The 72,089-nt window shown below is 42.2% G+C and overlaps 1 protein-coding gene across 1 annotated transcript; it reads left to right on the top strand.

The window, feature by feature from the left end:
* The first annotated feature begins 42,175 nt into the window (after window positions 1-42,175).
* LOC147427942 (glyoxylase I 4-like) lies at window positions 42,176-67,814 on the top strand. Its single transcript, XM_086496315.1, has 3 exons — window positions 42,176-42,481; window positions 43,740-43,845; window positions 67,499-67,814. Exons 1-3 carry the CDS (start codon window positions 42,324-42,326, stop codon window positions 67,745-67,747), a joined length of 513 nt encoding a protein of 170 aa, XP_086352441.1. The 5' UTR covers window positions 42,176-42,323; the 3' UTR covers window positions 67,748-67,814.
* Window positions 67,815-72,089: the final 4,275 nt, after the last annotated feature.

The raw sequence follows: 72,089 nt of genomic DNA, 5'->3' as shown, positions 1-72,089 counted from the left end.
TGATTAGTGACTTATCACAAAGCGGAGCTGTCAAACTTGCTACATTGGCAGGAGAAGAAATGCCAAATTGGATTAGTGGGTGTCGGTTAAAAAATTATCATTTACCACTAACACAAGATATGATTCAACAAATCCATCAAGAAAAACAACGGATGAAGGAGAAACAGAGGGTACGAGAAGAAGCACAAGCAGAAGCAAAAGAACGCATTGCAAAAAGAAGGCTTCTACAACAACAACAACAAAGTGGATCACCGTTGCGAATAAATGCTATTCGATTAATGAATTTTGGTGAAGACACAATGGAACCCATAATTGCAGTCAAAGTGGGTACCAATCAAGTTGAATCGACGGCATTGCTTGATTCTGGAGCTCAAGCAAATCTGATTTCTTGCAAATTATATAATGAGCTCCAGCTCAAAGATCAACTCCATCCTACTCAAGTAGTACCTCAAATTCATTAAGCACATTGGGCTGGACGATATTGCATATACAAGTACATCAGAATGTTTATCCCCACAAGTTTTATGTGGTTGAGGATGCAAGCACACTACACCCAATGTTGTTGGGACAACCATGGTAGAAAGAATATAATGTACAGATAGATTGGAGTTCAAATACAGTCAGAATTCAACAAGCACAAGAACACCAAGTGGTAGCCTTTTCTCAGATAACCCGAAAGAACCCAATAATGGTGCCACAATCACTTGATCAAGAGAAAAATAGATGGGTGTCACTTAACCAGCAAAAGATACCTATGAAGGATACATAGGAAACGGCCAACTGTCTTCAGTCAAAAAATGAGATACCACATGCGACAAAGAATAGATCAAATTCAGAAATAAGCAAACAACAAGTATGGGTACGGAAAGATCTACATGAACGAGCCTACAAACCACAGTGCAATAGCAGACAGCCTCCGAAATCCCAGGTTAATCAAACACCAAACAGAGTCATCAAATAGATATGGATACCAAAGAACATGCTCAATCGCCAACTACATGAGAAATGCATTTGGATCCCCAAGGCGATGCTACAGGAACTCCCTTCAGTACAAGCAAAATCAGAAGCAGACAAATGACATCGGCAAATCAATCTGTGTGGATGCCGATCAACAAAACAGCCACCAAGAACAAAAAAGAGGCCATAAACCTACAAACACATCCAAACAAATCTACAAATGGACAACAAAAGAGAAAAATATTATGGCCACATCAGCCACGACAATTCTCTCCACGCGAAAAACCAGGGCACCTTCGCAAAGAAGATGATCAAACAAAGAGCGGAATAATTACATGTTTTAATTGCAAAGAAAATCTGCCAACAAAACCAACAACAAACAGGAAACCTCGACGTCGAATGCCAATAAGCATCTTGCTTATTCCCTCCTCTCGCACAGCATTACTTTTACCATGCATTGATCGCGTATGCATCAGGTAGGGCCATGTTACAAGGCCATGCATTAGCACGTTTTTTTTAACCCATGCATAGCATATACCCCGAGGCGATTCCTTGTCGTCCGGGAGGACTCCGATTAGGAGGGGGGGGGAGGCATTCTCAATGCGAACCCGATGACAGTAAAAAGTAGCAAAAAGGGCATGTTTTGACTATTTTTGAGGGGTTTACGTTTGATTGTGAAATTTTCTAGACTAACCAAAGTACATATGCCCTTATACAACATTAATCTATAGAGATATGAGGCCAAACGCCAAATTGGAGCCGATAAGTGTATGTATATATATAAAAATAGCCATTTTTTGGACAAAATATCGGTAAAACGGAGAAATCCACACATAAAAATTACATGTGAGTGTACATAATATGTTGGGGTGATTTTTTTTATTTTTTTTGATTTTTTGATTTTTTTGGGTTGATTTTGCTATTTTCCTTTTAAATTTACTAATTATTGGCAGAAAAACTTCAAAAATACAAAAAGCAGGTGAAATGCAATCGTAATGAAAAAAAAAAGATGGGGATGATCAGTGACTAGAAAACAACCCAGGGTGCAGTGGGGGTGCAATTATGAGAATGAAGCGGGAGGCGTGTGGTGGCCAGATTTTGATTGAATCGTCAAAATTCTTACAAACTATGCAAATGGAGTCCAAATGGAGAACTCTTCGAGTCTAAACCGCGTTCACGAAAAGTTAGGAGCACATGTCAAATTTCATGAAAAATGTTTCTGGGACCCCCATTATAAGATTTTTTCACTCCACTTAGAGCTCATTTCTACTATTCACTTATGAGAGAGAGCTCTAGCCACCTAGAGCGCACAGAACTTCCAGCAACCGATACGTTGCGCACAGTCATCCGACGACTACCAGATATGAGAGGTAGACTCAGCACCTTATGCTCTTCATGTATATGTGATTTTTTGTCGCCAAAACTAGCATAGAACTCCAACAAGGTTTGCAGGGTAGAGACCTGTGAGTGTAGATAACCACCTAACGGCTAACCCAATACCAACAAGACTTCATAAGGGGTTTACCCTAGCCTAGGAGACCAATCTTGGATGCCCGAAAGCGGCAAGAAAGCAACGGGAAAAACCCTAACTTCTAGAGCCCTACAAGAAGCCACAAAGAGGAAATCCGGAAAAAGTAGCCCGAATCATACCAAAACTCATGGGTAGGCGCTTCTCGACAAGCTCTACAAGGCTACATGGGCTACATGGCCAAAAGGTGACCAAACGTTGGCCTAAGCTTCAGAAACAGCATCGAAAACGCAAAGCGTCACTTGGCTCTCACAGCCAAGCGAGACATCCGTTTGACACCAAACTTCGCGATCAGCTTACCAAGGCCTTCAACAACCAAATCCTATGGTGGTAGACCACTACAAATCATTGGAGGCATGCAAACACAATCATGGGCGCTTCCAGAGTGACAAATCGCCAAACGAATCTCAAGTGAAGCCAAAACCAACAAGAATCACATGGCAAGGTTCCCCAAGGGATAATAGAGCTATGCTGGTCATCATCAAGAAATTTCATCGTGGAAAAGCGCTCCAAGAGTCAGAAATCACCTCTGAGGCTCCGAAAGCCAAGAAGGGAGTTTCTAACTAACCATTTGATTTTTTAAATTGAAATAAAGCACAAAGGGACTTAGGGAGGCCATATGCACATGTTAGTAGGACTGATTACAAAAAAAATTGCACAGGAGACATCCTACGTGTAGGATGTCTCAAGGCCATTTTTGGGCAACCAACTCATCATTCAACCATACACACAGCTTCTACATGTCATTTACAGCTTATCCCTCAAGTTTCACCCCATTTGGACAGAAGTTGACCTCTTATGCATCAAATAACACAAAGTCAGAGCATAGAGGCAAGAATTGGTCATAGACCTCAAAAATGATCCAAATCAAGTGAAACTTGAACCATACACTCTTCACATCATGTCAAAGCCAACTGTGAGGTCATATCTTCAAAATCACAAAAAAAGACATCCTACGCGTAGTATGTCTCTAAGCATGAAATGACCTCCAGATGGATTTTTTGGCCTTCATACATGTTTATCACATTCATACAAGCTCAGTCCAGCCAAACAAATCACTTTTTTTGGCCTCATAGCTCCATAGATGTACTTTTTAGAGTCCCAAACACCAGAAATGGTCTTCCTACCCTCAAAACTTATCCAAATTCAAATCTAAGCACATAGATGTGATCCACAGGCTATGCCCTATCACACTGACAGGTTTCATGCAATTCTGAACAAAAAGACATCCTACACGTAGTATGTCTCTAGAGTCATATTGACCTACTGAGAAAAGTTTGACATCATAAATGGGACAAACATGCTACAAGAAGCCTACATATCAATTTTCAAGTCATTTGGACCACATTTGCTCATCATTATAGGCATCCTACCCATTTGTGTACCAAAAACCTAAAATAGTCCAATATTTCACTTTTTGGTGTCCAAAACAAAATCCAAGCACATAGTTGTGATGTACAGGTCATAGGCTATCATCATGACAAGTTTCAAGACATTCTGAGGATAAAGACATCCTACGCATAGTATGTCTTCAGGCTTAATTTGAAGCACAATTCTTACTGTTTTCATTTGCAGGCCACCCTTAGTCCCTCTTGAGTTCATGTTTCAATTTTCAAGTCAATTGGATAGTTAAAACTCAGTTTATCAGCTAATCTGTAAAGAACACTAAATTTGGACTATTGAGTGCAACAGGATCCATGGCAGCCACTAAGTCACTAGCAAAGAAGAAAAGAATGACCAACAAAGATTACCTAGATGAAGTGGAGCCATTTGTAATACCAGCAAGAACCATAAAGCCCATTACCACTTGGTTACAAAGCAACCTACTGGAAGCAAACGACCTCAGGATATGCCAAGGCCTGTTCAAGGGGTAAGAAAATTGGGTTCAAAACAGACTTTAGCACTTTTGACTACAAAAAGAAAAAATAGCTGAAATTTGGGACTTTTTGACATCCAAAACAAAATCTAAGCATACCACTAGGTTACAAAGCAACCTACTGGAAGCAAACGACCTCAGGATATGCCAAGGCCTGTTCAAGGACCCAGAAGGCAATGCCAATGCCATAGAGCTTCCAATGATACCGCAGGAACTCAATGAGTTCACGAGAAAGCCAGAAATACTGTCTCTCTTGGAAAAGCTGGACTTACACAATTATTTTGAGGTGTTGCCAGCAGGAATTGACATCTAGAGAGTTTGGAATTCATCACCACAATCAAAGAAAACGGCATAGCCAAAGTGACAGATCTACAAGGAAAGACCAGAGTGATTGTAATCACACCAGAAGTGGTCGCAAATGCATTGAACCTCTCTAATAAAGGCGACAATGTCAACAAGAGGCAAGAAGAGGTAAAGGTATACAAAGAAATCAAGCAGAACTACACCTTCGAGGGTATTGCTAATCCAATGGTAGCAACCATGTGCCAACTTTACAACCAATATTTCCATATGTGCACAAAGAGGCCTCAAAAGTACATTGCACCACTGACAGCAATTGGAACGACATTTACACGGGCAATGAAGACAAGTAGGCCAGGAGAGATAGATTATGCGACGTACCTACAGTACAACATTGTGAGAATGGGAACCCCAAATCCTACATACATTGCACCAGGGGAGATGCTTACAAAGGTGATATATGAAGCTTTACATGCTAAGGGCCAGTGGCCTCTTCCTCCATCACAGATTGACTAGTTGAAGCTGCTCCCAGGGTAACCACCAGACTAAAGAGAAAGCTAGAGATAGTGGAAGAAGAGCCTGCTTAACCAAAGAAAGGAAAGAAATCTACTCTTCAGATTCCAGCAAAGGAGACCAAATCCCAGAAGGCTGCTCGGCTAGAAAGGTTGCTGGAAAGTTTCAAAGCCCAACGAATGCTAAAAGGAGATCTAAATTGAATTATGGAAGCCCTCACTTGAGGCAATGTCTGGATCTTCTTGAAGGGCAAATAGGGATCGCTTCAAAGACTACATAAAGAATTTTGAGATCCTAGATGCGGCAGCTGAGAACATTCCAGTCATACCATTTACTGACGAAGAGGTTGATGATGTGAGGCCGCACCTGCTAGAAGAGCACGAAGGGGAAGAAAGAGAGAGGAAAACAAAAGCTGATCGGGATTTCAAAAAGAAACCATCAACCCCACCATCAAACCGACAGTCAAGTCCTCCACCATCACCACCTCCTCCTAGTCCTCCTCAACCCCGACAAACTGAGGAGTTGAAAAAATCTGATGGGCAACAAGACTCCAAGGAAGAGGAGAACAAAGAGAAAGAGCAGCAGACCGATTTTGAACCCAGGTCTGAGAAGCAAGATCCAAAAGCAAGGAATTATGGAATATTCCTAGATCTGCTAGCTGCTGGATACACCCGAGAGGAGGCATCTCAGACAGCATTTTAATTATTGACACCAAAACCAGAAAAATCCACATTGAGCCCTCATTTGGTGGACCTGAAGGAGAATGCAACAGACACCATAGATTTGCAACCACAAGAGGAAGACTGGGAAGAAGTTATACAAAGACTGCAAGGATTGAGAGCCAGATCAATGGCCAAAGAAATAGAGTACGAAGAGCTGAGGTTGAGTGAAGAAAATGTGAAATCAAAAGTGGAAACACTCCAGAGGCAAAACCAGGAGAAGTTGCATGGCCAAGCACAGGTAGAAGCTCAATTAGAAGCAGCACTACAGAAATGTCAAGAGCTAGAAAATCAAAGCCAGGAAAGCAATCAGAAGCAGCTAAACTCTGAAGAGGAATACCATAAAGTCAGCAAGTCTCTTTCTGAAGCTGAGAAGGAAAGGGATGAACTAACCCTACAGTTAGAGGAAGAGTCGAAGCAAGTAGAGAGCTTGAAAGAAGCTAAGGACAGGGCTGAAATCTCATATGAAGCTAGCCAAGATGAGGTAATTGAGCTCAAGGATCAAATCAAAGTAAAAGAGAAAACTATTCAGAGGTTGAGAGCATCGTCGGGCAGGGCAAGAGCTGCAGCTGCAACTAGCACGAAGCCAAGAAAAAGATGTTAAGTATGGAGCCTGATTTACCCTTGTAATTTTCTGTGGTAAAAGCGCACATTTGTAAGGCCCCCATTATGAGGAGACGCCATCGTGCGTGAAGGAAAATCACTCACCGGAAACCAAAATTTTCACGGACAAGAATCAGGGGCATATTATTTTTTGCCGGAATATTATGGCCGGAGGGCGGCCGAAAAGTGGTCGAAAAACAACCGGTCGGTTGGCCAGTGACCGGTAGTCAATGGCCGATGGCCGGTGGTCGGAAGTCAATGGCCGGTGGTCGGTGGTCAGACGTCAATGGCCGGTGGCCGGTGGCCGAATTCAAAAGCAGACTTGTCTTCTCAAGGGAGGCCACACATGGGCCGATTGGAGGGTCCAATTTGGACTTATTCACACAAGGGAGGTTACACATGGCTGTCTCTAATAAGAGAGGGGAGCCCTTTTGGCCTACAAATGGAGGCCATTTCTACACACATTTCATAGTGTGAAGTTGATGCAACAAGGTGAGTGTGAGGTGGTGAGAGTGAAGCAAGGCGGGGACTCCATTAAGGGTATAATCCCTTTGTAAACTACTTCTTGTTTTGAAGTACTAAAGCCATTGAGTAATCCCTTTGTAAACTACTTCTTGTTTTGAAGTACTAAAGCCATTGAGTGGCTGCTTTCCCGTGGACGTAGCCCACATTGGGTGAACCACGTATATCGTGTGTACTCTCTCTCTCTCTCCCTCTACTCTATAATCTCGTGTATATAAATCTATCTCTCTCCATTAAGTAATCTACTCAATTATCTATTTAGCTACGTCTTATTTCCTAACAACTGGTATCAGAGCAAGGTTTTCTCGTAGCTAAATTATCTCAAGGAAAGGTTTCCTTGAATTCAGTGGGAGTTATGGCGGAGGAAGGGAAGTTCAATGGCAAAAACTACCAACATTGGAAGATGCAGATTGAAGACTATCTCTACCAGAAGAACCTCTATTTGCCACTAGGCGGTCTATTCGCAACAATGGCAGATAAAGCATGGATTGTCCTTGATCGAAAGGCACTGGGAACAATCCAGTTAAGCTTGGCGTCAACAGTGGCCTTCAATGTTTTGGAGATGAAGACCACGGAGGACTTGATGAAGTCACTTGACGACTTCTATGAGAAACCATCGGCATCCAATAAGGTATTTCTTATGAAGCGCTTGTTCAATCTAAAGATGGCAGAGAATGGTTCGGTTGCAGAACACCTAAATGACCTTAACACAAACATAAGTCAACTTCGATCAGTGAAAATCAATTTCGATGACGAAGTGCGAGCTCTCCTTATACTATCATCTCTACCGCGGATAGTTGGGACAACTTTGTGATGGCTGTAAGTAATTCTATCTCTGGCACAAATACTCTTAAGTTTGATGATGTTGTGGGTGTTCTCCTAAGCGAGGAAATGCGAAGGAGAAGCACAGGAGAATCATCAAGTGTTGCACTATCAGTGGAAACAAGAGGAAGGCTTAAGGAGAGGTTCAAAAACCAAAAGGGTCGTGATCGCTCAAGGCAGAGCAAGTCACGCACAAAGTCAGTTCTTGAATGTTGGAACTGCGGCAAGAAGGGCCACGTCAAGAAGGATTGTTGGTCCAAGAAGAAGAAGGAGACAGAGTCTCAAGACAACAAGCCAACATCGGAGGCCAATGTGGCAGGTAAAGTAGAACAAGATGCTCTAATTCTCTCATTAGACAATGTGTCTAATTCTTGGATAGTAGATTCCGAGGCTTCATTCCATGCGACACCACACAAGCAACATTTCCAAGACTACACCAAAGGTAACTTTTGGTATGTATACTTGGGAGATGATGAAGCTTGTGAGATTGTCGACAAAGGTACAGTTTCTGTCAAAACTGCTAACGAAAATGAATGGAAGCTTAAAGATGTTAGGCATGTTCCTTCTCTTCGCAAAAATTTGATCTCTACAGGACAATTGGACGATGAAGGTCACAACATTGCATTCGGAAACAAACGGTGGAAGATCTCAAAGGGATCTTTGGTGGTTGCCAAGGCTGAAAAAGTCGGTACACTTTACTTGTGTACTGTTAGCACGCAACCTTCGGCTTGTGCAGCAACTGCAGAAGTTGACAGTGCGGTGTGGCACTACCGACTTGGGCATATGAGTGCCAAAGGAATGCAAATCCTTCAAACAAAGAAGCTTCTACCAGGTTTGAAAGAAGTGGACTTAGAGTTCTGTGAAGATTGTAAAACAAAGAGGGCAAAATTTCAAAAATCAAGAAATGAAAGAAAAAATAAAAAACTTGAGTTGGTTCATTCTGATGTTTGGGGTCCTGCAAGTACACCATCACTTGGTGGCTCATTGTACTATGTAACATTCATAGATGATGCGACTAGAAAAACATGGGTTTATGCCATGAAGAATAAATCCGATGTATTTTCCATATTTCAAAGGTGGAAAGCCTTTGTGGAGAATGAAACAGGCACCAAGGTTAAATGCCTCAGATCCGACAATGGAGGCGAATATTGCAGCCAAGCTTTTGAAAGCTTTTGTGCTAGCAATGGCATTCGGAGGCAAAGGACAACCCCAAGGACACCTCAACAAAATGGGATTTCGGAAAGGATGAACAGGACAATCATGGAACGAGCACGAAGCATGCGGCTACATGCAGGCCTACCGCTTGAGCTTTGGGCGGAAGCTGTAAGTACGTTTGTGTACTTAATCAATCGGTCACCCTCAACGGCATTGGATGGGGGAGTTCCAGAAGAGGCATGGATAGGTAAACCAATGAATTATGCATTTCTCAAAGTGTTTGGGTGTGAGGCTTTCATGCACATAGATAGAAGCCTAAGATCAAAGTTAGATGCAAAGTCCAAAAAGTGTTTCTTCTTGGCTATGGAGAAAGAAACTTTGGGTATCGCCTATGGAATCCTGAAGATGGTAAAATCTTAAGGAGTAGGGATGTAATTTTTAACGAACAAAATATGTACAAAGATTACCTGGAAAGAAAACAAACAAAAGAAACAGGTGATGAGTACATGGAGCTTGAGGACGGTGAAGACTCAAGGACTGCAAACGGTGACAATGTGCAACAACGTCAACCAAATGAGGAGCCTCAACCTATTCCCCGAAGATCTACAAGAGCAAGTAGACCTCCAGAAAGGTTTTTTCTTTCCTTCAACCATCTCTTGATCTCAGATTTTGGAGAGCCGGAATCATATGAAGAAGCTATGCAACATGAATCCAAAGAAGAATGGACGAAGAGCATGCAAGTGGAGATGGACTCACTACATCGCAACCAAACATGGGAGTTGGTTGAGTTGCCTAAAGGTAAGCGGGCACTTCAAAACAAATGGGTGTACAAGCTAAAGGAAGAAGAAGGTGGGAAGAAAAGGTACAAGTCTAGGCTTGTGGTAAAAGGTTTTTCTCAAAAGAAAGGTATTGACTTCAATGAAATATTTTCTCCTGTTGTAAAAATGAACTCAATTAGGCTTGTCTTAAGCCTTGTGGCTGCTCATGATCTAAATCTTGAGCAAATGGATGTAAATACGTCATTCCCTCACGGTGACTTAGAGGAGGAAATCTACATGCTTCAACCAAAGGGGTATGAAGTAAAAGGTAAGGAGAAAATGGTTTGCAGATTAAAGAAGAGCTTGTATGGTTTAAACCAAGCATCAAGACAATGGTACTTGAAGTTTGATCGATGGATGTTGGATCATGGATTCACAAGATGCAACTCGGATCACTGCGTCTACACGGAGAATTTGGGAGATGGGAAATTCATCATCCTAATGTTGTATGTTGATGACATGTTGATTGCAAGTGCTAACATGCAGGACATCAAAGACCTAAAAGAGGAGCTGTCCAAATATTTTTCAATGAAAGATTTAGGTGCTGCAAAGAGGATACTTGGTATGAAAATATCAAGGGACAGGACGAAGAAGACAATAAAGCTATCTCAAGAAGATTACATCAAGAAGGTACTAGAAAGGTTTGCAATGCAAAATGCAAAACCAGTTTCTACACCTTTGGCTGGTCATTTTAAACTAACGAAGGATATGTGTCCAAAGACACAAGAGGAGATAGCCTATATGTCTAAAGTTCCATATGCTGCAGCGGTAGGTTCTCTAATGTATGCTATGCTCTGGACAAGGCCAGACATTGCACATGCAGTGGGAGTTGTGAGTAGGTTCATGGACAACCCAGGTAAAGAGCATTGGCAAGCTGTGAAGTGGATACTTAGGTATCTAAAAGGGACAACAACAAATGCTTTGTATTTTGGAGGAACTGATATTTTTCTAAAAGGGTATGCTGATGCAGATATGGCAGGTGACAAAGATACTGGAAGGAGCACTACTGGCTATGTGTTCACGGTTGGAGGCACAGCAGTAAGATGGGCTTCAAAGCTGCAGAAAGTGGTTTCACTTTCTACCACGAAAGCAGAGTATGTAGCAATGACGGAGGCAAGCAAAGAAATTCTGTGGCTTCATAGATTCTGAGAAGAGCTTGGATTCAAACAAGACAATTGTGTCTTGTACAGTGATAGCCAAAGCGCTATCCATCTTGCGAAGAACTCAGCCTTTCATTCAAGGACAAAGCACATTGAGGTGAGATATCACTTCATACGCACTCTTTTGGAAGAGGGACAACTAAAGCTAGGAAAGGTGCATACAAGTGAAAATCCTGCAGACATGTTTACAAAGGTGGTCAACAAGGAGAAGTTAAGCTTTTGCTTATCTTCAATCGGCATTCAAGGATAAGAAGCCAGAATGGAAAGCAGTCACAGGTTTGGTTTGGAGATCAGTCTCCAAGTGGGAGATTATTAAGTATGGAGCCTGATTTACCCTTGTAATTTTCTGTGGTAAAAGCGCACATTTGTAAGGCCCCCATTATGAGGAGAAGCCATCGTGCGTGAAGGAAAATCACTCACCGGAAACCAAAATTTTCACGGACAAGAATCAGGGGCATATTCTTTTTCGTCGGAATATTATGGCCGGACGGCGGCCGGAAAGTGGTCGGAAAACAACCGGTCGGTTGGCCGGTGGCAGGTAGTCAATGGCCGATGGCCGGTGGTCGAAAGTCAATGGCCAGTGGCCGGTGGCCGAATTCAAAAGCGGACTTGTCTTCTCAAGGGCGGCCACACATGGGCGGATTGGAGGGTTCGATTTGGACTTATTCACACAAGGGCGGCTACACATGGCTGCCTCTCATAAGAGAGGGCAACCCTTTTGGCCTATAAAAGAAGGCCATTTCTAAAAAACATTTCATAGTGTGAAGTTGATGCAACAAGATGAGTGTGAGGTGGTGAGAGTGAAGCAAGGCGGGAGCTTCATTAAGGGTATAATCCCTTTGTAAACTACTTCTTGTTTTGAAGTACTAAAGCAATTGAGTGGCTGCTTTCCCGTGGACGTAGCCCACATTGGGTGAACCACATATATCGTGTGTACTCTCTCTCTCTCTCCCTCTACTATATAATCTCGTGTATATAAATCTGTCTCTCTCCATTAAGTAATCTACTCAATTATCTATTTAGCTACGTCTTATTTCCTAACAAAAGATGCGTTTGAAGAACAAATGATAGAACTCCAAAAAGAGCTGACACTTGAGAAGAAGCAGAGAGTGATGATGGCAGAAGGATCAATGGTGATACAAAGTTGATTGGAAGAGGAGAACAAGTCATTGAAAGTAGAATTGCTGAAGCTTCAGGAAAGATTAGAAGATAATTCACAAAAGCTGCAAACAGAGAATGCTGAGATAAAACAGAAGTTAGAAAAAGCTGAAAGGGTCAATGTAGAACTCAATGACCTATTAGTATCTGTGACAGAACAATCTCAGATAGAAAAAGACAATTTATAGAAGCAGCTGGATGAACTTTAGGGCCAAACAAGTGAAGAACGCCAACAAAGTCAAGGGCCGGATGCAACGGAAGGAATTGACATAGAGAATGTGTCAGATCCGGTGGACACTATCATACAAGAGGATATTCTTGGGGGATCAGTACAAGAACCCCGAGATCTGACACAAGAAGAGGAAGACAGTCTACAGAAATCCATAGAAGCAGTTATAAAGGATACCGCAAAAGAAGCATTACAGTGGGAGCAGAGGATATTAAAGTCGATGACAATTCAGAAATTAGATGCAAATGTCGTTCAACATGAATGGCTACAACCTTCCCTCCCCTATCCTCTTCTCAAATATGAGGCTGCTACAATCAACAAGAGGATAGGGCCCTGACAATTTGTAGATTTATTGTCTTTAATTTGATTTGTTCTGTTGAATTGATGTTTTTGGTGCAGAGTAGCACATGCACATTTGTTCTTGCCAATTCTAGTGCAGTAAGAACTATTGTGGTGGTTGCAGCAGATAGAAATGCGGAGGAGAACTCTAGGTTTTCCAGCTCTCTCTCTCTCTCTCTCTCTCTCTCTCTCTCTCTCTCTCTCTCTCTCAAATGCAAATGAGCTTGATATGCCCCATTCTGAATACATGTTCTCGACCTACCCAGGGGGCTTTATGCATACTTACCTTAATTGCTCTCTTTTTTTTTGTACTCCAAGGATCACTGCTTCATTAAAATCAGTATCTTACATTACATTAAATTGATGAGGGAAGCTTTGACCATCGACATTGATTAATAAATTGGCTTGACCCATGCTCAACATTGTACGTTGATTGGTTGTCTTGAGCTCAATTTGGTTTGGTGTTAGAGTTTCCATGGCCATTTTCAAGAACGTCCAGTATTTGATGACATTGTCTCGTGCTCCGATGTCTACTAGTGCTCGTTCGATGGAACCATCAAGAAGTTGAAGGGTAATTTGGACATCCATATCACCAAGCCATGTAGGTTCTATCGGAATTGATGCTATTGGAGGAGGATTGAGGCCTTTGCATCGCTGCCAATTTTCTCTATGGTTTGATTTTCCTTCCGCTTTAATATTGTGAGTCTGGCTTCCTCCTTAGCGTGTGCTTGAATAGCATGGGCTTGATTCCTCTGCTCTGTTGCCGCATGAATTGTTTCTGTCTCCTCTTGTTTCAATGGGAGATGATACTTTCTTAACCTGCATCCACTTATCCAATTTGGCATCTCCTCACCTACCAACCTTGCAAGTTTGATGGCATCGCTTTGCGATATGTCATCCCTCGCTTTTTGAGTTTTTTTGGAGTGTTGCTTAAGGGTATACACCAATACATAATCCCCTTTTTGAAACTCGTTTCTTATTATATGTTGGTCATGGAAAGCCTTCATTTGTTGTTTTTGGGCATATATCCCTGCTACCACCTTTAATCTAGTTTTGTCTAGTTGTTCCAAGATGTCTAGTCTTTTAGAGAGTTTGTGTCCCGTCTAACTTAGCTGTGCTGTAACTCAAAGTGTGGGAATCAAGAATTCTATGGATAGAATATCATTTATTCCAAACACAAGGGTAAAGGGAGAGGTTCCAATGGAAGTTTTAAATGTTACCATGTAAGCCCATAACACTGAGTGTAGATTTCGGTCCCAATCAGTTCTTGAATCACTCACTATTTTGGTTAGCACCATGCACAAGATTTTATTTGTACACTCTGCTTGCCTATTAGCTTGTGGATGATATCGGCTGATTTACGATGAACCATCATGAATGTCTCGAGTAAAATTTCAATGATAGTGTTCACAAAGTGGGTTCCTTGATTGCTCACAATCTCAATGGGTAGGCCGTATCTGGTAAAGATGTTTTCAAATAGGAACTGTGCCGTAGTTCGTGCATCATTTCGTTGTGTTGCTTTCACTTCCACCCATTTGGTCAAATAATTTCTTGCTACTATAATATATTGAGCATGAGTGCAGTATGCAGGAGGTATGATGGGGCCTACAAAATCTATGCCCCACTTGGCAAAGTCTCAAACTCCTATTATTGGTCGTAAGGGAATTTCATCTATCTGCAAAGGTGGTTTAGTGCGTTGTCATTCATCGCACCGTTTTACATATGTTTTCGCATCTGTGAACATGGTTGACCAACATATTCCGGCAAGAAGTATCAGCTTTGTTTTTTTGTAAACAGAAAAATGTCCACCTCGCTTGCCTGTGTGTGCTTGTTGTAGGATGGAGAAATATTTTCTCTTAGTAGCACACAATCTCAATTGATCGTCTTTTCCCCGCCGATATAGTTGTTTTGAGATTAGCACATAGTGTTTTGCTTCCTCCTCAATTGTTCTCATTTGTGCCTTACTCAATCCCTCCGGAAAGGTCTTTGCATTTAAGTACTCAATAATGTAAGTACTCTATTTGGGCGCCAACTACTCTAAAGAGTGTGGGTTTGCAATCCTCAAGTCCAAACCTACATAGAATTGTCTCTATGTAACTTGTTTGACACAAGGAAATACCACCATCACACTGCTTAAATTATTTTCCCAAGTAATGATCCAACAGACCCACATCTTTCATCTTAAAAGATTAAGCATTCAAATTAGCCTTAAATTCAGCAATATGTGCCTTATATGGACTAGTGATCAACAAATCATCCACATATAGAACAATGATGAGAAGTACTTGCCCTCATGCTTTACATACAAAGTGCTTTCTGTTGGGCTGTTACAAAATCCTCATTTGACCAAATGAGTGTTAGCTTTCTAATGCTAATCGCAAGGAGATTGCTTCATCAACCCATACAATTCTTTCTTACATTTGCACACTTTATCCTATTGTCCTTTCTTGACAAAACCATGAGGCTGTTGTTACGTAAACTGTTAGGACATAAGACGTAGCTAAATAGATAATTGAGTAGATTACTTAATGGAGAGAGACAGATTTATATACACGAGATTATAGAGTAGAGAGATAGAGAGAGAGAGAGAGTACACACAATATACGTGGTTCACCCGATGTGGGCTACATCCACGGGAAAACAGCCACTCAATGGCTTTAGTACTTCAAAACAAGAAGTAGTTTACAAAGGGATTATACCCTTAATGGAGCTCCCGCCTTGCTTCACTCTCACCACCTCACACTCACCTTGTTGCATCAACTTCACACTATGAAATGTGTGTAGAAATGGCCTCCTTTTATAGGCCAAAAGGGCTGCCCTCTCTTATGAGAGACAGCCATCTGTAGCCGCCCTTGTGCGAATAAGTCCAAATCGGACCCTCCAATCCGCCCATGTGTGGCCGCCCTTGAGAAGACAAGTCCGCTTTTGAATTCGGCCACCAGCCACTGGCCATTGACTTCCGATCACCCGCCACCGGCCATTGACTTCCGACCACCGGCCATCGGCCATTAACTTCCGACCACCGACCATCGCCCATTGACTACCGGCCACCGGCCAACCAACCAGTTGTTTTCCGACCACTTTCCAGCCGCCGTCCGGCCATAATATTCCTGCGAAAAAGAATATTTCGACGAAAAAAAAAGTCTCGAGGGCCTCCGTCCATGAGGCCTTTAAAGTTGCCCCTGATTCTTGTTCGTGAAAATTTTGGTTTCCGGTGAGTGATTTTCCTTCACGCACGATGGCTTCTCCTCATAATGGGGGCCTTACAAATGTGCGCTTTTACCACAGAAAATTACAAGGGTAAATCAGGCTCCATACTTAACAATCTCCCACTTGGAGACTGATCTCCAAACCAAACCTGTGACTGCTTTCCATTCTGGCTTCTTATCCTTGAATGCCGATTGAAGATGAGCAAAAGCTCAACTTCTCCTTGTTGACCACCTTTGTAAACATGTCTGCAGGATTTTCACTTGTATGCACCTTTCCTAGCTTTAGTTGTCCCTCTTCCAAAAGAGTGCGTATGAAGTGATATCTCACCTCAATGTGCTTTGTCCTTGAATGAAAGGCTGAGTTCTTCGCAAGATGGATAGCGCTTTGGCTATCACTGTACAAGACACAATTGTCTTGTTTGAATCCAAGCTCTTCTAAGAATCTGTGAAGCCACAGAATTTCTTTGCTTGCCTCTGTCATTGCTACATACTCTGCTTCCGTGGTAGAAAGTGAAACCACTTTCTGCAGCTTTGAAGCCCATCTTACTGCTGTGCCTCCAACAGTGAACACATAGCCAGTAGTGCTCCTTCCAGTATCTTTGTCACCTGCCATATCTGCATCAGCATACCCTTCTAGAAAAATATCAGTTCCTCCAAAATACAAAGCATTTGTTGTTGTCCCTTTTAGATACCTGAGTATCCACTTCACAGCTTGCCAATGCTCTTTACCTGGGTTGTCCATGAACATACTCACAACTCCCACTGCATGTGCAATGTCTGGCCTTGTCCAGAGCATAGCATACATTAGAGAACCTACCGCTGCAGCATATGGAACTTTAGACATATAGGCTATCTCCTCTTGTGTCTTTGGACACATATCCTTCGTTAGTTTAAAATGACCAGCCAAAGGTGTAGAAACTGGTTTTGCATTTTGCATTGCAAACCTTTCTAGTACCTTCTTGATGTAATCTTCTTGAGATAGCTTTATTGTCTTCTTCGTCCTGTCCCTTGATATTTTCATACCAAGTATCCTCTTTGCAGCACCTAAATCTTTCATTGAAAAAGATTTGGACAGCTCCTCTTTTAGGTCTTTGATGTCCTGCATGTTAGCACTTGCAATCAACATGTCATCAACATACAACATTAGGATGATGAATTTCCCATCTCCCAAATTCTCCGTGTAGACGCAGTGATCCGAGTTGCATCTTGTGAATCCATGATCCAACATCCATCGATCAAACTTCAAGTACCATTGTCTTGATGCTTGCTTTAAACCATACAAGCTCTTCTTTAATCTGCAAACCATTTTCTCCTTACCTTTTACTTCATACCCCTTTGGTTGAAGCATGTAGATTTCCTCCTCTAAGTCACCATGAGGGAATGCCGTATTTACATCCATTTGCTCGAGATTTAGATCATGAGCAGCCACAAGGCTTAAGACAAGCCTAATTGAGTTCATTTTTACAACAGGAGAAAATATTTCATTGAAGTCAATACCTTTCTTTTGAGAAAAACCTTTTACCACAAGCCTAGACTTGTACCTTTTCTTCCCACCTTCTTCTTCCTTTAGCTTGTACACCCATTTGTTTTGAAGTGCCCGCTTACCTTTAGGCAACTCAACCAACTCCCATGTTTGGTTGCGATGTAGTGAGTCCATCTCCACTTGCATGCTCTTCGTCCATTCTTCTTTGGATTCATGTTGCATAGCTTCTTCATATGATTCCGGCTCTCCAGAATCTGAGATCAAGAGATGGTTGAAGGAAAGAACAAACCTTTCTGGAGGTCTACTTGCTCTTGTAGATCTTTGGGGAATAGGTTGAGGCTCCTCATTTGGTTGACGTTGTTGCACATTGTCACCGTTTGCAGTCCTTGAGACTTCACCGTCCTCAAGCTCCATGTACTCATCACCTGTTTCTTTTGTTTATTTTCTTTCCAAGTAATCTTTGTACATATTTTGTTCATTAAAAATTGCATCCCTACTCCTTAATATTTTACCATCTTCAGGATTCCATAGGCGATACCCAAAGTCTCCTTCTCCATAGCCAATGAAGAAACACTTTTTGGACTTTGCATCTAACTTTGATCTTAGGCTTCTATCTATGTGCATGAAAGCCTCACACCCAAACACTTTGAGAAATGCATAATTCACCGGTTTACCTGTCCATGCCTCTTCTGGAACTCCCCCATCCAATGGTGTTGAGGGTGACCGATTGATTAAGTACACAGACGTACTTACAGCTTACGCCCAAAGCTCAAGCGGTAGGCCTGCATGTAGCCGCATGCTTCGTGCTCGTTCCATGATTGTCCTGTTCATCCTTTCCGAAATCCCATTTTGTTGAGGTGTCCTTGGGGTTGTCCTTTGCCTCCGAATGCCATTGCTAGCACAAAAGCTTTCAAAAGCTTGGCTGCAATATTCGCCTCCATTGTCGGATCTGAGGCATTTAACCTTGGTGCCTGTTTCATTCTCCACAAAGGCTTTCCACCTTTGAAATATGGAAAATACATCGGATTTATTCTTCATGACATAAACCCATGTTTTTCTAGTCGCATCATCTATGAATGTTACATAGTACAATGAGCCACCAAGTGATGGTGTACTTGCAGGACCCCAAACATCAGAATGAACCAACTCAAGTTTTTTATTTTTTCTTTCATTTCCTGATTTTTGAAATTTTGCCCTCTTTTATTTACAATCTTCACAGAACTCTAAGTCCACTTCTTTCAAACCTGGTAGAAGCTTCTTTGTTTGAAGGATTTGCATTCCTTTGGCACTCATACGCCCAAGTCGGTAGTGCCACACCGCACTGTCAACTTCTGCAGTTGCTGCACAAGCTGAAGGTTGCGTGCTAACAGTACACAAGTAAAGTGTACCGACTTTTTCACCCTTGGAAACCACCAAAGATCCCTTTGAGATCTTCCACCGTTTGTTTCCGAATGCAATGTTGTGACCTTCATCGTCCAATTGTCCTGTAGAGATCAAATTTTTGCAAAGAGAAGGAACATGCCTAACATCTTTAAGCTTCCATTCATTTCCGTTAGCAGTTTTGACAAAAACTGTACCTTTGCCGACAATCTCACAAGCTTCATCATCTCCCAAGTATACATACCCAAAATTACCTTTGGTGTAGTCTTGGAAATGTTGCATGTGTGGTGTCGCATGGAATGAAGCCCCGGAATCTACTATCCAGGAATTAGACACATTGTCTAATGAGAGAATTAGAGCGTCTTGCTCTACTTTACCTGCCACATTGGCCTCCGATGTTGGCTTGTTGTCTTGAGACTCTGTCTCCTTCTTCTTCTTGGACCAGCAATCCTTCTTGACGTGGCCCTTCTTGCCGCAATTCCAACATTCAAGAACTGACTTTGTGCGTGACTTGCTCCGCCTTGAGCGATCACGACCCTTTTGGTTTTTGAACATCTCCTTAAGCCTTCCTCTTGTTTCCACTGATAGTGCAACACTTGATGATTCTCCTGTGGTTCTCCTTCGCATTTCCTCGCTTAGGAGAACACCCACAACATCATCAAACTTAAGAGTATTTGTGCCAGAGATAGAATTACTTACAGCCATCACAAGGCTGTCCCAACTATCCGGTAGAGATGATAGTATAAGGAGAGCTCGCACTTCGTCATCGAAATTGATTTTCACTGATCGAAGTTGACTTATGTTTGTGTTAAAGTCATTTAGGTGTTCTGCAACTAAACCATTCTCTGCCATCTTTAGATTGAACAAGCGCTTCATAAGAAATACCTTATTGGATGCCGATGGTTTCTCGTAGAAGTCGTCAAGTGACTTCATCAAGTCCTCCGTGGTCTTCATCTCCGAAACATTGAAGGCCACCATTGATGCCAAGCTTAATCGGATTGTTCCCAGTGCCTTTCGATCAAGGACAATCCATGCTTCATCTGCCATTGTTGCGGGCTTCTTCGCAAGACCGCCTAGTGGCAAATAGAGATCCTTCTGGTAGAGATAGTCTTCAATCTGCATCTTCCAATGTTGGTAGTTTTTGCCGTTGAACTTCTCAATCTTGAGCTTCCCTTCCTCCGCCATAACTCCCACTCAATTCAGGGAATCCTTTCCTTGAGATAATTTAGCTATGAGCAAACCTTGCTCTGATACCAGTTGTTAGGAAATAAGATGTAGCTAAATAGATAATTGAGTAGATTACTTAATGGAGAGAGACAGATTTATATACACGAGATTATAGAGTAGAGAGAGAGAGAGAGTACACACGATATATGTGGTTCACCCAATGTGGGCTACGTCCACGGGAAAGCAGCCACTCAATGGCTTTAGTACTTCAAAACAAGAAGTAGTTTACAAAGGGATTATACCCTTAATGGAGCTCCCACCTTGCTTCACTCTCACCACTTCACACTCACCTTGTTGCATCAACTTCACACTATGAAATGTGTGTAGAAATGGCCTCCTTTTATAGGCCAAAAGGGCTGCCCTCTCTTATGAGAGACAGCCTTGTGTAGCCGCCCTTGTGCGAATAAGTCCAAATCGGACCCTCCAATCCGCCCATGTGTGGCCGCCCTTGAGAAGACAAGTCCGCTTTTGAATTCGGCCACCGGCCACTGGCCATTGACTTCCGACCACCGGCCACCGGCCATTTACTTTCGACCACCGGCCACGGGCCATTGACTTCCGACCACCGGCCATCGGCCATTGACTACCGGCCAACCGAACGGTTGTTTTCCGACCACTTTTCAGCCGCCGTCCGGCCATAATATTCCGGCTAAAAAGAATATTCCGGCGAAAAAAAAGTCTCGGGGACCTCCGTCCCCGAGGCCTTTAAAGTTGCCCCTGATTCTTGTCCGTAAAAATTTTGGTTTTCGGTGAGTGATTTTCCTTCACGCACGATGGCTTCTCCTCATAATGGGGGCCTTACAAATGTGCGCTTTTACCACAGAAAATTACAAGGGTAAATCAGGCTCCATACTTAACATAAACTTCCTCAAATATGTCACCATTCAAGAAAGTAGTAACAATGTCGGATTGATGTATATCCCAACCAAAATGAGCTGCTAATGGACATAGAAAACACACAGTAGTCATACAACAAGTAGGAGTAATCTATGCATTTCTATTGTGCATAGCCTTTTGCAACAAGTCCAGCCTTATAACGATCAATCTCACCACTGGCTTGCGTTTCAACTTGTAAACCCACTTTATACCAATGTCCTTTTTGCAGGAGGTAAATCACATAAAGTCCATGTGTCATTTTCTATAATTGCATCATATTATGATTGCATGACAGCAGTTCAATTTTTGGAATTTGCTTCATCAAAAGACAGAGGCTCCTCAACATCACATAAGCTAGAAACAACCAAAGCAGAGCAATCTGATGCATAAGATACATGGCAAGAACCTGAACGAGTATGACTAGACAAAGGTGCATCCAATTTACTATCACGCAAAATATGCACCAACATTTTTGTATACCTCTAGACTGCTCATTCTGAGCCCTTTCCTCATCAAATACATTTGCATAAAAAATTGGTTGAGCTGTAACATTTCAAAAACCCCATAGGTTGTACATTTGCCTCATTGGAATTTACATTCGAACTTCCACCACTAAAAAGAGGTAATAAATTGTCGTAAATGTCATGTGAGCTCACATTACTGTCTCTAGTACATGATAGCAAGGGCTGAACAAAATCTTCCACAAACACAACTTCTTGTGAAACCAAGATACGCTTTGTTTACAGATGGTACAACCTGTAACCTTTGCTTTCAACACTATAACCAATAAAAATGCACTTGACAACCTTATCATCCAGTTTTTTGTGCTACATTTGTGGCACTAAATCATAAGACAAACACCCAAAAACGAGCATGTGACCAATAGATGGCTTTCTATCACGCCATGCTTCATATGGAGTTATAGATTGGAAAGATTTTGTAGGACACTTGTTGAGTAAATAAGTGGCACACATGATGGCCTCAAGCCAAAACAAATGTGGCAAAGCTGGACTCTTGACCATACATCTTTCCATCTCCGTAAGCAACTTACTCTTCCTTTTAACAAAACCATTCTTTTGAGGCATATACGGCACTATACATTGGTGTTTTATCCCACAACTATCCAGAAATGTATTAAATTCATGAGACATATACTCCCCGCTCGATCGGAAGGGAGGGTGTCCATAATACATTTAGAGACATTTTCAACCATAATTAGAGATTTCTTAAAGCACATAAACACTTAGAGCTTAGCTTTCAGTGGATACACCCTTGCATGCTTGGATTGATCATCAATGAACGTTACAAAGTAAAGGTTATTGTCCAAGGATGGAGTTTGCATGGGTCCACAAACATCACTATGCACAAGCTGCAACATGTATGTAGCCCTTGCTGAACCATCCTTTGGAAACTTTGAACATTGCACCTTACCCAAAATACAATCTTCACAAACATGCTTCACAGATACTTCAAGAGGCAGCAAAGAAGCAATTATATCAGATTTTTGCAAACGTACCAAACTAGCAATATTTAGATGCCCAAAACATACACGCCCAAGTTTTACATCTAAAATAGCTTTAGAATCCAAAACTACGTTTGCAAAATTTTGCCACACATGTCATACAAAGTGAGATTATATAGCCCAAGACATAAAATGCTTGATGCAACAATCTCATCACCAAAATTGAGATCATTAACTGTACATTTGTCAAATTTCACAACAAGACTATGTCTAGCAAGTGTAGATACAGGACAAAAGGTCCTTCTTGATCCTAGGTACATAAAGTGTGTCAAAAAGTGCCATGAAAGAACTGAAAATTGTAGCAGTCAAAACAATCTTTCCAACTCCCTTGACCAGATAAGAGGCATTGTTGGCACAAGTGACTATCCTCAAGAGAGGTAAACAAGTCACGATGAGAGGTAATGTGCTTTGTAGCACCACTGTAAAAGTACCACACATAAGCATCTGCAACAACTGACATACATGCATCATGGACATAAGGATCATAAGTGCACTTTGCATTAAAAGCTCATTCTGCATCAACATCAGCATCACAATCCCCTTTCACAGAAGACTCGACAATAACTGTATTAGTAGTGAAACCAGCCTCTTTCTTCTTAGCCTCCTTTTCCTTCAACTTAGGACACTACTTGATCAAGTGATCATTAGCTTCACAATAATGGAAACTCATTTTCTTTTTGCCCTTTTCACCAGATTCCCAGAAAATTTGCTACCAATAGAAGCATTAGGAACAAGTGATTTACCACTCCCACAAGAACCATGAGAAGTGGATACATTGTTGTTACCACCTTTACTTTGAGCAACAATAAAGGCCTGCTCAATTGCATGCTTTTTAGCCCCGGTTTTTTTTTTTGAAACGTGACTCTTGCAATAGCAATGTGCATAATGCATTAAACTTGACAGCTTCTGGATTTTCTTGGGTCATAAGTCTCCAAGTACTAGCAAAATTTTGGTAAGAATTTGGCAAAGCATCAAGAACACTGTATACAAGGGAACTGTATGGAAAAACTTCGATTGCAAAAATAAGTTGCTCATTAATATCTTGACACTAGCCAGGAAAGCGTCCATCTTATCTTCTTCATGCATAATCTTTGACTCAAGCTCTTTACACATCAATACAATTTTAGCCTGATTGCGACTTGCAGAAAGACCAGCCAAAATATCCCAAGCATGTTTTACAAATTCCACTCAATGAATATAAGGAGTAATTGTGAGCTTTAGACAACACAATTAATGCATGAGTCTGCACATCTCTTACATCCCAACGAGCTTTCTGAGCTATAGGCAAAACAACTCTGGCAACAACGACCGTGCCACCAAAACCTGCGACATCCTCAACATCGCCTACATCCTCATAACCAAGACATACATCAATGCCCTACACAATATTCCAAGCGCCCTTTGACACTAGGACATGTTGCATCATGTAGCCCACATAGGGAAATTGTCCCCATCCAATCTATTCTTAGCAACAAATTTATTGAACACATCTGTGCTATTTTCAGCCATGGCAAATTCCTGAACGTGATGTGAAAACTGCCAAAAAAGAGGATGGATAAACCAGGACCAATACGTGCTATATAGCACAACCCGTAGAAGACTATAAGGGCCCTGTTATACAAAACACAACATTGATAAAAAAAGTTCACAAAATGACAAAATTGCATGCACAACATTGCCTATAGTGAAACAAAGGTTGAAACGAGCTCAAATAAAAAATATGAGTAGACTAAGCCCTACGAGCCCTTCCGAAGTATTTTTTGACCTGTTGACACTCACCAAAGCTCACTAAAATCTAAGAAAATGAGGAAGCATGTGCTGGTGATGCTGACCACTAACCGCGAGAGGAGGCAGCCTGCTTTGATACTAATTGTTGGAATTAGGGTTGCAAGGAAACAACATAGCTTGGAGAAGATGAAAGAAGCTCAAGGGACACAACAGAGAGTGTATTACTTAGCGTGCAATGGAAATATCAGATCGCCTAGAGTGATGTGCATATATACAATGCACGAGGAAAAAATGATCATTTTGTATAACGATGATAAAGGATGTGCCAAAATAATTCAATGTATTGATAAATCCATTATGGATGACTCACTTGAAAAGGTGAGAATGGGTTCATGGTTTGATGTTTTGATTGATGAGTCAAAATGCATCTCTATCCATCACCATATGATCATTTATTTGTCATATTTGGAGCAAGGATCTATTATATGCACAACATTTGCTATGGTACACAAGGCATTTTTGATACTATTATGAAAGAGCCAAAGAATGCTAAATTAGATATATCCAAACTTATTGCTTTAGGCTTTGATGGGTGCGTTAATATGGTGGGTCAAAAAAAAGGGGTAGCAACACTCCTTAAGATACAAAATCCAAGGTTGATAGTTATACATTGTGTGGCCCATAGAAGTATTTTAGCCACATTTGACACTAAACAAACTCTTTGGTAAATGGTATTGCAAACTACTTTGGAAGATTTGAAAGAGCTTCAAGAAGAGTTAGATTGTGATGTGCTTAAAATGCAACGAGTTTTTGAAATTGGATGGCTTAGTAGGCATGCCTTTTTTGGCAAAAGTATATAAATGCAGGGATGTGTGGCACTATCTAAGGAGAGGGTTGATTTGTACAATATGTTGAATATGTTGAGAACATTTGAATGCATTTATGCAATCCATTTTCTAGAAGACATACTTGAGAAAATGTCAGAGTTGAATAAATGTTTTCAAAAAGATTATGTTGATGTGACAATCATACACAATTTTATGTATCAAAGAGGATTATTTGGATGATCAAAATCTAGATTTAAATGCCAATCAAAGAGGGGTTGGTGACTATCCTAGATTTTGATTTTGAGAAAGGATTCTAGAATGCATTGCATTCCTTGCTAAGAGGAGTTATGTTTTTTGGGAAGCAAATTGTTTGAGATGTGGAGCAAAATGATCTAGTGCATGCACTTGATTTTGAAATCAAGTATGCTAAAAAAGATTGTGTGAATGCCTTAAAAAATTATTTTCTGATAACTCAATCATGTATTGCATAAAAGTTTTGGCACCTACTCAACATCCTTTACATGAGAAGCTATTGAAAGATTTTGGGCTTGTGGAATGCTCAGACATTGCATTTTTTTATGGTGATGAAAAAGTGGTTGATGGGAAAAGATATCCCCCACTTACTAATGACATTGCATTTTTTATGGTGATGAAAAAGTGGTTGATGGGAAAAGATATCCCCCACTTACTAATGGTGATACACGTGTTCGAGAAAAATCATTTTCACAAACATACAAAAATCCGTCCAAGACAAATCCAAACTGGAAATTTTACAATAGTAGCCATTATTTTTGTAAAATTACACTATTTTCTATGTATTTTAAGCGGAATTTTCTCCTTCTTGCCATCCTCTCAACCAGCTACTTTGATTTTGCAACCGGCTCAAGGCTAAGCTGAGGCACACTTTTCCCGAACACTGGTGATACATTCAAAGATCAATTTAGAAAATTCAAGCGTCAAGAAGTGGCTTCTTTGTTTGCAAATAATGAATGTTGGAAGGATACATTTCCCAATGCTTTGAGTATAAAGATATTTGATTCTTATTATTAAAATGCTTTTAAAAAGTTTATTCAAAATTTTTCTTCCATGTACAAACATTTGATTGAATAGGGGACATGAAAGTACCCTACTTTAGTACGAAACTAGTACCCTTAGTATCTTAGAAGTTAATGTAGAAACCTTTCAATGCATTACAGATGTATGTACTAGACTTTTGTTGCATCATTGCCTTTTTCTCCTGACCATAATGTTGCTTTGCCTTTCCCACCTAACTAAAGTTACAAGGAAAAAGTACAATGTGAAAAAACTCTCTATTGGTGGACAAGCAATGTTGTCCAAAGGGCACATGGCTATAGTATTGCTTTGCTTTAAAGTACAATTTGCAAAAGTTCTCTATTGGTGGACAAACAATGTTTTCATTCACATGACTTCTAAAATTATTTGTTTTTTACATGCTTTCTTTGGGCTGAATTATAGAAAAATACAAAATATAAGATACAAAGAAATTTAAAAAACTATTTTTTGGGGTTTGTATTGTCAAAATCATATTTTACATATCTTACATAAGGTTTATGAACCTCAAGTTTTCATATTATTAACCTTATAGTTTATGGATTCAGGTTAAAAATAGGTTGATGCTTACCATTAATTAAATTTATTTGTTTAAGACAATGAAAGATAAAACAACATAATTTAGAAAAATGTTTATGCCTAGTTTTATAGACGTTATGATCCCACTGTTATGATGTAGGGAGTATATTGTGAAGTATGATGTAGTATATACTTATGATTTTTGGAGAAATAAAAGATTTTTGTCACCCAACTAAGGACAACATCATACCCATAAGTTTGATCGAGAATGCCACCAATCCAGTTAGACTAACACCCCAATTAGGAATGTCTCGCCGAGAAACGACAAAGGCACCAGAGAAGCCATCACCCACCTCTAGGCACCACATAAGGATCATTATGGCATAGCACAACAGGTCTGCATCTTTGCACACTAGAAGCCCACAGGTCCATGCTCATTAGAATCTTCCACCCTTGCTCATCCGCAAAAATGGAACCATGCATGAAAAACAAATTGCACCCGCCAGCGATGTACCCACACTTGCAAGCCATGGAACCATTCCCCCCAGATTTGTCAAGTTTGTTTACCTTTGAACCACCAACTAGCCCAGAGCTCTTGCTTTTCCACCAAAATGGTGGGGGATTGCCCTGCAGTCGGATCTCCAAAAGTGGGCAATTGTCAAAAGCAAGGAAGAGAGGAGAGATGCCACATCGAATAGAAGCCCGCCTCTTGGGTCTTTCCTTATCAACTATGTGTAGCCTTCCAACACCCATAAGTGCACACAAATGTGAAACTAGATCCATGCCCATACAATGGCCTTCAAAAGCAGCCCCCCCCCCCCCCCCAAAAAAAACCCTGCAAGTGCCTTAAAAAACATGTATATCATTGAAGGGTTTTAGAGTTTAGAAGTTTAAGAATGATGATGTGGAATGAAAGCCATATATTTATGCATACTCAAAGGAAGCACATCGCTTGTTTGGTTGCATCTCTCTCTCTCTCTCTCTCTCTCTCTCTCTCTCTCTCCCCCCCCCCCCCCCCCCCAATATATAAAGGTCCAATTCTTCATCATCGTTTTTTTTTTTTTTTTAAAGCAAAACTGGCAATTGTGAATGGATTATATTGAGCATCCCAAAAACTTACAAGGTTATGTCATGCTCATGTTAAGCCATGACATCATCTAGGGATCAAAATTACAACGGCTATCAGGGCAGCCACCCCTACCACCCCGCCTCCACATCCTTGATACACAAAGCCCATGCTCTTGTCATTCTGAGATCTTTTATTTATTGATGGCCAAGATTTGCCCCCATCCTAGGCATTCCATCTGCTGACAACAAGGCACAAGTAGTCCTAGACCAATCCTCCGAGTGGTGCTTGTGCCCGAGTGCCCATATTAGCACTTTTCTTTCTTGTATAATTTCTACGAAGCTTGCCACCTCAGATCCTCCTTCAAAAACACGGCGGTTCCTTATCTGCCATACATTATGAAAGAAGAAGTATCTGACGATCTGAGTGCTGACGAGGAGGGCAGGACTACCTGAATTTTTACTTCCAAGGCATAGGTCAGTCTTGAAAAAACTAATTTTCCATGTTCTCTGGACCCATTTGCATACTTTCCCTGCTAGGCCTTTTACAGTTGGGCAATCCATGAACAGGTGGGCCAGATCTTCACTAGCTAACCTGCACCCCCAAGCATCGATCTGACCCAATCCCTCTCTCCCGAATCTTCACCCCCGTCGGTAGAGCACCCCAAATAACCTTCCATAAGAAAACCTTCATGAACTGCGGAACCTTTGGCTTCCATATGTTCTCCATTACATGCTCCCACCTTTCCTCCGGCCATTGCTTTTTCCATAGCTTGTTAAGGGGGCTAGACCAATTCTTCATTTGCATCATTGTCTGATAAATGATTTTAGTATGGGGTTTCCACAAGAGACTGCTTTTGGGCCATTTCCAGGCATTCGAGTCCAACTCCCAATCACAGATTGGCATCACTAGATTGTCAATCTCTTTCATCACTTTGTGGACAAGCAAGACCTCCAAGCTATTTAGTTGGTATTGGGAAACCATAAGGTCAATGGTTTTCCAAATCTTGTTGACACTATCCCAGAAGTGCTCAAGTCGGTTCAGACCCTTATTATTCAGCTTCCTGGTTGTCTCAATCCAATAGGGAGTTTGCGGTGGATCTACAACTTTGGAGAGCCAGGGGGACCAATGCTGGATGGAGTTCTTGAAGTATCTGGCTTCTTCCCCCCACTTTAAGACTCCTGCTACTCTATTGCATTTTCTTACCAATTCTCCTGAGCTGCCCCCCAGTCTTAAGGTAGACCACGCCGGGGCTAACAGTTTGTCATGAACCTCCACCCCTCTCCACTTTCCACCCTTCGTGCCAAGTTTAGCTGCTTCTATCATATCTCTGATCATGACAGCCCACACTTGATCCTGTTTAGCCAAGGAAACAACAAATTTGGTGCAACAAGCTTCTGCATGGGCCACAGGGTTGAGAATCCCGAGGCCTCCTTGATTCCTCGGTTGAGCAACTGATTCCCAACGGGCCCATTGCCATGGCCTAGAAGATTTCATGTTATTTTTCCATAAAAATGTTTTTATCCGTTTTAAGAACTCTTTCCAGTGACACTTAGCCATCTTGAGAACCAGGCTAGTGAAGGCAATATAAGAAATCATACAGGCATTCATCACTTTTATCCGACATGGGAATGGGAGAAGAGCATACTCCCACCTACTCATTTTTGTTTTGATTTTTTCAAGCACCCACTCGAATCTTTTCTTGTGAGTTACATCCACCCCCAAGGGGACTCCCAGATGTCTAAAGATATTCCCTTTTGTGACAATCTCCCCTGACCAGACAGTAGGGTCAAATGAGTCATTTTTCGATAGGGAAATCATCCTTGACTTCTCTATATTACACTGGGACCTCGAAGCTACTAAGGACATTTGTACAATCTCCAGAGCTTTTCTAACGACCTCGGGGCACGCCTTCAAGAAGAGGAGAGAATCGTCCGCAAATAGTTTTGCCACGAGTTGTCTATTTCCTGGTAAAACAAGGCCTTGTATCTCCCCTCGTTCAGCACTAGCTTCGAGCGTTGTGATTAGAGGATGTGATCCTATGGTGAAAAGTAGGGGGGCGAGAGGGCATCCCTGTTTAATTGACCTTTTGACCTCAAAAGAGCCCACAATTCTATCATTGAATAGGAGCTCTGACTGTGGCTTCCGGCCCCCATTACGTGAACCAGCCGACAGAGGCGCGGCCCAAAGCCTAGAGCTTCCATGACGGCTTCTATATATGTGCACGTTACTCTGTCACATAGGCCTTGTCCAGGTCCACCTGCCAGCAGAACGCACTCCTGCTTTGTGACAGTTGCGTATTCTATGCCCACCATTGCTGCCAAGATGTTATCATAAATGGATCTTCCTTTAATGAAACCATGTTGATGGGGTGAGATGATCTTGATTAGTAAGAGGGCTAGTCTGAGGGCCACTGCTTTAGCTATAATTTTGTAGGCCACCGACATCATCGTTATAGGGCGCCAATGTTTCAGTTTAGAACAACATACGTGTTTTGGGATGGGCTTGATAAGCCCTCTCTTCACACTTGTCTCCAACGACCCTTTGACCATGGCTTTATTGGCCAACCTTGTGATTGGGGCCTTGATATCATCCCAAAATTCTCTATAGAATTCCACTCTCATCCCATCCCAATCAGGGGACTTTTCCTTGCCAAGGGCTTGCAATGCTAGTGCACATTCGTCTTTGGAAAATGCCCATTCCAAGTTATTAGCTTCTGAGTGGGGAATTTCCTTCTTGACACACTGAAGCAAGGTCCCTCTTGCTTCTTCCACTTCTTGGGACTGGGTCTCCGGCCGTCCAATGATTTGGCTGACATAGCTCAGCATCAGACCATCCATTTTATCCTGGTTATGAACTGTTGTCCCTTTCTCATCATCGAGCGAGCAGACGTGGCCCCGGCTCTTCTTGATTTTTAAAGCCCTAAAAGACTGAGCTTGATTGGAGGCTTCCGGGTGCAAAAAAGTCTCCCTAGAGAGAAGTCTAGCCTTTTTGATATCTTCTAACTACTCATTAGCAAGATTCGATTTGGCTTCAAGCCATCGTTCGTGTTTGACCTCAGTAGCATGCCCATTGGCTTTTATAGCGGTAAGCAATTGTACCTCTGCTGTAAGATGCAAAAGGTGATCCTCCCTAGCTTTCTTGATTCGGGGACCCGAGGTTTTGATTGCTTTCTGGATGCTCCGAGCAAAGAGGTCCCACGCATTGTGTTTGTTGAGTTCGACATCTTTTTTTAGCTTACCCAGTGCTTTCTTGGTTAGATTCCTGAAAAGAGGGTCTTTGAATAGGTGTACCCTTGTTACCAACATTTTTTTTTAACCTCTTGGGGCTTGCTCCTCCTCTTTATTCTTCTTAAAATGTATGTGTAGAGGAATGTGATCCGAGAGGATTGTTGTTGGGACTACCTTCATTTCCATCAGCGTCGGTATCCAGTCAGCTTAGTGCAAGCAATAGCATCTGTCCAGCCTGGAGGCAGTGCGGGCGTACTGAAGGCTTGTGTAGGTGAACCCAAGCGTGTTGTTCCATGGGCCAACTTCCTGTAAGTCGATCATTGCCCACTTTTTGCACAAACTTTGCCATTTAGACCTTTCTGATCCAGCCAACACACTGGAGGATCCTGTTCTATCCCTGCTCTTTTCTATCATATTAAAGTCGCCAACCAGCAACCACTCCCCTTCAATAGGGGTATCTCTGAGATGCATCCATAGTTTAGCTCTATCTTTTGCATTTCAAGGGCCGTACACATTCACAATGGTGAGGGGATGCTCTTCCCATCTAATTCTGTCGGATGGGAACCAACTTCGGCTCCAATTCTCTGTCCACAATGCTGAGGATTCCACTGAAGCCGTTATTTCCTTCTCCATAGAATACCGGTTTCTTTCCTAGCACCTGCTTTCTCTTGCTATGGGCATCTAGGTGGTGTTCTTGGGTAGCCCAAAAGTTGACTGTCTTGTCCTTTTTTATTTCCTCCCAGAATAGGGTACTCTTCTTACGGGTTTTCAACCCCTTTACGTTCCAAGATTGGACAGTGAGAGAATCCATCATTACTACAGGGCTCATTGGGATAGAGGAACGAATTCTTCAGCATCCGAATCATTCCCCTCCCCCCCCCCCCCCCCTTCTCCTTGGTCTCAGGAGAATCCGGGGGTTCCAAGTCAGAGGATTCCTTTTCTTGCAGTGCTGCAAATGAATTGTGCAGAGGGACAATGAGCCCCCCTCCTTTCGAAGGGGTGGAGGATGAATTAGATCCTTTCACCTCTAGTGTTCTGACGACTTGCAGCACTTTGGAGTCTCTTGCCACTGCCTTCACTCTTTTGGATCTTTTCATACCAGGGACCTGGACAGTCGTCGCCGTTGTCACTGTCATAAATTTGGGGGTAGCAGCGGGAGTAATGATCCTATTATTATTGCATGTACCTTCAGAAGCTCTTTGTATGGGAATCGATTCCTCCACAATCTTTTCCTGCATCTTCGTATCCATTTTCTCACATACCATCCCTCCTTCATCCTTCCCTGTATTTGTCCCTTCGTTATTGTCTCCCTGCTTCTCAATCCCTCCCATCGAGGATTCCATTTCGTTGGGGGCCGGTGCTGCCGGAGCTGTAGTACCATTAGAATTCAAGGGGCAATCCTTGGCGAAGTGACCAAATTTGTTGCATTTAAAACATGTTCCAAAGTTTAGAGGAATGGTAACAAGCCCAGCTCCGACGTTGATAACCATGCTTTTAGGTGGCGTTCTAGACGCATCCCATCCAATACAAACCATGTTTGAGGTTCTGTCAAATCCTCTTTTGCTAGGTATAAATAAGGGAGTGCCCAGTTGGCTAGCAAGCATCTTGAGATTATCCCACAGCCAACTAGGCAGTCCCACAAACTCAACCCAGATCGGATGAAACGCTTGCAAAGATTCAGCTGAGTCGAACACTGGCTCCCAAGGCACCACACACACCGTAGTCCTATTAAATACTACTTTGTCAAGGATCTTTTCCACATCGGAGGCCTCTTTGAATCTCACTGAGCAAAAACCTTTAGCTAGGTAGGAAGTACTTTCAACTGCTCCTCCATGACCAAGAATTTGAGGGCCTTGAAGCCATTGGATCATCTCAAACCTGTTCGGGATTCTTCCACTGAACCCAAATACAAGCGTCAGCTTAGCTTGTCTGGCTAACTGTTTTTTTATAAGTGCTGGCGGAATTGCTATAGTAATAGCCATGGCAACCTCCACCTGCTGTGGCAAAGACTTTTTTAAGGCAGAGAAGGCTCGATCTTCCAACCCGTCTTCTACTAGCCCACCGAGTCCGTAATCTATAAAACAAAACAATCTAATTTCAAAAAGATTTACACAAGGTGTTCAAATAGCATTTTTCAAAGATTAGTTTTATAGTATAACCTTTTTCTAGAATATATAAACCATAAGAACATGGGAAGGCCATAATAGTTTGGCAAGATCTATTCACCAATCTCCGTTGTGCATAACGTTTGAATGATGGTTTTCCATGTTTGTAGCAATTTTTAAAAATGCTAAACTTAATGATTTTTCAGTAATTAGATTTGGCTTATTTTATGTGTATGCGATTAGGAAACCTAATCTCTTACTATTGTTATTGGAAGGTCAAAAGGTTTTAACTTTTTGGAAGGTCACAAGTATCGATACTAGCATGATGAAACCATTTGGTGTCGTTCTAACTTATTGTGGGCTCTCCTTCAAGAAGGTCACAAGACTCTAGCATGTAGCCCGAGACACCAACATCTTGAACAATGAAGTAATTTCAATCTCCAAAGCTAGATATGAGGAGCTAGGCCTAAAGAAAAAGCAAAATGCAAGGCAAGGCCTCTGACCTTGAGCACATGGAATGGTTGAAGATCAAGCAGCCCTTGCATAAAAGGGAACTAGAGGAGACTAGACTCCTTAGAATTCAAGCCAAGGAGTGGAGCATTAAGAATATGAAAGCACTCTACTCAGAATGATCAATGTAAGAAAACGACAGGCTACCATCTCTTCCTTGATTGACAACCATGGAGTTCACCACAACAACTCTGATCAGATGGGCAAAACTATGCTAGATCATCATAGCCAAATCATTGGAAAGGGAGACTCTCCCTCTCCCATAATCAGAGAAGCTAGGAAAAAACTTTTTTCATCCACCCCAACATTGGTGGACTCAAACCGAGCAAATTACTCGGAAGGGTTATGTATTAAGGCTTCATATACAACATATACAATTTAATACAATAGTGTGTTCTTTTAACTGCAGTGTCGAAGCTACTTCTCTTTTCTCTCTCTTGGTCTCGACACCTTCTCTGCACGCCCTCAAGGCCATGGCGATCCTCAAGCGCCACCCTCCGTAGCTGTTGCAGCCCATCAACACATGTCGTGATGACATGATGCATCCTAAAAACATTGCATAATTTGATACAACTCCTTGGAAAACTTTGGCAATACTTGACACAAAACTCCTCCTCTAGACAAGGCTTACACATGTAAGGACATCCCTCTACATAATGTTCATTCTTTTGACAAAGAGAGCACTTTGTCTTCTTCTTCTTTTTACCCATTTTAAGATTAGAAATCAAATGGCAATGTTAGCCCTCACATTCAATGCACCACACTAAAGATAGACTATATGCAAGCTTGAAGTGCAGAGCATAGGATACAGTACCTATATCCACTCCAACCCTGACACATAGTTGCTTATACATGCTCTAAGGTTTCTAAAAATAAGTAATTCAGGTAATTGCTTGCAAAAAAATTGAAATATGGCTTAGTTGGATCAATTTTGACTCCTTGAATCTTCACAAAAGAAATTCAGGTTGATCAGGTTTGAACTTTAGCTTTACCTACAAAGGTTAGGATCCACCACTTTACTCACTTCAAGAATTCCAATCCGATATTTTGAATCCAGCATTTTAGTACTTAAGTGATTTGATTCCAAGCTCAAAAGTTCAAGTACACAATTGAATTAGGTTTTCAGGGTCTTGAGATTTGTTTTCAGCTCGTTCGACCTCCACGCCACCAATTGTTGTTGTTAGGGTACTATTTGATATCAACAAATGGTTCCTGCCCTTCAAGACGGAATCCCCTTCTTATTCAACATTTGGAAAGTTCTCTTTACTCACGGGTGCTTCTTTAGTTCTTGAATTTTCTCTGTAGTCCTTCTCTTCTCAATTGACACCAATGCTTAAGCCTCTTTTTGCTTGTTGCTTTCTTCTCAACACTTGCATGCTACAACAAAAACATCTATTCTTGGCACTTTTGATCTCCTCTTTTCCCCGCTTCCTTTTTTTTTTGTTCACCATGTTTGCCTTCTTGGTTCTTCAGAAACCCATGCTTTTTCCACCCCTTCCTTTCACTTAGGGCAGCCACTATCCATACTTTTCAAGCCTCCTCTCTCCTTGTCTGCAACATTCTACTTCATCAACATCCATCCCAAGAAAGGCATCGATTCACGCATAGAGACTCCATTGAAAGTCCGAACCAAAGCAAGATCGCCATGTATTATGGGGAAAACCCTAACATAAAGATAATAATGAAGAAAAATAGCCTTTACTTCCATTACATTAACAAAATCCATTAACAAACATCGTTTAGCACATACACATGAATCAAGAATCTAATAGGCGACTACATTTTTGAATATAGACTGTAAACTAAAAATGCAAAAAAGAGGAATTTGACATTGCATTGGGCGTCAATCCTCGCCTTCTTCTTCATTCCACACGTCCAAAATGTTACAAGCATCAAGAATTAACCCATTTTTTGATATGAAGAGGTTTTTGTCCTTATTTGGACTACAATTACTGACCATCTCCTAAAAAAATACAAACACTCAATTGAAATCATAAAACTACTCCCATTTTGGGTTTAACATGCCTTCTTCACATGCAACCTTGCTATGGAATCTAGATGCCTTGACAATGAGGATATATTGACTAACATCTGTTGAATAAGAGCAACAATATTGAGGACCGTATGGTAGCCCAACAATGAGTTACTCTTTTGAAAGAAGTATGATCCTCTGGACAAAAATTCTGTTCTGGAGTCATGCAAGTGGAATATCCTTTGTAGAAGGAATAAAGATTGCAAGCTTAACAAGTAAATTTGTGGAGTTGTTTTCTTTATGGAGTTCTTTGTCCAAGGGATATGGCAAAGCTGATTGTAAACTTTTGTGATTAATAAAATTCAAGCTCAATCGAGCACTTTTAAAAAAAGACTCTAGCATGTAGAATGATGAAACCATTTGGTGTTTTTCCAACTATTTTGTCTGCTAAAAAAGGCATGAGAGAACAAGACATTAGGAACTGCATTCATAGAAGTTTGATTGCATGAAGTGAAGTGAGGCATTGCACTACTTTAATTTTCAAAAAAGTCTTTTTATTTAAGGACCTCTTAAAAGTTCTTTTACTTAAATTGTTTTATTATTATTTATCTATATTAGTTCCACTTTTTAATGAAAGCATTAAAATATTATTTAGCTTTCTAAATATTTAGCTTGATCACTTACAATAGATCATAGGCCAACCTAGGGCCCGCTCTCGAGAAGTGGATGAAGCCACAACTACTCTTCTTGAAAGTGTCAAAAAAACAATTTCCCACGTAGACGCCAACCTTTTGGGAAAGACGTTCACCGAGGAGGAGCGCTCTAGTGCGTTGCAAACTTTAGGCAAAGAGAAGTCCCTTGGTTGGGATGGTATGACTACCGAGTTTTTCAAAGAGTTCTGGGATGATCTTAAGTCCCAGATCATGCGAATGGCACCCTGGTCAATGGAGTCTTTTGGGGAAGGCATTCACCAAGGAGGAGTGCTCTCGCGTGTTGCAAACTTTAGGCAAAGAGAAGTCCCTTGGTTGGGACGGTATAACTACAAAGTTTTTCAAAGTATTATAGGATGATCTTAAGTCCTTGATCATGCAAATGGCACCCTAGTCAATGGAGTCCTTGACTTAAGCATTACAAGGGGCCTCATCAAACCTATACCCAATTAATTTTTTTGCTCCCAACTCAAAAAATAGTGTCCCATTACCATGATGTCAGTGACCTATAAAATCATTGCCAAAATAGTAGCCCTCATGCTCTCTCCCCTCTTGGACAAAGCCATCACTCCCCACCAGCATGGATTTATCAAGGGAAGATCAATCTATGATAGCATTCTGGCAGCAATGGTCGGCATAGAGTATGCAGCATTCACTAAGCAAGAGTGAGAGTGTATTCTACTGCAACAAGATTAGATAAAGCTTATGACAGGATCACTTGGTCATTTATCAAAGATTTCATGAAATCGTTGGGCTTTGGTCCACGGATGTGTTGGTTGGTTAACACCCTTGGGGCTGGTAGCCAATTTGAGCTCATGCTCAATGAGAGAATTGTGAGTGCATTTGAGATCAAAAGGTCAATCAAGTGGATCTGCCCACTAGCCCCTCTAATATTCACCATTATATCTCATCCTTTGGTGAAATTGCTCAAAGACAATGCTACAAGAGGGGCGATTCAAGGGTTGTCTCTACCCAGCAATGACCAACTTCTGGCGAAGCTGTTTGCAGATGATTTCTTATCTTCCTCAAAGCTTGTCCTCAAATGATTAGAAAGGCTCTAGAGATTGTGCAAATAGATGCCACCGCGTCAAAGTTGAAGTGTAGTATTGAAAAAATCAAGATTGACCTCAATTTTAGCAAACGACTTGTTTGATCCGTCTATGTGGAACGGGGATATAGTGTGAAAAAGGAATGTATTTCGGCACCTGGTGGCCCCTCTAGGGGTGGACATAACCTACAAGCTATGGGTCTTCGATAAGGTAAGGAGCAAGATGCAAAGGTGGGAGTATGTGCTTCTTCCTTTCCCAAGCAAAGTGAAAGTGGTCGATTCATTGATGCTTCCTTACATAGCCTTCAATGATCCACGACTAAATTTAGTCAAATGCAACTGGAAAGAGTTCTTGAAACCGACGAAAATATTCTTATGGAAAAACAACACTAAAAAATCGTTACTCTGGCAATGGGAAGGATGGGAATCTATTGTGAGATCTATAGAGCAAGGTGGTATTGGGATTCTTAACCCTAGTACTCATGCAAATGCCAAGTGTGCCAAGTTTGTGGTAGCAATCACGAAGCAAGACCAGATTTGGGCTATCATGAAAAAGGCCATGATGGAAAATTCCACACTATGCTTGTAAGTTGGTCAATGGAAAGGGCTTCAGATGCATGCCAAGTTGCTTTCCCCTCAATGGCCTAACGTGAAACTTGGGGGCACAATAGCTGAGCTAGTTTGGAAATTCAACAGAGCAACAAAAGCCTTCGAATGGGGAGAGACAACAAGGTACTTTCACAAATCTATAACTCATTGGTCCCCGTGGCTATGTAAGGCCAGAAGCATGCTTCTAAACCCATTCTTGAGAGAAGTTGTTAGAAAGATCAATAACAAAGGGCTATGACGATTAGGCCATTTTTGGGACAACAACAATAGTAGCTGGAATGGAATAGACCAATTGGCCTCCCAGTTCCACCTTAGTAGGATTGAAAAATTGCTGGCCAATAGAGCTTTAGAACAGCTAGGGCTGATTACCTACGAGTCTAGGTTCAAGTCAAAAGCATGGGGATGGCCCACAAATAGAAATTTTCTTAGACCGCAAACCAAGGACATGTACAACACCCTAATGGGCTTGGCGGATTGGTTTTCCCCCCTAAAAAAGCAGTAGGGAAAGCAATGGTTGGAATCAAGATGGGTGACGATCGTGAAAACATCTCGTGCCCACAAATGGTCACTTACGATCTTGGGGGGTCACTTTGTATAAATTGTGTATATCACATATGCTCAAGGACTATTTTTAAAACTCCTTATCTATGAAATTTTGACAAAAAAGATACACCATTTTCCTGTTCAATCTGTAAATTTTTTCTCCAATTCCATTTTATGGTATCCTTCTGAATGTGAAAATGTGAGAAAGAATAAATTTAATAACCCCTTATCTTGAACTCACATGATAGTCACATAATTATTAAGTGAGCCCCCCTCCCCCCCCTCGAGCTTGGGATGAGGATCTTTCTAGCATGAATGTTCTAGCTAGAGGTAATAGTTTAGCTAGATGCTCCCAATGCAGAATGGCTAATGAAGACTTCCCTAACTTATCCAAGGAGTGCCTGATGTGGAAGGGAAGATTTGAAAATGGGTTCAAAAACCTGGATAGGGCTCTTCAAAGACGAACTATTCCAAGGTGGGAAGGTGTTCAAGAGTCAAGCACTACTTATCGGCATACAAATTGTTAGACTCTCCTACTTCAAACACATGCGGAAGGTGTTTAAGAGTCAAGCATTACTTATCGGCATACAAATTGTTAGACTCTGCTACTTCAAACACATGTGGAAGGCCAAGAACTATTCAGTCTTCAAGAACACCCTAAAATCAACTAGGTTTACGGAGATTATACAAGAAAGCAAGGAAGCGATTGTTGCCATCGGGAGACGGATGAACTCCTACTGAGTGGAACATGAAAAATAGTATTTGGGTCTTTGCTCAGGCTGAGATCTTGCTCCATGTTTAGCCAAGTTTTACTCTGGTGGGCTTTTTAGTGTCATGGGGTGGTGAATTTTGCAAAAATAAAACAAATTAGCTTTAGTTTTTCAATGAGTCTCTTTATTTTATTGTTGTTACTTTAACTTTTTTTAATTTTATTTTGTTTTAGAATGCAAATGTAATCCTTTTCACTTTGTTGATTAAGTCAACCGTCGTAACATATAAGACATTTGTAATTGTGAGCACTCTACTCCCAATAACTTTAGCATGCCTTAGTGACTCCTCACACTTTTTGCTAGGATAAGTGGCTCTTGGCTCTTGAAAACCTTCCCTCCCAGGAAGAGATCATTCTTGAGAAATCCTATCTTCTAGGTATTTTGCACCCATTTGAAAATCTTTCTTGCTAGGCCACAAACCGTCGGGCACTCTTCACTATCTGTTTTGCATTGTGAGCATCTATCTGGGCCAATAACCTTGGCAAGAGCCTTCACCCCAGTCGAAAAGACCTTCATCCTATGCATCCATTGTGGACACCCGATATTCTTCACGACTGTCTCCCACCTTGACTCTGGCCATTGCTTGTCCCACAACTTATTCAATGGAGAGAACCAGTCCGTGGAATCCATCCGGGTGTGGTACACTTCCTTGGTTTGAGGTTTCATGGAGTGTCTGTTTTCAGGTCACCACCATGCTTTCCAATCGAATTTTGACTCACAGTTTGGCAGACACCAACTGACCAGACTTTCGAGGGCTCTGCTAATCATCAGTCTTTTAGTCCCACCGAGGCTATACTGGGAAGCTAGTTCGTATGTTTCTTTCTAGCGGCTGCTGCTGCAATCCCACAAATGGCCTAGTCGGCGAATACTTTTGTTATTATGTTTTATGGAAACTCCTCTTCAAAAGGGGTTTAGAAGGATGCTTCCCGCCTTGAAGAGCCATGGGAACCAGATAGAGTTGTGAAAATACTTGTTAGCTCTCCCCATTTCTCTGACTCCGTTGCTCTATTGCATTTCCAAATGAGCACGCTCGATGTGCCCCCAAGTTTCAGGCCAGCCCACCAAGCGACTTATCATGCACCTCAAGCTCTCTCCACTGTCCACCTTACGAGCATAGTTAGGGAATTGTCCGTCGTGGCCATTGTCATGATAGCCCATGCCTCATCTTGTTTTGCAAGTGCAACCACAAACTTCGTGCACTAGGGCTTTGCATGAGTACTGGGGTTAAGAACCCTGAGACCACCTTGCTCAATAGGGCTCGTAACTCTCTCCCATCTAGCCCACTGCTCGTCAGGACGTTGAATCTCTACAGTTGTCCTCCATAAAGACCTTTTCACCGGTTTTATGAACTCTTTCTAATTACATTTGGCAAGCATATGGTGCGGACCATTAAAGGCTATATACAAGAGCGAAAACGAATTCATCACTTTCACTCTGCTTCACATCTTGCTCCTTACTTTCTCCATGACCCATTGGAATCTTTTCTCGTGAGTTACGTCAACCCCTAGAGGGGCTCCCAAGTGCCAGAATATCTTCCCTTTTGACACTATCTCCCCGGTCCACATTGATGAGTCGCTCTTGGAGAGAGAGATCAATCTTGAATTTTCAATATTGCGCTTTGACGCTGCCATGCTATGGCATCCGTTTTCACAAGCTCTAGAGCCTTCCTAGTTACGTGAGGGCATGCTTTGAGGAAGAACAGGGAGTCATCGACAAAAAGCTTCGTTAGGAGTTGGCCGTTGTTAGGCAAAGAAAGCACTTGAATCTCTCCTCTCACAACGTTGTCTCCTAGTAATATCATCAGAATATGGGACCCAATGGCAGACATTAGAGGGTTAGTGGGTAGCCTTGTTCAATTGCTCCTTTTACCTCAAATGCACCCACAATTCTCTCATTGAATAGGAGCTCAGATTGGCTGTCAACACCAAGGGTGCTTACCAGTCAGCACATCCGTAGCCCAAAGCCCAGTGATTTCATGACATCTTCAATGAAAGACCTAGTGATCCTATCATAAGCTTTATCCAGGTCCAAATGTAAAAGGACACACTCTTGCTTCGTGGAAGCAACATATTCTATTTCATCCATTGTTGCCAGAATGTTATCGTATATTGATCTTCTCTCGATGAATCCATATTGGTGGGGAGTAATTACTTTGTCCAGGAGGGGAGAAAGCCAAAGAAGTACTAAATGACATCATAGCTATGAGCGGCACCAAGCTTGTTTGGGGGTAGGTTTGATGTGGTCCCTTTTAATTCCTCACCTTGTTTTTTAGAGCCATACTCACAAAATATGAGTGGAGTAGATACATGTGCATAATAGCAAGAAGAATTACCATTTGGTGCTGTTCTAACTTATTGTGTGGGTGGGAGTAGACAAGACTCTAGCATGATAAAAACATATGGTGGTGTTCTAACTTATTGTTTGCTCTCTCTTTTCCAGGGGTACATCTCTTTCCATTTATGTCTTTGTCTTTCTACGGAATTTCTGCAGTGTGAGCATGTAGTCAATTTATGATCAACTACAATTTTATAACCTTTACATTGGTACTCTGCGTACCCAAGTAGTACATGATATATTGATATGTGGGGGAGTCACTCACACAAGAAGAAATTCTCACAATAATTCCCACATTGTGAACTTACCTCAACATGATGAGCTTTTGCACGAGAGGCACCGTATACCTAACTAGGTACGATGGGGGGCAAGGGACCCCCGGCCCCGTGCGTATACCTAGCTAGGTACGATTGGGGGCAAGGGACCCCCGGCCCGTGGCCTACCCCCAATCGTACCTAGCTAGGTATACGGTGCCTCTCGAACGAAAGCTCGTGATGTTATGCATTGTACGGAAAACACTGAAAAAAACTCGGTTTTCCTACATGAAAATTTTTCTAGATCTTCTTGTGTCATCATCTTGGGTTGGTCTCTGCACATTCATCTACAATAAAATGCGCACTAATTAGTAGATAGCTAGCTCATCCTCGAAAATTGCAAGAGATGGTGATGTTTGATCGATCTCTCTCTCTCTCTCTCTCTCTCTCACACACACACACACACACACACACACACACAAAGAAAGCTTAAGTATTAAGAGCAACGGTGAAGCTTCTCTATTCTGGGCTAGATGACTAAGGTTCCCTAATAGATACATAGAGTGCTCTCTCTCTCTCTCTCTCTCTCTCTCTCTCTCTCTCTCTCTTCTCCTCTTTTTTCTTAGCGTGCATGGCCATGGCCAGTGGTTGCAAACCTCTACCCATCTCCTCCATGAACCACGTCTCCATCCTCTGCTCTTCTGTAGAGCGATCAACTACCTTCTATGAGAATGTGCTTGGCTTTGTCCCCATCCAACGCCCTGGATCCTTCAAATTTGATGGCGCTTGGTATGAAGTTATTGATACTCTACTCATCACATTCTGTTACGACCATCACAAGATTCATCGTTTAAATTGCTAAGGTTTTAAGAATGATAAATTTTCTCAAATGTAGGTTGGTTCCACATATTTCTTTAAAAAATAAATAAATATAAATTGCTAAGGTTGTAAGAATGATGTGTAATACTATCCCTTGATACATTTTCTTAAATGTAGGTTGGATCTACACATATATATGTAGGTTTTAAACTTTCCCTTGATAATTTTTTTCAAATGTAGGTTGGATACACACACACACACACACACACACACACACACACACATATATATATATATATATATGTAGGTTTTAAACTTTCCCTTGATAATTTTTTTCAAATGTAGGTTGGATACACACACACACACACACACACATATATATATATATAATTTTATTTTTTTGTTCCTCAAGAAATACATGCCTTAAAATTTCATTTTGCTTATATTACCCTTTTAATCTATGACAAAATTTTCATTGTAGTGTATTCTACTTGATAGCATATTTCATTATGGATACTTGCAGATTATTGTCGCCTTTTTTTGTGTAGTGTGCTACAATACGTTCAAAAATCTAATTGATATTCGACTATCAATATATACCGCTTTTTTTTTGGTGCAAAACTCACAACGATGAGTAAATTAAATTAGCATAACCATAACATTACAAATTCATGGCATGCTCATGGCGAGCCATGGCATCTTTAAAGGATCATAGATACATCGGCTAATAGGGGAGCCACCCCATGACAGTGGATGAGTCCACACCTTAACCTATGCTCATTTGAGCTTGAATTGCATTAATCACAAAAAGTAAGAGAAGTTGTGGAGGAGCGTCCCTTGCGATGTATTTTTATTGGAGCTCCATGTGCAAAGGATATGCCAGGGTTATTGTACGATCGTTTTTATCTTTTCAAAACAACAAGCAACATCATAAACTTTTTGTTTGCATGTTTCTTGATTCATATTAATAAATGGAAGAATAAACTATTTCCATGATAGTATATATTTTGTATTCTTGAATTCTTTCATAACATTGGCAAATTGCACATGCCAAAAAGCAGATGTTGTTTGTCTCTTATTTCTATATTCTTGAGCTTTTTTATCTTTTTTTAATCACATAGGAAAACTATATATTGCAAAAACCAAATGCTTTGTCTCTTGTTTTTGCATTTTATCTAGCTCAACTTCTTATATTTATCTTCTCTAAATTCCATACTTACCTTTGCAGGCTGTTTAATTATGGCATCGGAGTCCATTTGATTCAAGCTCCAAACCCTCAAGACTTACCGAGAAAAAGAGATATAAACCCTAAGGACAACCACATATCCTTTCAGGTGTCTTTTTTGTTTGAGCTTTTGTGTGTGTGTGTGTGTGTGTGTGTGTGTGTGTGTGAGAGAGAGAGAGAGAGAGAGAGAGAGAGAGAGAGCTATTTGATTATGAAAATTGATATTCACGTGAATTCTACTATTTGTGGTGATAGATAAAAGCTATTGATCACACATGATACTTTACTACTAGTAACGAAGATGAAGAATATATGGACGAGTATATTACTCTATACTAAAGGACATTGAACGTCCTAAAAATACCAAGGGTTATGCTATCAACACGTGGCACTCCAAAAAAAGGAGTTGCTTGTTTAAAAACAATAATTGAATTGCCTTAATTATGCACGTATTCGGCACTCCACTTTGAGGGCCAGATAGTGCGCGCGCGCACACACACACACACACACACACAACTCCTAATGTGATCACATCTCTTGCCTGGTTCAAGTGGTTGGTGGCAATGCCAAAAGAGAGAAAGGGAAAAGGGGCAAGGATTTCATTACCGTGATCATGAATACGTGATCATGTTAATAACGTTGAGTGATCACATTTCAGAATACGTCATCACGTTAAATATTCACATGACTCCTCTTTAACCTATAGAAATTGTCCAATCCAGTACGCCCACTAGGGTTTTTCCATTTCTTGGTGGGCTTCGTTTAGCATTCTTATAGTTTTTTAATGGGTCTGTTGAGAAAAACACATACCCGATGAGATTTTGGTGGGTTGCAACTTGCCACGTCACCACTTATCCACTTTTTTGTGATCACATTATTTGTGATTATGTGACTGTGATAATAAACATTGTGATCACAAGAAATTTCACGTGATCGCATAAATATTAAATCCCTGGGAAGGGGGCAGTTACGTGAAGGCGAGGGAGCCCACGAGTGGTCGACAAGTGGTTTCCATTGGGCATTAGTGCTTGAGACTAAGGGGTAGCCATAGGGAAATGTGAGAGGGGTTACTTAGGTGGTTCAAAGGCTTGCAAAAACGGTTGCATGGTGCAAAAAGGGGACGTGGTAGGAGTATACAAAGCCACCGAATCTAGGGCGATTTGCCCAAGGTGTTAAGACCACCTCCCTGGCTACTACAATGATTGTTGCAGCAGCTTGTGATGTTCCCAAGTGCTATATCTATAACATTATTGAAAGCATTGTCAGTGCTGAGGTAAATGCCTATGTTGCTCCTACTACAACATTGATCTCCTATCATGGCGGACCATGTTGCTCTGCCCAAGTTGTATAACATATGTAGGTGAGCACACATGATGTGTGTTTGTGTGCTAGTGCTCCCTATCTACCGATAAGATTACTTTTCCTTAGGGGTGAAGCTGTGGAATGCTATCAGTGATGAGAGCATATTGTACCGATTTAGAGTTTGCACAATTTCTAAACAAGGCAACAAGGAGCGGTGAATGAGGGAGGCGGCTAGAACCCTTTCTAAAGGATGTATTCAAACCATTTTCTATTCTTACTATACAATGCAATTTTAGGTTAGATTTTTACACTAAAATTGTACGAGTGTTCTTGAAGCCAAGCAGAGGAATCTAGCTGGAGATTTACAATCTCAAGGGTTGCCCACAAGGGAGGGGATAACCCATTATTTGAAACCATAGGCTACCCACCGCGAAATCCTAATTACCCCTCATCGTGTAAAACCCATTATGGTCATGTGCAAAAGCGATAGCTGTGTCCCCAAGATTTTAATAAACGATCATCTGGAAAAGGTTTTCCTACTACACATCCATACTGTAGGATAGAGAGGGAGAAGGTGACGACAACATAGAGAGACACATAGAGACAATCTCAACTTACTTCAATAAGACACGTGTTGTGGAAACCCATTAGCAAGTATGCACATTGTCAAATTTAGTGTATCTTGGTTGCTTTCAGTCTTTGCTAGCTTTGGGTCTAGGAAGTTTTTTCTTGGATTGCACTTATTGTAGGCCTTGTCCACCAACAAGAGCAAGGTTGACAAGCGATAACTTGACATAAAGTGAGGGAGCCTCTCTTATGCTGGCATCTTGGGTACACGTATCCATGGTGAGATTATTAATCAAGCACTTTGGTTTGCATGTTTAACATCGATGTGGTGCTTTGAAATCACAAAAAGATTTTGATGAGCTTCCTTGGCGGATGTGCTCTAAATTGGGATACATGTTTGGAGGCCCTTATGCCTAGACAAGGGTGGGTCCAAGAAGTACTCAGCCTAGCAATGAACCATGCTTGCGTTTTGAAGGTGTGTGGCATTATGCAAGACACTCAAATCATTGAACAAATTCATGAAGGGATTATAAGGGTGAGGATGCAAAGCAAGGGCCTCTCTCTAACTGCAATAACCTATGCTTACGCTTACAGGGGTCAACCTTTAAGAGCACAACATGTTGTTGAAACTCTCTATGTCCTAGACGCCTATCTTTTGGATGCACTTATTGTAACCGACATCCCAACGTGGGCATGGAAAAGAAGCTCTAGGTTTCTTTTGCCAAATACAAAGTGAGGGCTTCTCTGGAATCACAATAAGCCATGCTTACATCCACCAAAGATACGTTGCATTTTGCTAGTAATGAGATGCTACGAAATTATTTTGGTACAACGAGATCATGGTAGAGCATAAGAGGGCACATGCACAATGGACATGGAAGATTTAAGAAGTGAATTACTACATACTGGGTCTATCCCCTATTGCCTACTGGGTCCAAATTCACAAGCGTGAATTAATTTTTTTGGAAGATGCTGAGATTCGTTGTATCTTCAAATCGAAAAGAAAAGGAAGCCCTTGTGACCATCACCCTTGCACACTTTGTCTCTATGTTGCGCATCCCTGCCATCTCTCATGGCTTGTCTCTCGCCTCCTGGTTTGCGACAAGAGAGCAACCAATTCATCCACCAAATCATCGCGAAGGTGCCATCCCCAGCAGCTTTCCTCAACACGGACACAATGCAGATGACGAGGCCAAAATCTCTCTCTCTCTCTCTCTCTCTCTCTCTCTCTCTCTCTCATGTTGTGCAACATAGCGTCGTCCCGAAATTGTCGCGGAATTGAACGCACAGACCATCTTTGCCTATCTTGCACCAAAAGCAAGGATCAACACGGAGAGATCCCATCCCACCTGCGAGAGACACAGAGAGACGCTCATGAGTGACTGTGGATTGCAGCTACTGGCTCCACTTTCTTCACAATTATTTTGTCTTTGAGGTTCCAAGGGAATCTAGCAGATTCAAAGCAAAGTCATTTTTGCCTATTGCCATCATCCCCCTGCCATCGTCTGGTCTGCACAACCCTCCCCCATGTCCGCTGCCCTGCATCACGAGGCGCACAATCCGTTGCCTGCTCTGCAAATCGATGTACAAAGCCTGCAGCATGATGGAGGTTGGACCCCGTGCCTGCCTTTCTTGTTTTGCACAACGCCCTCTCACACACCTGCGCATATTGTCTCGGTTGTTGACGAGCTCTTCTTCCCTGCTTCCACTTCTGCATGTCCCACAAAAACACACACACACAACGTCCGCTGGCAATACATATATGTGAGCAGCTCAACAGAACAAGGCCTGCTAATAGCCAATAGAGGAAAAAATCCACCCCATCAGCCCCACACACAGATCCTCGTGTCATCACCATCTCCAATAGCATCAAAAAATTCCTCTCTCTGTGCTCGCCTTCGCATTGACACACGTCATCACCACAATAGACCCCCAAGATTCTCAATCTCTCTCTCTCTCTCTCTCTCTCTCTCCACGTTGCTAGCATTGGCCTTTTGCTTTAGTTTTCTGGAGGGTATCTATTGAGATACCTTTTAATGAACCACCTGAAACAAAATTGGCCGGGCTTACTTACTACTTACTTGGGTCTATTCCAAAATTTTACATTAATTAGACTAGAAGATTCTCTAAAGGGAATTTAGTAAAGTGAAAGCCTGCCCGTTTTCTCTTGTTCCTGTGGCCCCTGTCAGACAGGGGCGGGTGTCCTTCCTGAGGTGGATGGCCCCTGAGCACCATGGTCGTGCGTGAGAGCGTGCTGGCTTCCAGCCATTGTAGGGAATGCTGTCACATTGGGGCAGCGGCTAAACCTGGAAAAGGGTATGCGCAACCAATCAGATTGCAGGTTTAACGCTGGGGCTGAGGTTGGGCGGGCAAAGGAGGCTGGCACACTTCATGGAAAAGTTGGCCGCTGAGGTGGAGAGCCAGCTCAACCGTGGAACCATGGGCAGCGACCCAGTGTGACAGGGGCATCCTTGGGCGTGATAGTTGATTGGCGGATCATCAGAGAGAAAAATGTGGCCGCTTGCCCCAATGTGACACGGGCCTGTGTATTTGCGTTTCCTCATGCCTGTGCTCTGATCTGCACTGCAATCGGCCTCGTCCCCCCCTCCCCTCTCTCCCCCCTTCTTCTTGCTTTCTGTCCTTTCAATACTGGGATCTACCCATCCTCAGATCGCCGCCTTTCGTTCTCTCTCGACTCTCCATTAATTTGCTCTCTGGAAACCACTCCCGGCCTGCTACCCAAACCCCTCTTATTCGCAATGAGACCATCTCCAGGCGGCATCGACAACTCGAAGCCCTTCTACGCAGCCAGCTTCAGGGATTCCCTTGATGTCGTGCAGAGACGGCGGGGGTTACCTGCAGAGTCGCACCAATTTGGACGTCCAGCTTGAGATAGTTATAGCAGTGCATTGAATGGAGTTGGCAAGGGACACGCAAGTAGAAACTGGCCGTCGCTAGCCTTGCAAGGGCACCACACCGGTCCAAGAAGATGGTCCATGGCCTGGAGAGCATCGACATGTAGAACACTACACAACAGTGACAGAGAATGAGCAAGAGACCCTCGCTTGCATACCTTGCCACCTGCCCCCCATCCGATGTACTGCCAGGTCGTGACACGCAGAGAAAACTTATGTTTCTATTGCGATAACACAAAATCTCTCTCTCTCTCTCTCTCTCTCTCTCTCTCTCTCTCTCACACACACACACACACACACACAATCACAATGAGAATGGCCTATCACAACCCCTAGGCCTTGCCATCACTATCTTGCTCTCCCTTGCCCTAGTCTGGCTCTGTTGTTCGGAAGGACGATGTCTCCCCACATCGTAACACTTTTCTGAGTTGCGCCATGGCACCATGTCATCCTCTGTCCCACTAACATTACAAAACCATCGCATGAGTCCCCACATTCTAATCCCCATCCAGATTTCCGTTCTCTGAGTTGTGCCATGGCACTAGGTCCTGATCCCCATCCCCCATGGTGGGCACAACACCTTCGTCTATCTAACACACCTAGATGCCCTCTGGCACCACCTACTAAACAACCCAAAAAAGGACGTATGACAAGAGAAACAGAAAAACCTCCGTTTCTCTCTCTCTCTCTCTCTCTCTCTCTCTCTCTCTCTCTCTCTCTCTCTCTCTCCACACGTGTCGGCTCCTCTCCTTTTCCCTTTGAACCTTTGAGAGGATCTTTCCAGATTCTCGTTCATTCACATGCTTCTCAAAATTTGAGGGACATACTTTGGGAAGGTTATCTCTCCTTCAAACTTAAAATTTAGAGGTGAATTTCAAAATTTATAGCACTACACCTAGGTTTCTTTTGAACATTGTTATGACAATGAAGGGGGAAGGATGATCGCTGATCCATGACAACGTCTCTTCCCCCGCCGCCCCGCCCCCCTTTCTCTCCTCGTCTGAGACTGAGTTGCACACTAGTACAAGTAACATCTCTACAAGCTAGTTAGAAAGAATCTCTACTCAAGACTTTAGACTAACATCAAACCTCAAGGTAGGTGGTACAAACGTAGTTTTTTGGACTAATCAGTGGGAATCTTGGGAGATGCTCCCATCCCTTTGAAGTTTGATGAGAAAAAAAGCGTACATGGGTGCACTTTTTGATAGTCGTCCTCTGTCTGTGGGCCCCGCAGCGCCCTATGGCCCTTCCGGGCGGGGTGGTTTATCCTCGTTTACAAATAACACGGGGTCCAGCTCGAGGGATCGACGGCAGGGGCAAGCGAATGGCGATGCGCATGATCTGGGCCGTCGAATCGATGCAACAGGGGGGGGCTAGTATTTGATTGCACGAACGCGCATGCTTTGTATCAACGAGCAGCAGCGCAGGTGGATAGAGCTCCGGGCTCGTGAGAGGGAGGTTGTGGGTTCAAGGAAAGCTCGCGACGACTGGGACCGTAAATTTTTTATTTGAATGGAAGGCGATCAACGGCCGATTGATTCTCAGCCGCTGATCCCTCGAGTTGTGCCCGTGACACTTATGGACGAGGGTGGTCTATTAGGTGACCCACTGACGAGGCTTTCAGCAGGCTAGAGACGGATCAGGAGATGACAGAGAATCTATGTCAACTATCGCAGACTTGTTGGGGACGCAGTCCAGCATGAGTACAGTTGACAGTGGGATGGAGGCAGGCCAGGGCTGCGAATGGAGCTGCACCGCATGCGCGCTTTGGGAGAGACAGACAGAGGGGAGCAGAGATCGAGGCGCACGCAGACGACTTGCAAGAGGTCCCATGCGTGAAGCCAAAGTTTTGTTGTGCATTGTGTTGGCAATCGACAGTTGTGTTTTGGCTCGCGATTAGCATGTGCTTGCTCCCTTGCCCACCCGCCCCCCCTCGTTAATAACCGACACGCCGATCGTCGAGCCTCGAACCCGTGACCTGTCCCTACACACTCGCGCACCCAATCCAGCTCGCCTAGCGCGTTTCATTGAACGCAATGCGAGCCTGGCACTATGTAAGTCTAGCCCGTCCTGTCGAAAAAGAACCCCCGTTGTAGATCCCTCGAGTGACATCCCGTGTCACTTATAACCGAGCGCCCCCCCCCCCGCAACGCCCCCCCCAAAAAAAAGAAAAATTACCAAAATATCCCTATAATTTATGGAAATCCCCAAAATACCCTTCAAACTTCAAAAATTCCTAATGTTCCTCTCATATTTTGTCAAAAATTCCCAAAAAACCCTTCAAATTTTCCAAAATTCCCAAAATACCCCTGATTGTGAGAGTAAATTTATCCAAAGATTAAAAAAAAAATTGTAGCTCTTCATAAGAAGACTGATTGTCTATCAATACAAGATACTAAAACTAGGTTATGTAGGCTTTGGAGATGAATTGCTTCATTATTTTTAGATATAATTGTTTTTTTTGAGGTAATTTGTGACAAATTACATGCTAAGCACTAAACAACACATCTCCATTGTCAAAAAAGAATAAAGATTAGGAAATCGTCAACAATCCAACTGAAATAGATAGAAGGGTATTTTGAGAATTTTCACAAAGTAGAGGGGTATTTTGGTAATTTTTCCAAAAAAAAAGAACTAATTAAGTGACACTACGGGAAGACAACGGACGATTGTCAAAAAATCAACCCAAGGACATGGGCGGTTGGAGAGAGAGGCTCACGCTTTATCCACATGCACGCGAGCATTTTGTTGTCCAAGAGGAGAAAACAAAAACATATAAAATAAACCAAAATGTTCGAAAGTAAATTTGGATTTAAAAAGTAAACTCAAACAGATCTCACGATTGGCAAACGTTTCGCGGTTTGGGCCTTGCTTTCCTATGGTCGATCCCATGGCTCAAGCTTTCATCAAGACCCCGTGTTACTTAGTCACAAGGCCCCCTTCCCCCCCTCCCTGTAGAGCTATCTCTTGTAGACAAACATGCGCGGTCTTCAGTTTTGGTTATATACTGGCCTAAGTGGCTAGCTTGGCAGGGCAGCCAACGAGCCAATCGCACGTGAATAGAAACCGGGTAGCGGTTACATTTGAAGAGCACGCAGCTTGACCCCATGTCGTCTCTGCCACAAGCGGGAGCAATACCTCTACGCTGTTCACGCACGGTTGAAGGAGGTCTGCAGCCCGCCGTCTTTGATAACTCAAAAAAAAAAGTTGTGCCTCCCCCCCCCCGCCCCCCAGGTCGCGACTGGCTCTACCAGTTTGCTCCACTTACACGTACAGATATTTAGCATTAGCCGTGGTCTTTCTATGCTGCTTTGGATTTGTGAGTGCCAAGTGGATTTGTTAGCGGATACCCATTGTGTGCGCCGCCCAGCTAATTAAAGGGATTCTTCAAGGTTGACATGCTTAGGTTTTGCATGAAGATATGTGCTTATCACAAGATTTTACTTCTCACAAACACCAAGCAAGTCTCGCATAAGGAAATAGAATGTCAGAAGTTCCAACTTGAGAACAACACCCACATTCGAGCAAAAAAACTTGAGGACCCCTCTAACGAAATGACACCTGCCCCACCTTCTAGTGCTGGTTGGAGTTCACTCCGTGTGGTGGGGCATGTGTATGTGATGAGCTGTGGCAGGGCTCCATCGGTTGGTGGTAGCTTCGTCTGAGGGTGGTCTTGTTCCTCGAGGCTTATGTGTGCTTCTCTTTTGGCCTTATGTCTCATGCATTTCTTTCGGCTTTGTGGACAAGGGTGATGATGTGGCAAGTCATCCCCCCTTGGTGGGAGCCCAAGATTGGAGCATCTTTAGAGTTTCTGTCATTTGGATTATCATTAGGGAAATTTGGACTCTCAAAGGGGTCCTATAAGGATGTTTGACTTTGTCTCTCTTGTCCAAAGTGGGCAACCCGGTGAAGTCCATGAATGCTTTGTCAAAACCACCCTATAAACCAACATATCATTGGAAAGATATTAGAAAGTAGGTTCTAAATCTCCAAACTCCAACAAATTTGAAGCTGATTTGTAGAAGTTATGGCCTCCCCACTGAAGCTAACATGTGGGGAGAGATTCCATTTATAAGACGGAGAGGATTGGCATGCTATATACCAATGAATAGATCTCAGTGAGTACATTCTAATTCCAAAAGATCCAACATGTTACCGTGTGCCTGTTTTGGACAAGAGAGAGAAAGTCAACGTTCTTATAGGGCCTCTTTGAGAGTCCAAATTTTCTTTAATGGGTTGGATGACTCCCATGTCAGTCGGTCTTTCTATGTCAGGGTGGCTCCCTTTATCAGCCAATGTACCTTTTTGATGGGATTGGTGGTTTGTTGAGATGCCTTGGATTGGATTGTGAGCAAGACGGACCCTGTTATTGTTTTTTTGTTTTATATAAGACAATACCACTCACTTTTGTGAGTTGTGAAAAAAAAAGGGAAATAGAATGTCACGGGAACCTTCAAGACTTTGTGTGTGTGTGTGTGTGTGTGTGTGTGTGTGTGAGAGAGAGAGAGAGAGAGAGAGAGAGAGAGAGCACCATTACAAATTTTGGAAATTGGATATGATTTGGGAATCCACAATAAGGTTAAGATATTGACCATGTGAGCTCCTCTTAATAGTGAGAGGTAAGGGGGTCTAGGGTTTCTTCTCGCTCAGCTCTCTGCATGTCTTATGGGTTGTGGAGTCCATTGCAACGGAGGTTAGTGGTGCTTTAGGCCATGTCCTAGGTGATATTAGCATAGGCGTCCGTCCTCACAAGAGGGTTTCACTCTAGGCTTGGAGGTTCTACCTAGTGGCGTTGTTGTTGACTCTCTCCATCTCATACCCCCTTTATTTTTGGATGGAAGGGACTGGCAACAGCTTGCTCTTGTATTCACAAGGGTGAAAGCTCACCCGCTCTATGGAAGATATTTGGTGTAGTTTATCAATGGGATAGTATGATTTTTCAGAGTCTCCGCCATGGTGGGTTCTTTGTGGCAAGGACTATTCCCCATGGTGGCATTGTGACCACCTTTTGATGAGGTGGGCTCCCCTAAAAGCTTTGTACTCTTTCCATTGGAGGCTTCTTGATGGATGTGGACATCAGTGGTGGTCTTGCGGCTCTTCTCCTCTTGCAATTTCCTTGGAGTGTGGAGTGCATTTATGAGGTGATGGAGCTAGCAAGATCCCCCCTAATGTGGCTTGTATGTGGTATGTGGGTGATGTTTTTTGCAAGGTGACTCCCTGACTAGCAGGTTGTAGTTTTATGCTTGGAGGATCCATCTTTGTTGATTTGTATGTCTCGACCTTGATACTCATGTCCTAAATGGATGTGGTATACCTTGTTGCAAGAGGTTTGCTCTCTGTGATCCGTCTTTGTTGATCTATGTGTCTTGACCTTGATACTCATAGGTGTGTTATACCAAGAGATTTTCTTTATCTAGCAACCATGCAGGGTCTCTATAATCTCTTTCTAACTTGAGGTCTTTGTGGAACTCCTGGCATCCTAGCTCATTTTGAGTATGACTTGTTTTGTAATTCTTTTAGAGTAGTTAATATATACTAGCACATAAATGTGAGTATTGAAAAAAAAAAAAAGATATTGGCCATATATGGTGAGTGTATTTATATTAGTGTAGCCAGGAAATTACAAATTCTAATCATGCTCAAGCCGAGCCATGATGTCTCCATCACCCAAAGATACATCGGTTGATAGGGGAACCACCCCACAACACCTTGAAAAGGACCTCTACTAGAGCAAGGACCCAAATATCTATCAAGGTATTGCGGCAACAATTGCCCTATTCTAGTCCAGAGAGTTCACTCTTGTAAAAACTCGGTGCATAGTTGTTCGAGGGTGTTTTCTAACACCCTACAGTTCTTGGCCTTCCATATAAGAATCTAACAATTTGAGTGTCGATAAAGAACCAAGTAGCACTTGGTTGTAATGGAATTTGCCTATTCAATTTGAGAATAGCGGAATTTAATGAGAGTACTTTCAAGAAATGATTTTGTGAGCATAGCGGGTATACATAATTGAAGATAGCAACATAATCATAGCAATTAGTTAACTTGGCATAGACAATACTTTTGCAAGAGAGAGAGTTTAGAGAACATGACAACAATTGAGGACCGGATTTATGTGGAGCCGGTCCCCCCTCCAATAGGCATTTGTATTATGATTTCTCCCATAAAGAGAGACTTGTTACAATACAGTCTTTGTGTTCCTTGTGACCTAGGTGATGCCATGAAGATGGAAGGCTTCATGCACCACAAACATAACATAAACTTGAAGAAAGCTTTAACTATCCCAAGCCTCAGTCCCAAGACCTCAAACACCTTCGAAGGTGGAGAGAGCTAGCAGGGAATGAGGGTAGGGAAGAGGAAGAAGAAACATTTCGTAGGAGAAAGAATTAGTTCCTCACTTATCATACTCTTGTTGCTAGCATACATAATAGCATAGTAATGAAGAAGAAGGATATGGCAAGCTTAAGCATTGAAGCATGGCTCTTGGTTGGATTTGCACTCCATAGCCAAGAGTGTTGGTGTAGGCTCTCAACCTCTACTTGCTTGGAGAGGGAGCTCTTGCACTTTGCATATCACACAATGAGAGTGCTTGTGAGTGTGTGTGGGTGAGTATACCCCCTAGGCACCCCCCTAGCTTGCTTGGGTCGACCCCCCCTTGTAGCTCATGCCTGAAGCTCATTGGACCCCTCCAGGCCTAGCCAATCACAAGCAGGAGCCATTACAAGCAACATGGGTAGCCTTGGGACAAGTGTCCCCCTTTCCCCTTTGAGAGAGAGGACTTGATAAATGCTAAAACAATTAGATAATTCATGTAATTTATCATTGGACCCCTTTGAAGCCTAGCCAATAGGCTTCAAGCAACACATGAAGGTAACATGGGTAGGGGCCTGACATGTGTCCTTGCTGCCTCTTCAAGATGGGCTTCACTTGTGTGTGTGAGTGGGTGTTCTCTCTCTAGGCCCTAGGAAAATGGCTCGCCCCCCCTCTTGTAGGAATGCTTTTGACTTTTAGGTGATCAAGCACCTTACTCACCAAGCATGACAAAGCACTTGAACTAGGGGGGGTTCCCACAAGCATCTCAGGCAAGCTTCTCAAGGCACCTCAAGTACTTTAATCATGCAGCAAGTCAAGCACCTCAAGCATGGAGCCAGTCAAGCACCTCAAGCATCTTAATCAAGCACCTCAAGCATGAAAAACACCTCAAGCATGACAAGCACCTCAAGCAGGACAAGCACCTCGAGCTTGGGCCGGGTTCCCACCTCAAGCTCAGCCCTAGCTTACTTAAGGTCAAAAGGACTTTTACACACATTTATTGGAGGTCTTCAATGAAGCTAACCCTAAGGTCTTATGCTCCATTGGTTAGCCTTGCTCTTTGATAGACCATCTCCCTTTTGGGCCCCTTTACATTGGCCCCGTGTTGAGATAGATCTAAAAGCACATACCTATATCTTAACACTTGTTCCCGTTTATTCTCCCACATTAAGTGATCAATTTAATATGAGAAAATCATTTGGGTTAGTTAGATATTAGATTTTATGACATTACCTCTCTCTTGAAATCATAGTCGTCCTCGACTATGAGGTAGAAGAGATAAAGTCTTAGTCATTAGTCAATCGTACTTAGCGGGTAAAGGATCCCTTTTTACCCTACGGCATCTTTCCAAGATGGATGACTAATCCATTTGGTGCTTGGGAGACATAGCTGCCGCAAGCATGTCTGCTCTTTAGTCCATTTCATTCTCCCAAAGTAGAGTGACAAATTCTACTTGGTGTTTGAGAGACGTCGTCATCACAAACATGATTCTAAGCATGCATACTAGTTAAATTTGTCCACAATTAAAAAGAGGACTAGTCATATAAGACAAAAACATGAGTTATTTAAAAGAAATTTGTACATTTGCTTACTCTAATGTAGCATTGTAAGCATTGACAAGGTTCATACTATCCTTAAGTTGTACTCCTTGCATCCATTTAGCGTCTTCAAAAGGATAATTTTTGAACTTAATAAGATACCGTCGGATAATCTTACCATGTCGTAGTACCTTGTCTTCATGCCGAAGGATAGCTTCGGGTTGTAGCACCTCTTCTTGGTCTTCAACTTCGGGAGGGTCTTCAATAATTGGTTCAATTGGTGGCTCTCCTTTGTAGGGCTTAAGTAAGCTTACATGAAAGGCATTGTGTATAAGCCAATGGTTGGGCAACTTGAGTTGATAAGCCGTCTCATTGATAGGCTTCAAGATTTGGAAAGGACCATAGTATCTTTTTGCTAGTTTAGCATAATACTTTTGATGGCCCATAGGATTTTTGCCCGTCGTTTGCCTTAATCGAGCCTTAGGAAACTTGAGTAAGACCCAATCATTTTCTTTGAACATTAAGGCTCTTCTGTGCTTATCAGCAGCAGCTTTTTGCCTTTGTTGAGAGATGGCTACAGCCTCCCTAATCTTTTGAAAAGATTCTTGTAGGTCACGGCTATACTCATCGGCGGCGAAGATCTTCCCATGTACTTTCAGTAGCAAGGGACTTTTAGGTCTTCCTTCTATGATCTCGAAAGGTGCTTTGCCCGTAGAAGTATGTACAGTATTATTGTAGGCATACTCTACTAGCGGTAAATACTTTTCCCATTGTGAGCGTTGATCTACTTCGGTAACATAAGTCTTGAGTAGATCGAGTATCGTAAGATTGGCTATCTCACTTTGGCCATCCGTTTGTGGGTGATAGGCCGAAGAGAAATTCAATCTTGTTCCTAGATTTTCAAAGAGACCTTTCCAGAAATTACTGGTCATTCTAGGATCTCTATCTGACACGATGGATGTGGGTAATCCATGGTGTTTGAAAATCTGAGATATGAAGAGAGTTGCCATTTGATGTGCCTTAATAGTCTTTTTGACAGGAATAAAATGTGCTTGCTTGCTAAACCTGTCGACTATTGTCCATATTCCTGTATTCCCATGGATAGACTTGGGTAATCCAAAGATGAAATCCATGGATATACTCTCCCATGGTGAATTTGGAATAGGCAATGGCTGGAGTAATCCAGGTTGCTTCCCTCTATCATACTTGGTCTTTTGGCATACTACACATTTTGAAACATACTCTTGTATGTCCACTTTCATGGTAGGCCAATAGAAATACGTCTCTACTCCTCGGAGAGTAGGTTGAATACCTCTATGCCCTGCATATGGAGGAGCATGGGATTCATACATAACCTTCTCACGAAGGGAATGGGTAACACATAGCCTATTGCCGTGGAGAAGATAACCATCCTGCAAGGTGAATGGTTCCTCTTTCTTCCCCAAAGCAAGGGCTGACATTATGTCTCTAAAGTCAGGGTCAGTAGCATACTCATCTATCATAGAGGATAGATCATTGTGAGTAGCTATAGACACCGCATTAACTTTTGGTCGTCGTGAAAGTGCATCGGCAACTTGATTGTGCTTACCAGCTATGTGAGCAATATGGAAATTAAATTGCGAAAGAAAATTTGCCCACCTCATTTGTTTGTCGGAAAGCTTGGTTTGCGTCATGAAATACTTGAGACTTTGGTGGTCGGTTCGTAGGATAAATGGAGTCCCCAATAGGTAGTGCTTCCATGTGTCTAGGGCATGTAGAACAGCTAAAAGCTCTTTCTCATAAATGCCCAAGACTCGTTCATCACCATTGAGCCTCCGGCTCTCATATGCTATGGCATGCCCTTCTTGAAGCAAAACCGCTCCAAGGCAATCACCACAAGCATCACATTGGACCTCAAATGGCTTTGAGAGATCCGGAAGCACGAGGACTGGTTGGGAAGTAAGCTTCTCTTTGAGTTTTTCAAAAGCATTTTGCTCCTTAGCAGTCCATACAAACTTAACGTTCTTCTTGGTTAAGTCGTGTAGTGGTCTTGCTACTTGAGAGAATTTTGCTATGAAGCGTCTATAGTATGCACACATACCAATAAAGCTTATTAGCTCATGTAGATTCCTTGGGTTAGGCCATGATTTTATTACCTCTAACTTTGATGGATCCATACGAATACCATCGTGAGAGATAATATGGCCTAGATATTGAATCTCTTGAAGGAAGAATTCACTTTTCTTTTGGTTGAGAAAAAGTTTGTTCTCCCTCAAGGCTTGAAAAATCACTTGGAGATGTTGCTTATGTTCCTCCAAAGACTTGGAGTAGATGATGATATCATCGAAGAACACTCCAGTGAATTTTCGATATGGTCTAAAAATTTTCTCCATCAAACGATTGAACGTAGCTGGTGCATTAGTCAAGCCAAAAGGCATGACTAGATATTCATAAAGACCAAATGTTGTGCGAAACGCGGTCTTTAAGATATCCTCATCCACTATCCTTATTTGATGATAGCCACTCTTAAGGTCAATCCTACTGAAGTAGGTAGAGCCTTGTAGCTTATCAAACAGATCTTCTACCCGAGGTACGGGAAATCTGTTTTTGATAGTGATATGGTTTAGTGCTCGATAGTCCACACACATACGGTATGTACCATCTTTCTTTTGCACTAAAAGGACTAGAGAACAAAAGGGAGAGGAACTAGGCCTCACCATCCCTTTGTCTACCAGCTCTTGTACTTGCCTCATGATCTCCTCTTGTTGAGCTTGTGAGACTCGATAAGGAGGTTTGTTAGGCGGTGAGCTTCCTGGAAGGAGCTCAATACGATGGTCATCATCCCCTCGTTTTGGAGGTAGGTCCATAGGGATATCATCGATGAACACATCTCGGAATCCTTTTAGAAAAGTAGACAAGTCTAACTCTTCTTGATTCCTATCATTTTCATTTGATGAAACATTATTAGCTTTTAGAGACTCTTTGACATAAATCATGTACGCAGAAACTGAGCTCTTCATTGATTTATCAAAAGAAAGAGGATTTACAAGTGGAATAGTGCGACCACGCTCACTAGCATCTATATACATGTTCTTTCCCCTGTAGGTGAAGTAAATTCTCCTTTCAGGGAACTTCATGTTGGCAGCCATGCGATCAAACCATGGTGCCCCTAGGATAACATCCTGATGTTGGAGGGGAGAGATGAAGAAGTCTTCTTTGTCGACATAGCTTTGGACATGAAGCCTCAACTTCCCAATCAAGGGAGTAACGGAGGCTTGTTGTCCCTTGAAAGCTGCATCAGCTGTTACTATATCTCCCATCTCAAAAGCTTGAATGCCCAACTTGGTGGCCAACTCTATTGATATGAAGTTGAGAGTAGAGCCAGGGTCAAACAAGATGAATGCATCATGCTCTCTTACCTTTCCCCAAGCATAGGAGAGTGATGATCCTTTGCAATGAGCATCCTCTTTTGGAGCTTCGATGGTGGAAGCCCTAGGAGTCTCATTGCGAGTATTCTTCTTGGGGCAAGAACGATAGCCATGTCCTTGCTCCCCACACTTGAAACACTTATGGTCCTTGCGAAAAGCTTCAAGCTCTTCAAGAGAGAGTTTGTTTTTACCTTTGTAAACTCCCTTCTCCTTGGACCGATTTTTGTTGTTGTTGTTGGAAGTGCCTTGGGAATTATTTTGAGCATTGGATTTCCCCTTTGCATCATTTTTATCTTTGTTTTCCATGGGCTTGACATTACGTCTAGCCCCTTGATGGAAATTGATGCGTGAAGCAACCATGGTGTGGTGGATTACTTCGGTAATAGTACCGGGCCGTTGAGAGTTGATATATTCGGCCATCTCTTCAGGTAATCCCGCACAGAATTGTTGTCTTTGCTCGGCAAAGTCTATCTTTTGAAAGACAGTAGCTTTGAGATGTAAATCCCAAAACTTATCTACATACTTGTTGATAGACTCATGAGAGAGGAGCTTCAAGCCGCGCCATTCGGTAAGAACTTTATCTTTAGTATCGCTTGGAAGAAATTGCTTCATGATGGAAACTCGTAGAGTTTTCCATGTCTTTGGGGCTTCTCCATTGCCACAAAGGCTAGCCCACCATTGACGAGCTGATTTTTGGAAGTGCATAGCTACATGGCGTAGCTTGGAGGACTCTGTGAAGCCCTCGTCCCCAAAGGCCGCATCAAATTGCTGGATGAAGGCCAACACTTTGTCGGTAGCACCAAAGGTGCCATCTAGGTGAGAAAAGAGATACTCTTTCCTCCCTCCTTGAACTTCTTTAGCTTTTGTGACCTTCGCCATGCAGGAAATGATTTGCGATGCCCTCCCCTCTTGTATTCTCTAGGAGAATAGCCATAACTTTCATCAGAAGAGAAGGAAGGTGAAGAAGAAGGAGAAGAGGGTGACCTCTTCCTAGCCCTTTTCTTCCTTTGTTTCCTCTCTTGCCTTTGAGAGTGATGAGGAGAAGGACTATGGGTTGCTCTTTTCCTCTTGGGAGGAGTAGGCGATCGTCTAGACCGCCTTCTTCGTGGAGCCACATCTTCAAAAGAACTTAGACTTTCATTGCTTTCTTTCTCTTTGGATTCCTCCTCTCGAATGGGAGAGAGTCTTCTTTTGGGGGTCTCTTCAAGAGGCCTCCTAAGCTCTCTCTCCTCTTGGAGAGGAAGGGAAATTCCATAGGCACGAAGTTGTTGAGTAACTTCGGCTTGCAAGGTAGGGTTGCCCATAGCTTGTTGCAACCTAGTCACAAGATAATTCACAAACATGGGAGCATCATCATTAGCACCTTCATGTGCAAAATCAAAGCTATCAATGTTCATTCTACTCTCTTGATTATTGTCAGCCATGTTAACAAAATTTTATGTATGTACTTAGTGTATGCTTTGGCAATTCAAAACCTTAGTTGCCACTCCTCTTAGCCTTTGAAAATCGGCTCTTAAGTATCTACACCCACGGCTCAAAGTGGTTAATTATAGAGAGTAGAGGAGTAGGTCTAACATAGCAGAGTTGCCAAGGGCTAGCTCCTTTCGGACTTCTTATGGCTCAATAATGGTAAAGCCGTAGGCAAGTCTAAAAAGACTCCATTATTAAGTCCAAAGCTCCCGAGGTGTGCACCATCCCCCACATAGTGGGCTTAACAAAACCGGTATTAGATCCCAGTTCCACTTACTCTATTATAATTAACAACATCAACCATTTATAGGCTACTTAAGGACCTCTCTTCTTAAGCAAGAAAAGAGAAACCAAATGCTCTGATACCAATGTAATGGAATTTGCCTATTCAATTTGAGAATAGCGGAATTTAATGAGAGTACTTTCAAGAAATGATTTTGTGAGCATAGCGGGTATACATAATTGAAGATAGCAACATAAACATAGCAATTAGTTAACTTGGCATAGACAATACTTTTTCAAGAGAGAGAGTTTAGAGAACATGACAACAATTGAGGACCGGATTTATGTGGAGCCGGTCCCCCCTCCAATAGGCATTTGTATTATGATTTCTCCCATAAAGAGAGACTTGTTACAATACAGTCTTTGTGTTCCTTGTGACCTAGGTGATGCCATGAAGATGGAAGGCTTCATGCACCACAAACATAACATAAACTTGAAGAAAGCTTTAACTATCCCAAGCCTCAGTCCCAAGACCTCAAACACCTTCGAAGGTGGAGAGAGCTAGCAGGGAATGAGGGTAGGGAAGAGGAAGAAGAAACATTTCGTAGGAGAAAGAATTAGTTCCTCACTTATCATACTCTTGTTGCTAGCATACATAATAGCATAGTAATGAAGAAGAAGAATATGGCAAGCTTAAGCATTGAAGCATGGCTCTTGGTTGGATTTGCACTCCATAGCCAAGAGTGTTGGTGTAGGCTCTCAACCTCTACTTGCTTGGAGAGGGAGCTCTTGCACTTTGCATATCACACAATGAGAGTGCTTGTGAGTGTGTGTGGGTGAGTATACCCCCTAGGCACCCCCCTAGCTTGCTTGGGTCGACCCCCCCTTGTAGCTCATGCCTGAAGCTCATTGGACCCCTCCAGGCCTAGCCAATCACAAGCAGGAGCCATTACAAGCAACATGGGTAGCCTTGGGACAAGTGTCCCCCTTTCCCCTTTGAGAGAGAGGACTTGATAAATGCTAAAACAATTAGATAATTCATGTAATTTATCATTGGACCCCTTTGAAGCCTAGCCAATAGGCTTCAAGCAACACATGAAGGTAACATGGGTAGGGGCCTGACATGTGTCCTTGCTGCCTCTTCAAGATGGGCTTCACTTGTGTGTGTGAGTGGGTGTTCTCTCTCTAGGCCCTAGGAAAAGGGCTCACCCCCCCTTTTGTAGGAATGCTTTTGACTTTTAGGTGATCAAGCACCTTACTCACCAAGCATGACAAAGCACTTGAACTAGGGGGGGTTCCCACAAGCATCTCAAGCAAGCTTCTCAAGGCACCTCAAGTACTTTAATCATGCAGCAAGTCAAGCACCTCAATCATGGAGCCAGTCAAGCACCTCAAGCATCTTAATCAAGCACCTCAAGCATGAAAAACACCTCAAGCATGACAAGCACCTCAAGCAGGACAAGCACCTCGAGCTTGGGCCGGGTTCCCACCTCAAGCTCAGCCCTAGCTTACTTAAGGTCAAAAGGACTTTTACACACATTTATTGGAGGTCTTCAATGAAGCTAACCCTAAGGTCTTATGCTCCATTGGTTAGCCTTGCTCTTTGATAGACCATCTCCCTTTTGGGCCCCTTTACATTGGCCCCGTGTTGAGATAGATCTAAAAGCACATACCTATATCTTAACACTTGTTCCCGTTTATTCTCCCACATTAAGTGATCAATTTAATATGAGAAAATCATTTGGGTTAGTTAGATATTAGATTTTATGACATGGTTCTTGAAAACCATCCCACCTAGGAAGAGGTTGTTCTTGAAGAACCTTATCTTCTAGGTCTTTTGAAACCATTTACATACCTCCCAAGGCACATATCACCGGGCACTCCTTGAATAGGGTAAGAGGGTCCTCATTATTTGTTCTGCATTGTGAGCATCTATCGGGACCAATTCATCTAGCTTGTATCTTCACACCCATAGGTAAGGCTCCCCAAAGAACCTTCCAAAGAAAAACATTCATCCCAAGTGACAAATGAGGGGACTAGGTTTTCTCCGTGATTGTCACCCATCTTGATTCCAACCATTGCTTGTTGCACTACTTGTTCAGGAGGGAGAACCAGTCTATTGAGAATATTAGCGTGTTGCACACATCCTTGGTTTGTGGTTTAAGAAGATGTATGTTCTTGGGCCACCGTCATGCCTTCCACTCAAACTTAGATTTGGATGGGGGTAGCCAACCTCTGTCTAGCCGTTCTAAAGATCTACTAATAAACAGACCTTCATTCCTGTACAAGGGGGAACTCTCAAGCCAGTTGATCTATTTCTTTCCATCTTTTACTGCTGCTATCCCAAAATTGGCTCAAATGTCAAAGCCCTTTGTTATTGATATTTTTGGAAACTTCCCTCCAAAATGGGCTCAAAAGCATACTTCTTAGATAGCCATGGGGACCCGTGAGATATAGAATTGTCGAAGTATTTAGGTTGAGTTCTCCCATGGTCAGGGCAGCTTGCTTATCCAATCACGCTATCAAGGACTTAATATAATTCCAAAATTCTTTGAAAATTTTGAAAGTCAACCCATCCCACCTAGAAAATTTCTATTTACCAAGAGCTTGTAATGCTTGATAGCATTCCTTCCTCAATGAGCACCCTCTCCAAGAGGTTGACATCTGAGTCCATGGGATATCGTTTTTTTAACACTTCCAAGAAGAGTAGCTTTGGCTTCATCCACCTCAAGGGAGTGGGACTTAGGTTGATCTGTCATAAGTGATCAAGTATCATATGAGCCATTTTATTGGGGTCCTTGATATCAAATTCCTCGCTCATCGATGAGCGAGTGGATGAGGCCCTGATTTCTCTTGACTTTTGAGGGCCTTGAAGAAGTGAGCTTGATTAGCCTCCTCCGACTAGAGGAAGGTTTCTCTGGATAAAAATCTAGCCTTCGTCACCTCCTCAAGTTGTTGTTGGATCAATTCACACTTAGCTTCAAGCCACTTTTTATGCTCAACTTTAGAAGCCGACCCTTTGTGTTTTTTAATTGTTAAAAGATCCACCTCAAAAATGAGCTTCTTTAGTCGTTCCTCGTGGTATTTCTTCCTTCTAGATCTGCTATTTTGATTGATTTTTGAATATTCTTGACAAAGATATCCCAGCACCTTAGACTCGCCAGATCCACATCTTTATGTTTCCATGGCCAGTCTTTTGAAGAGAGGGTCTTTAAACATACGAGCCCCTGTTGTGAGAAGCTTCTAAGACCACTGGTGCCAATGTCCTTCTCCTTTGGTTTGTTTTAGCTTCATGCTTAAAGAAAGGTGATCCAAAAGGCATTGAGAGGTTTCCACCTCAATTTCCAACCAAGAGGGCAATCAATCAGCTTGATGAGAACAATAACAATGATCTAGCCAAGATGTGGTACTGGCATATTGTAGACTTGTGTATGTGAACCTTGGCATGCTATTCCATGGGGCCACATCCCACAAGTCCATTAATGCCCATTTTTCAAAAGCTTAGCCATTTGGACCTTTTGGATCCAGCTAACATGTTTGAGGAACCTAATCTGTCCATTCTCTTCTCCACCATATTAAAGTCTCCTACCAATATCCATTCCCCTTCCAAATGGACATCTCTTAGGTGCCCCCATAGTTTATCCCTTTCCTTCACTTAACATGGTCCATACACATTAATGACAGTAAAATGTTGCTCAACCCACTTGATCTTTAATACTAGCGCTCTCCAAAAGGGATGATTGATGACTATCTTCATCTCTAAATCCCTGTCCACCACCAAGAGGATGCCACTGTACCCATGGATCTCTCCCCTGGTCACCATGTTGGAGGCAAGTGGTGTAAGAGGGGAAATTCAAGGGGGATCTCTACTTGATAACTCTTGGCCAAGCTCTTCACTGATGACTCGCTTCTTTTCTTGAAAGATTGTCCACACATTTGAATGACTCATTCGACCCTTCTCAATGGTTAGGAGAGATCATCTCAAAGGGAAAGGTCAAATCTACCATCTTGGAACCCCACTAGGGGTAGGAATATCTCATTAAAAAATATTCCAATTGCCATGGACAAAATTCAAAAAAAAAAGCAAAGATGGGAATTGATGATCCTTCCTTTCCACATTAGGGTGGAGGTAATCAACTCGTTCATGATCCATACCTATCATTTGTTGGGCCTCTCCTCAAAATAGCAAAATACAATTGGAAAGAATTCCTAAAACCAATCAAAAAATTCCTTATGGAAAGACGCGCTAAATGGGAACATGTTGTTAGACCTAAGGAGCAAGGTAGTATTGGGAACAATGTGCTAAATTTATGGTCTCAATTACACCAAAAATGAGCAAGCCTCTGCCATCATGACACGGGACATGATTGACAAGGTGAAGCTAATATCCAAAGGGGGCTTGTGAAAAGAGGTTAGGGTCCATGAAAAATTGATGGCACCTCAATGCAAAAATATGAAACTAGGTGGTATTACGACCGAGTTGGTACAAAATGTACCAAAGCATCTAAAACACACTAGAATGGGGTGGTATAGTTAGATAATTCAAAAACTCCATTACACACTACTCCCCTTCGCTCCCAAAAGTGGGAAGGGATCTTCTTACTCCATTCTAGAGAGTTTTTTCCAAAAAGGTCAACACAACACGGAGCTCATACATTTGATCCACTTCTAGGATGGTGACAATAGAGGATGGAAGGAAGCAGAGCAGTCAACTTCCCAGTTCAATCTCAATGGAACTGAGAAACTTTTGATCAATAGGGTCGCCCAAGATCTTAGCTACGTAGTAATGCCAATTTGTTAGGCTGATCTAGATGGGAAAGCCTAGTATTGGCCTGAGCACAAAAATTTCAACAAATCGCAAACCAAGTCAATCTATTGCAACCTTAGGTTTAAAGCAAATTGGTTCTCCCCATTGAATAAGCAGTGGGTGAAGCACTGGCTAGAATCCAAATGGACATTGATGGCAAACAACATCTCACACCCCCAATGGCCCTAAGCAATGAAGATCTTCCTTTGGAAGGTTTTATGGGGAGCCATGCCTACTAGGGTCAAAATATAAGCCAGAGGGATTGGATATGATAGATGCTCAAGATGCAAAGCGGCTAGCGAGGATCCCTCTCATCTGTTTCTCCACTATCCAATTACAAGAAGCCTTGCGGGTAAAATTTGTAAATGGATTAAAAAAACTTCGGTCATCCCTTCTTCAAAAATGATTTAATCATGGGAGAAAAGAGTTGGAAAAATCAATCCATCCAAGTTATTTGCACACAAATTGTTCGCTTCTGTTTGTTCGAGTAGCTGGTACGTCTTCAAAAACGACCACTTGAAGGCCAGTTTCAAAGAGATAATTTAGGAAAGCAAAGAAGGTATTGTCTCTATTGGACACCACAAGAACTCTAAAGAATGGGCTCAAGCATCCAAATTCATTACTGTAATGGTAGCATTCAGTCCACAAAATGTATCCATCTTGTAGTTCTTGTTTGCAAAGGGCCGTGTAGCTCTGAAATAATTTTTCAAGGCACCCGATGTGCTTGAGGTTATTGTAAATTTCTTCCTGGCTTAAATATCCACTCACAATTGTAAGTATGGCAAAAAAAAAGAAAAAGGGATTTAGACATATGCTCAAATCTTAGCCTCCTATGTGAAACTAGGATTTGAAAAGTTCTCAAATTTTCTAATATAATTATGGATCCTTAATTATGAATGACTAATGCAATCCTTTCTCACTAAAAACTTCTAAAAAATCTGGTTTATCCATGTGAATGAGATCACCATAGAGCATTAATAAAATCTATGGGGATTTTGAATAATCCATCACTGTATTCATTTTAACGATGCAAAAATCCATGGAAAGCATTGATGTATTCATATGATTGGACGTTATACCTTGAAGAAATCATAAAATTTTCACAAATTATATATTTTTATGGTGATGGTTTTGTTAATGGATGTTGATAATTTACATGTGCTTAGCTTAAGTAGCTAGACATGGTCACAAGCTGTGAATTTTTGTGGAAATTTACATGCAGGTAGCATGCCAAGATATTAAGGAGGTGGAAAAGAGGTTACATGAGCTTGGGGTGCAACACGTCCATGTACAAGTTGAGGAAGCAGGAATTTTTGTAGATCAAATCTTCTTTCATGACCCGGATGGATTTATGATAGAAATATGTACTTGTGACAACCTTCCACTTGTGCCACTCAAGTCTATGCCTACAACTATGTACTCCTTGTGCCAATGTGGTCCAAAAAAGTTACCTAAAAAGGATTATTCTTAGTTTTTGTCATTGAGCATTCAACAAGAAGCCTTTGTTAGCTAATAATTTGAAGAACTACTTTGAAAAATCAACATTCCCTTATAAATGCACTCTCAAGAAGTGATTTCTTACACAAGATAAGCTATATTAGCGATAATATAATGAAAGAGTTTGAGAAGGTTCAAATAAATGTCAACCATAGTACACAAGAAGTTTTGGACAAATTCTCACAATATTTCCCACATTGTGACTTACCTCAGCATCATGAGCTTATGTGAGGGAGGCGCTGCATATCTAGCTGGGTACGATTGGCGGCAGGGGACCGTCGGCCTGGTGGGGGGGTCGGTGGTCCCCTGCCCCCAATCGTACCTAACTAGGTATGCGGTGCCTCTCGAGCATAAGCTCATGATGTTATGCATTGTATGAAAAACACCGAGAAAGACTCGGTTTTCCTACATGAGAAAATTTCTAAATCTTCTTGTGGTATGTTTTGGAGATTTGATAGTAGTTAGCCATAAACAATATGTTGTGCCAAGAAAAACACTCATTTAGTTAGGGTGGAAGTAATCTATCAAGGATTTTAAAATAGTTTATGACGTGTCTAAACTTTCCTAATGGCACTTCATTAACAAAATCAGTATATACTACTTATGCTTTCGTACTGGGTCTACTATTGGCACTTTCATTGATTAATTAAGGCTCGAGATTCTTTGGGGACTAAAACTTAACTCATTTTGACACTGAGATCTAACGCAGAGGCAATGCATGCGCGCCATTCCCCTTCGAGCTTGCACCCTCCGCCTCCCCTTCCTTCACCTAGGGTTGCCCACCTATTGCATCCTCCCAACACACACGCACACACTCACACAAACACGCTGCACCATCTCAACCCCATGCCCGCACGTACCTGCAGATTTTCGGCTCAAAGCCACCCACACACACACACACACACACACACAGGCTTGCGCATTGCGCTTTGCAGTGTGATTCTCCTTCCCCTCCCTGACTTGCCTAGTCCTCACCCTCCCCCCCCCCCCCCCCCCCCCTCTCTGTGCACCCGCCATGCAATTGCAAGACAAAACGACACCTACAACTCCGTCTCTCATGCATATCTGCGTCTCTCCCGGACGGGCAACTGCTCCTCTCTGCATCATAGCATCTTGATCCCTTCCTTTCACCATGCCTCACGACGCGATACATCTTCTGGACAGCAACTTGGAGGTCCTGCGCACGGAGCAAGGCTGTCCTCTCTCTGTCGTGTCCACCTGCAATTAGCAGGGCCGTTCCCATTACCTGCTCCACTACATCGCGACGAATGTTTCTTATGCTCGTCCTACTGCCGCGACAGGAGCTCAGTTTTTGAGCGTCGTTACGCTCACGCACCGCATCACTCTCTCACAGGAAATCTCTGCAGAGAAAGAGAGGTGGGATTGGGTATCTACATATAGAGAGAGAATGAGAGCCGTGCCACGTACCGTTTCCCCTCTTTTTTCCTCCAAAGGCAAAACAAGCATCTCCACAGATTCCTATCAAAAGAAATCGCAAAATGATTATAGGGACATACTTAGGTCCTCTTTCTCAATTTCCATTTCATCAAATCTCTTGAGATTCCTACCTCTGCTCCCAATCCCTCGGGGCAAAACATATGGGTAGCTCTAAGGCGATGGCAACTTTCCAACTTGGGAAATTTGACCGGTATACGTTGGGAAATTTGACCAGTATACATCAACCCATATCAAGTTTTGGAGACTTGATAGTAGTTAGCTCTAAGAAACATGTTGTGCCAAGAAAAACACTCATTTAATTAGGGTGAAAGTAGTCTATCAAGGATTTTGAAATAGTTTGTGGCGTGTCTAAACTTTCCTAATGGATCTTCATTAATATTATCTTTATATATTAGGTCCACTTTCTCAATTAGGGTGAAAGTAGTCTATCAAGGATTTTGAAATAGTTTGTGGCGTGTCTAAACTTTCCTAATGGATCTTCATTAATATTATCTTTATATATTAGTGGGCATCTAAGTAGATACCCACTAATCAGCTTCTCAAAAAGTCGTTTTGGGCACCTACTGGATCTTCATTAATATTATCTTTATATATTAGGTCCACTTCCATTTCATCAAATCTCTTAGGATTCCTATCTCTGCTCCCAAATACTCCATGGGAAAATTGATGGGCATCTTTGAGGCGATGGCAACTTTCCAACTCGGGCAATTCAACGTGGGCTAGCCACTTGTGCCAATTGCTTGCACTGCACCCTCTAGAAATCTCCCCACTTAAAAAAACAAAGGGCTATGCTCATCCCAGCCTAGACTCATGCGCCTCCGCTAGGCATGTGACTTTGCCTCTCATCCTCCCGTTGCACATTGTTGAAAAAAAGGATAGAATAAGGGTCCGATTCCCAATAGCTCATCCCACACCATCAAGCATTAAAATGAATTGTATAGTTTGAGCGTTCCTATTACTCTAATGACATGTTGGCATCACCTTTGCATTAGTATACAAAGATCTTTCATGATCTATAGACTTGAGCAACCCGTCTATGAGCACTTGATCCTACAAATCTATCTCTCTCAGATGTGCACTTCATGAACCACTAGTGATGCACACTCATATAATCAACATTGGCTATGTGAAGAAAGTGCACGCAGTTCCCGGGGGTCTAATGGATGCTTCATCCATGGCCACTTGCTAATACACTAGGCTCCCATTCACGAGGAAGAGGGAGAGGGCCATGCTACTGCAGATCCTGGTTCACATGTCATGGTTGGGTCTTGACTCTCATATCCTCCCCCATTTGGAAGAGGATGGGATATAGGAGGGCCTCTTTATTTGGCAATTGAAGGAAATGACCAAAGGCTAGAATGGTGGGGTAGATAGCTTAGATATGCCTATATAAAAATACTTCTACTTTTTTTCTTAAAAGATTATATGTAGATTTTACTAGATCTAGTTGAAGTTACTCTCCCCCCAATAGTACTTTCTCAATTTTCAAAGACTAAAAGTTTTCCTCTTTTATTACTTCTATCTTCTTTTTTCTTCCCCTGCAAAAGTTTCTCAAGCTCTCCTTCTCTCCCCTCAACTACTGAAAAGTATAGATCTACAATCTTTATCCCCACTTTCTCTGTAAAATGCCCTCCTAGGGTGCTCACTGTGAGTAAAGTCTTCTTATATCACGTATGTTCAACAAAATAGAATCTAATTACCCCTTATACCCCTCTTGTACACATGTTTCTATAAATTTACAAGAAATTTAAATCCCCTCTTTAAATTCATGTACTATGTTACATATACTTTAGAGAACTCCCCAAGCCGTGATAGATCTCTCTCCTCCTATCCTCATGCTAGGGTACCTTTTTGTAAAGTAGCCTACCACACATCATTTTATCTTTGTAACACTTCCTTCTAGATTTGCAACCTCTTCATCCATAGCTACACCATCTCCTTCTAGATCTACGACCTCTTTCTGCATAGCTACAGCCTCTCCTAAATCTAACAGCTCTTTCTTCATAGTTCCAACATCTCCTTCTAGACCATTAACTTATATCTCTATAGCTCCAACATATCCTTCTAAATCTGCAACCTATTTTTCCATAGCTCCAACATCTCCTTCATCAAGGTTCCCTACTTCACTTTCACTCTCTTTCAACATCTGTAACCTCTTTCTTGATGTGAAGCATCAACTTCCCCTTATAGCTCCCTATCACTTTCTTGCTCTCTTTCTAGATCAACCTCTTTTTATGTAGCTCCAACATCTCCTCCCTTACTTTGTGTGTGTGTGTGTGTGTGTGTGTGTGTGTGTGTGAGAGAGAGAGAGAGAGAGAGAGAGAACTATGCACTATGCAAGTAATTTCTAGCAAGAGTGTGCTTCCTCATAGGTACCAAAGAATTAAATGGAGTAGAGATCTAAGCTTTACGTGGTGCTGATGAAGTGGAATGCAAGGGGTGTCTGTAAGACTTATCAAGGTCACTCATTTTCAATGTTGGCAAAGGATCTGTGGGTAAGTGCCTATTCCTGCAAAGTGTATATGATTAGAGTATTTTTCCCATGTTATTGGAGCTTTTTTCTTTTGAAACTAGAAGGGTTGGTTCCCTATTAATCATCTCTTCTTTTAGCAGATTCTATATCTTCAACAACATTGGGAGCTGGTACTAGTACCTCCAAAGAGACGATGCACTCTGCCATAGTCCACTGCCCCTGCTGGGAGCTACCAAAGAAAGCAAGTAAAATATTGACCCACAAGAGCCATCGCCTCACCACAAACCTCCCATCCAAATGTAGAATGCATATGGGACCAATCCACCATAATCCCAACCAAAGAACACTCGAGAGTGCCGCAGGAACAAGTGCCTCTACCACAGGC

The sequence above is a fragment of the Adiantum capillus-veneris genome, chromosome 23 (genome assembly GCF_014529385.1).
Source record: "Adiantum capillus-veneris isolate H3 chromosome 23, ASM1452938v2, whole genome shotgun sequence".
NCBI lineage: Eukaryota > Viridiplantae > Streptophyta > Polypodiopsida > Polypodiales > Pteridaceae > Adiantum > Adiantum capillus-veneris.
The sequence above is the reverse complement of the archived record's forward strand: the minus strand, read 5'-3'. Positions and strand labels throughout refer to the sequence as shown.

What these genes read in the sequence shown, in the direction of transcription:
- LOC147427942 (XM_086496315.1), top strand. Translation starts at nt 42,324, where the DNA reads ATGGCCATGGCCAGTGGTTGCAAACCTCTACCCATCTCCTCCATGAAC. An exon ending in TTCAAATTTGATGGCGCTTG is followed by an intron (nt 42,482 to 43,739) that starts GTATGAAGTTAT and finishes TTACCTTTGCAG; the next exon opens with GCTGTTTAATTATGGCATCG. An exon ending in ACAACCACATATCCTTTCAG is followed by an intron (nt 43,846 to 67,498) that starts GTGTCTTTTTTG and finishes ATTTACATGCAG; the next exon opens with GTAGCATGCCAAGATATTAA.